The 60,948-nt window shown below is 39.7% G+C and overlaps 2 protein-coding genes and 2 long non-coding RNA genes across 10 annotated transcripts in view; 2 read left to right on the forward strand and 2 right to left on the reverse strand.

Annotated features, from left to right (window-relative positions):
- CDC42EP3 (CDC42 effector protein 3) overlaps positions 1-9,986 on the forward strand; it is a 26,700-nt gene extending 16,714 nt beyond the window's left edge. The window contains exons 2-3 of one of the 2 annotated variants that reach the window (XM_084512698.1): positions 7,852-8,011; positions 8,145-9,986. In XM_084512698.1, coding sequence (XP_084368824.1) covers positions 8,159-8,920 — 762 coding nt within the window. In that variant the 5' untranslated portion in view covers positions 7,852-8,011; positions 8,145-8,158 and the 3' untranslated portion in view covers positions 8,921-9,986. Of the gene's footprint in view, positions 1-7,851 lie in introns of both variants that reach the window. The other variant, XM_084512697.1, reaches the window with a different exon arrangement.
- A 2,134-nt stretch (positions 9,987-12,120) lies between these two features.
- LOC311433511 lies at positions 12,121-28,759 on the reverse strand. Its single transcript, XR_014690800.1, has 3 exons — positions 28,606-28,759; positions 18,655-18,743; positions 12,121-12,836 (listed from the first exon to the last, which is right to left on the reverse strand). It is a non-coding gene; the product is annotated as an uncharacterized lncRNA (long non-coding RNA).
- On the forward strand, positions 21,370-60,544 carry LOC311433508 (uncharacterized protein). Of its 5 annotated transcripts, XM_084512699.1 has the most exons (6): positions 21,525-21,641; positions 22,902-23,014; positions 43,674-43,775; positions 48,523-48,614; positions 50,151-50,225; positions 52,179-52,297. In XM_084512699.1, the coding sequence occupies exons 1-4, from the start codon at positions 21,557-21,559 to the stop codon at positions 48,532-48,534; spliced, it is 312 nt and encodes a 103-aa protein (XP_084368825.1). In that variant the 5' UTR covers positions 21,525-21,556; the 3' UTR covers positions 48,535-48,614; positions 50,151-50,225; positions 52,179-52,297. The 5 variants fall into 5 exon arrangements, 1 of the variants encoding a protein (XP_084368825.1); XR_014690791.1 differs by lacking the exons at positions 48,523-48,614; positions 50,151-50,225; positions 52,179-52,297 and adding an exon at positions 59,445-60,540 and having other exon boundaries at positions 21,375-21,795; XR_014690790.1 differs by lacking the exons at positions 43,674-43,775; positions 48,523-48,614; positions 50,151-50,225; positions 52,179-52,297 and adding an exon at positions 24,730-25,624 and having other exon boundaries at positions 21,370-21,795.
- LOC311433512 lies at positions 39,347-44,333 on the reverse strand. 2 transcript variants are annotated; one of them, XR_014690801.1, is made up of 2 exons: positions 43,513-44,333; positions 39,347-39,594 (listed from the first exon to the last, which is right to left on the reverse strand). It is a non-coding gene; the product is annotated as an uncharacterized lncRNA (long non-coding RNA). The 2 variants fall into 2 exon arrangements; XR_014690802.1 differs by having other exon boundaries at positions 43,496-44,329.
- Positions 60,545-60,948: the final 404 nt, after the last annotated feature.

Consider the following 60,948-nt stretch of genomic DNA (forward strand, 5'->3'; position numbering starts at 1 on the left):
TTTTTGCTTTTTTTATCTGTGTTTTTTGTTTGTTTGTTTGTTTATCCCATTTCACCATGGGGTTTTGTAGTTCTCAGTGAACTGACGGACAAGTTTTTAAGCTGCTTCATCTTGTGGTGTATGAGTTGGTCATTCCCAGCTGTTTGCTCATCAAGTGTGCTGGCTTTGTAGGATGAAATGTGCTTCAGTGCGCAATCTGGCTGATTTAGCACAACCTCACCTTCACAGGCTGTGCGAGTTAAGGTGCTAGGCTTTGTACTGATGCATACCTGTGTCTAGATCTGCGTGGTCTTGCACATGCCCAGTTTTTGAAATCTAATGATGAAATCAAACTGTATGGTATTAAATCCGTGTATATGATTGTACCAGCCAGCAAAGCTAAGGAGACAATAAAGAGAGACCTGCTTCAGTCCGTGGAGCTGAACAACAGAATACAGTGAGCTCATTAAACACCTGTCTCTGGTGAAGAAAACACAAAAGGCTTTTATTGTTCTCAAAAAGATGCAAATGTCTCCAAGTTAAAAGAAGGCTGTGGCTAAAGCTTGTTGGAAGGTAAAAAACAATTGCTTAGCAAAAAAGAATTGGTATTATTTAAAACATTCAAATGAGTGGTCAAAAGCACAACTGCAAAAACAGACTGTATAAGGTATTCGATTTCATGTTGCCTCAGCCAAATTTTTAGAACATTACTCCTCTGTAGTGTCAACAAAACACACATTAAACACATTGAGAATCTCAGAGTAAATGTCAGAAGGACATTGGCATCAAAGAGGAATATATTTCTATTGAAATTATGCAAAGATCTTTTTATACAGCACTGGGCTTTATAGTGTTTCCATGAGCAGCCTGCAAATAAGCATAAAATTGGTGTGGTACAAATTTGCAGGTGATGGAGGGGGAGGAAGTATAGTGATGAGCAAGATGCTTGAGCACACTCAAATAAAATGTTTTCTCTTTCTGAAGCATGGCCTTGCATTTTATCTTAAAGCACATAAATCCAGCTTATTTGCTGGAGAACAATAGCTCGGAAAGTCATAGGGTTTTTTTCTAAAGCGTAGAGCCATACTGGAAAAATCATGTAATATGAGTATTGCCATTGGCTGTGCTGTAGAATTTGTTGATTAGATGAGTATATGCATAACAAATTTCTAGTTCTGCTAATACAGATTATTCTGCTTGGAGAACTGGTTTTTGTTATACTAACATGAGCTCTTAAAGGGTTGGTGATAAAACGCTACATCAAACAGCCTGTAAATATAGAAAAAACTATTCTAAAGATGGTGAGGATAAAAGCAGAAATACGATCTTGTTTATAAACAAGGAGCAATGATGGGAAGGAAGAAGTGATTTTTATCTTAGTGTATGCTGTTAGGGAGAACGATATCAGAATGTTGTCACTAATTCTGATCTGATCTGAAAAGGATGTTGGAAGATTGGAGAGGGTTCAAAGGAGAGTGAGTGCAATACTTCAAGGCTTAAAATTACTCCCCCACCATCACCACATGAGGAATTCCCCCTGCTCACTTCGATCAAAAAAACCTACTGAGAAATGACTTGGTTAATATTCAAGTACCTTAACAGGGATGAAGGTTTCTGGTTGATAAAGGGCCTTTGTGATCTCAGACTGATACATAACAAAATAGTAACTGGGGCCAGTTGCTTAAATTAGAGAACAGCCCCAAACTAGGTGACTTCAGCAGCCCCTTCTAGCTGTGCTGGTACAGCTGTTTGTTTTCACACTTCATTGTACCCTTCAGTTATTTCAAGGCAGGTTGGCTTTGTTTATTTCTTTTTCTTACAAGATGAAATAAAAACTCTTAAACATGAAATACCTCACCCATTTTGATATTATGGTTTAAAGTTGAAGGTGCCTCCTGCTTAATATGATTTACTCTGGCTTGATCCATTTGAAAGGATATTATGCGGGGAATAGTTGCAAGATTTGAGGCAGTCAACAACTGAAAATATTGAGTTCTTTTCATTCATAAAGATGGGCAGTGGGGGGGCGACACTGGAGAAAAGGAAGATACCTGGAGGAAAAGACATAGTATTCAGCCTGCCCCATCAGTGTTTACATTACATGACAATCCCTACCTCTTCAGGTGGGCTGCTCATTGCGAGTGTGTTATTTATTCTTACATGGGGAGAAGTGTTTATAGAAAGGGAGATGAAAATGTGTACTCCTGTGAGTTTCTTCCCTTTGAAAGGGGAAGTGAGAGGGAACCTATGGCTGATAATAAATTCCTCTGCTTTTTTAATATTTATTTTTATAGCTGAAGTTTTCCAAGGCTTCCTTGTCATTCATTAGTAGATGTGTATAATGGAACATACTCCTATTTCCTCACCCACCCCGCCCTCTTCACTTACCCCTGAGGAGACATTTGTTTCAAAAATTCAAACTACTTCAAGTAGTAGTAATTTGGATTATTGAACCACTACTAACCTGCCAAGATGTACCAGGTGGAACTCTAGGACTATCTTTGACTATCTTCCATCTCTGTTGCAACACTGTGTTTTCATGAATGATTTGAATATGTGCTTATTATATCTGTAGGTGATGCTAAACCCACATGCTGAAGAGGCCAAGATTAAAATTCAAAATGATCCTGATGGTTTAAAGTGTTTGCAATTAATAAAATGCAGCGCAGTGAGTGTGAAGGCTGTGCTGCAGTGGCAGTAGTCATGAACGAGATGTAGAATAACTGGCTAGGCAACAGCTCTTCACTAAAGGAGCTAGGTCTTTAGTGGACCACAAACTAAACATAAGCCACCAGCGTTGTGATGCTGAAAGAAAAACGCAGCCACTCTGTTAAGAGAGAACTTGAAATTGCAGCTTGAATATTGCGTCTACTTTTGGGCACATTGAAAGTGCTGCCCTTCCAAGGAAAGAAGAGCATTAAAAGGAGGTTGAGGGAAAGCTATCCTAGCTGCAGAAAACATGACCTGTGTTGGAAGACTGAAATATTTGTGGTGTTTAGCCTGTAGAAAACAAGGCTGAAGGAGTTGCAGGACATAAAAGAATGAACTGTATTTAGGGCACAAATTAGAGCAGGGAAGACTGGAGGTGCATTTTCCCCTGAGGACTTGCCTGTGTAGAGTAAATTAATGTGGGCAGTCTGCACTTGTAGGGATTTTTAAGGGATGGTGGACAAACATCTTCCGGGAGTAGCAGAAGGGCATCTTGGCCTTTGCAGGAGGATGGAGAAATGAATGAAGTGCACGGGGGGTCCCCTCTTGACCTGTGTGTCTGCAGGTCTGGGCAGAACTGCTGTTGTCCTTTTCCCTTCAGTTTCTAAAAAGTGGATGTGCAGATGAGATAAAATAGGTTAGATTTGATCTGGGAAACTAGGATGAGTACAGTTTGAGAAGATTAGTTGTACTGAAGGGTGATTAGCCTCATTGTTTTTATAGAGTAATTAAATCTGTAGCTTTAATCAGAAAGGTGCAAATTCTTTGAAGGAGGGAGAAACAAAGGGGTGATGACTTTTAATCCAATCAGGGAGGATGGCTATAATACAGATGAATTCAAAGGCTGGGCCTCTAATAAACAAGGTAGACTTGGATGAACAATCTGTAGGGGAAGTGTTACCACCACCTGATTTGGTTAAAGCCACTCAGAAAGTGGTGGCTGTAGAAGCAGACGGACTCCTGGCCTCACCTGGAGAGGCTGCCAGTTGGCACAGGCGCCCGAGTCTGTAGGAACGTGAGAGGTAAGGTTCTCCTGCGCACCATCTGTTGCTTTTCTTGTATCTGAAGGCTTAGTTATACTGGGAGTTGGTTTCACTCACATTCGGGAATTGCGACTGCATGAATTCAAGCCTCTGTTTAAAAAAAATGTGGTTTGCACTGATGTCATTTCAGGAGTATTGGAAGTATCAGCATTGCCAGGAGGTTCTCAACAGTTTGTGCTGGTGATGGCTACTGATAGCTAAAATCCAAAATGAACCCCTAAAGCCTAATTGGCTTATGCTTGCAGATACTGTGTTGGGTAGAAAAGTTTCACCAGTTTATTGCATAGTGTCTCTCTCTTTTGCTGTGTTACCGTCTTCTTATTTGGATATGTAAATAATAAACAGATCGCCTTTTCTCATGGTGACTTGCTCTGCAAGATAATTTGCCGTTTTTGTATGATATGCTGGAGATGGGTTCCTGTAAAGTTTAAATGTTTTTAACCAGTGATGCATAAGGCAGAATACTTGCAAGGGATTGTCCTGTAGAAAGCCTGTAGTCTTCCAAGAGCACACGCTTGCTTCTTGTCCTGCTCTGTGGAAACAGGATTTTTTTTTATCATTTCTTTGCCTGGGACACTGCTTAAGGATCTTGGGATTTGTGCACAAAGAAAATTTTGTACCTCGACCTTTATTTATCTCTGGCTTTGTAAGCTTAGCTGTTGAGATACTTGCAGATAGTCTGTGGAATAAACTGAGGCATCCATTGAAAACTTCGAGCTGTGTGGAAGGTGATGATTGCAGAGTGGACGGAAGGTTCATGACGCAGACTGAGAAGTGCCCCTGAAAACATCAGCCTTTGTTACCAAGCAAAACACTTACATGAGAGTGTGAAGTGACAGGAATGAAGAAGAGCGTGAGCTGCAGCCAGACTAAAACTAATTTTCACTGGGCTGGAGTTGCTGTCTTAGCTCATCTCAGATCTTGTTTTCTTCCCTAAACTGGAAGAAAAATCCTCTCACATTATTCTCGTAAGTGAAGGTCTTCCACTGCAGGCTGTCAGTCAGGGACTGTAGCTTTTTGGTTATTCATCTGTTTTTCTGGTAACTTCTTATTCAGCTTTTAAGTTTGGCTAAGCAGTCTCTTAGTTTCTGAAATTAATTTAGTCAAAAACAGGCTCTTCTAAAACAGCTAGATCAGAAGAAGGTGCAACTTTACCGTGTAGCCTGGTATCAGGATTGGAGCATGTTCTGGCCCTTCTCCAAACCGGCGTGTACAGGTGATTTCATTAACCCTTGTTGAATGCAGGGAGTGTGTGAGGTTCTTGTGAAAATTTGTGGACTGATTTTCTTTTTTTAATTTTTCAGGAGTTGGGTTGGAAGCTTGGTCTCTTTAAGCCTTTCTTCGTTTGCCAAAGTCTAATTTTAAACTTCTTTTTTTAACCAAAGACGACTTTTTTTTTTTTTTTTTAAACACATGTTAAATACTGATATAGGTTCTTCTTTATTTAACTATAAAGGAGATATGAGTGACAGCAGTATTTTAAGATGAATGTTTCCAGATTGATGATGTATTTCAGCTGTTCAGAGGCTTAAAATCTGTACTGCTTTGGGCAGTAGCTGACTAAGAGGATAGGTATGCAGAAAGGAAGTGCAGTTGCTCTGAAGCCTACGTTATGCTGTATGGTGAAGGACCCTCTGTTGGGAAGGGAGCCCTAACCTTGTATTTACCAATTGTAATCTTGGGTTTTTCAGTAGGGTGGCTAGTGAAATTTGCAGCAAGGGTAGCCTTTGCTTTTAGCAGACCAAATGATGCTTGCAGTAAGCACAAGATTTTGAATGTTCTCCTCTTCATATGCAAAACCTTTTTGGCACTGTCCAAATGGATGGCAAGGCCTTCACAAGTGCAGGGGCTGCAGTATTGGAGGGGGGATTATAATTCCTGGCACAGGAGTCTCTTGCAGCATCCTCTGAAGCAGTGTGGTTTTACACTGCCCCTTACTGGGACTCTCTCATAGTGCAAGAACTAAAAGCTACTGGATGCCCAAGAGTTTGCTCTATTTCAGGGGTTTGGGTTGTGTTTTTTTTTGTTGTTGTTTTGGGGTTCTGTTGCATTTTTTCCCCAAGGTATGAGTTACATGTAGTACATGTAGTACTCTCCTGTGTATCAAGATGCATTATTTATAATAGTTGTTTTACAGTTCATTTTAATTTTTCTTGATGTTTCATTGTGTTCTTAGGGTTTGTTTGAAAACTTGCGGAGTTTGGTGATAATGGCCTTTGATACAGATCCAAACTGGTGGAAGCTTTGAATGGCCTAGGAATTGGTCTTTCATTTTTGAACTAGGGACCATTAGGCTTGATTTTCAACCACAGGAGCACTGGGTTCCACGTATTAAAACCACATTCCACAGATTAAAAAAATAATAATCTGAAAGAATGGGGGATTAGGACTAGAGGCAATTCTCTGTTATTCCTGGAGAGTGAGAGAGAGCTGAGTTCTCTGGCTAAGCATAAAGCAACCTCACCATTCAGCTTTGTTTGCCAAGAATAAAATTGTTGAGTTGAGGATGTGTGCCACAAGCAGAGATCTTCATTTTGGTATTGTAAGATACAAAAGGGAGTTAAGTCAATGAACTTTTGATACGTAATGGGAATCTCCTAGCATTCTGTAGATCCTGATGAGTTACCAGTTTGCTGTGTAGAAATGCAAGCAACTGTAGTTTCAAAATTGAGCTTAAAAGTATGGACTGTCTTCTTAATTTATAGAACATTGAGCTTATTTTGTGTGACAGCTATAGCTGTTGTACTTTTGTGGGGAGTGATTTTGAGCAATATCTGAAGTACAGTGGGTATCTTGTGGGAATCAAAAACCAAAATGCTAACCTGGCTAGATTCCCAGCGCCCCTTGTGACACACAGTTAAGCACCCCACTGAAGAAACTAATTATTCAGGTTAAAGGATTTGTGAAAATGCTTAAATACTTCTTGGCAATCTGGCTGTATAGGCAGTACAAAGCTTTAAAACTGATGGTTCTTGCTGAGCTTAATTTGATCAAGGAATATCTCTACAGGGGCATGCATAAAAGGAAGCCAAAGTACAGACAGCTTTCCTTGGTGTATTGCACACAGCATTTTTCTGTGCAAAAACTGCCAGCTGAGTTACAGAAGGAGCATGGAAGAGGACAGTGTGAGGCATTTGGGACTGAATATTCTGGTGTGAATAATTCAGGAATGACCTGTGATGCTCTGCTCCATGGATTGAGTAGGGGAAGTTACAAAGTTGGCCAGGATAAAAATGCTTTTATTCTGAGATTGCTCAGGAAACAGGAACTGGTACATTAAGAATGAAACACATCAGTAAGGCATTAATAGAGAGTATTTTTCCATAACTTGTTGACTCACTAGCCTGTTAGCCTTCGTGGGCTGGTTATCTAAATTTTCAGAGACCACATTCAACAAGGAAGCCTTAGTTTTAAAATGTTTCATTTGGGTGCACAGAGCAGCTCCAAGTCACCACGGCCTCACGGCTAACACAGTTCATGAGCTCCTAATTGCTATGAAGAATCCCTGTAGTTCAAACACTGTAGTCACAAGAACTAGTCTCTTCTAAAACACCTACATTTGGATATTTCTAAGTAGAGACCTGGCCCAATACTTTCTTCAGATGCCTAAAATTGTCCTTTTTAGTGGGCACATTGATCAGAAAAGTTATTTTTGACAGCGTGTTCCAGCACTAAATGAGGATACATGAAGTTCTCAAATCCAAGGTGGTCTCCTTCATTTCAAAAAAGGTTGCCTGAATGATTTAGTCTTCCTGGGTCTACCAAAATCTTAATGTTGTTGAACGGTATAGTTTTATTTCTGCATATGCTCTTGAAGAAAAACATTCAGATTGCCAGAATAAGGAGAAAGATTCAGATGGTGATGTTTATCACATGAACTGTGCTCAGCAACCATGTCTAAGAAACTCTGACTTCAAAACAAGCTATGAAGTCAGAGAAAGGTTAGCTAGCCTTTGTTAATCTAAGCCCTTTTATCCTGCTTAATGAAGGGAAGCAACATCATAAAGCTAATCTGCAGGCTGGAACTGTCAGTACCATTACTAATTTTATTATTTTTTTGTAAAAAACAGGGCTGAATGAACCATAAAAAAATAATAACCTGATTTTGTATCCCATGCAGGTTTTCTGAAGTTCTGGAAGTAGCAGGACATTTGGTTGCTAGCTGACCTGGAATTTATGCTCCACCTTGGAAAGATCTGCAGTGGGAGCCATTCACCTTCACATACCCTGTAGTTTTCTGCCTCAGAAGAAAAGGAGTTGACGTGCAAGAGTGGTACAAGGTGACAATGTAACATAGGTGACGCTGAAGGTCTCCTGAGAAGAACTGACCTTGTAAGAGGCTTCTTCTTCATCTTCCTCTCCCTCTGCCTCTTTTTTTTTTTCTTTTTTTTTTTTTGATAACTCCCCCTTTAGTATCTACAAGCAAGATGCCAGCCAAGACACCCATCTACTTGAAAGCCGCTAACAACAAGAAAGGGAAGAAATTCAAACTAAGGGATATCTTGTCTCCAGATATGATCAGCCCGCCACTTGGAGATTTTCGTCACACCATACACATTGGAAAAGAGGGACAACATGATGTTTTTGGAGACATCTCCTTTTTGCAGGGCAACTATGAGCTATTGCCTGGAAATGAAGGAGAAACCAGAGTTAGCCAATCTGATGGCCACAGTGAATTCTTAAGGGCAAACAGCACTTCTGAATCCATGTTTACAGAAACTCCATCACCAGTGCTCAAAAATGCTATTTCCCTGCCTGCCATCGGGGGTTCTCAAGCTCTGACGTTGCCCTTACTGTCCCCAGTGACATTTAATTCAAAACAAGAATCCATCAAGTCATCAAGAAATCCTAGGCTTAGCTGTGAGCCAGTAATTGAAGAAAAGTTGCAGGAGAAAAGTAAACAGATGGAGGATGGAGAATCGTACAAAGATGACTTATGGGAGCAAAATGGTTCTTCATCACATTTTTCTAATGGTAGAGACAGTCATTCATCCAGCTTTTCTGAACGATGCACTGATTGGCAAACAGTTGATTTATTTGATGACAGTCAACTTTCGTGTGAACTAACCAAGACAAAGTCAGAAGAATCCCTTTCAGATCTTGCAGGCTCTCTTCTCTCCTTACAACTTGACTTGGGACCTTCACTTTTGGATGAGGTCCTCAACGTAATGGACAAGAATAAATCTTAGAGCTGGTACTCCTTACTTTCTTGTAAGCGATTCAGTTAAACAAAACCACCACCAACAAAAAAACACCATTCAAGAGTAGAGACACTTAAAAATCAGCTGTATTTGCAGTTGTTTGACGGGTTTTCTAAAAATATTCATAAAGTACTATTTTTTTACCTATTGTTTTTCATGATTTTTATTACACTAAATTCTCCTATCAGGAAGGTAAATTTTAATAACAATCTTCAGCAAACATAAAATGTTTTTAAGTACCAGTATAATGATCAGAAACTTCAGAAACAGAGTTTGAGGATGATACTGATTGTGACATTTGGTTAGTTCACTTCTACAGGCTTCTGAATACATGAGACTCTGTCAGTGTCAGAGAGGAGATGGGTATTATTCACTCTTACAAACTATTACAACAGCACGTTACATGTAGGCCTCTTTCTAGAACTTTGTGTGGGGTCTTGATTGTTGTTATTTTTTTTCTCCCTAGTTCCATTTCTGTTATACCTTCACAGTGACTATTTCTGCAGCCTTATACTACCGCTCTATATTCAGATGTGAACAATTTGAAGGCTTTTTTTCAGCTTGAACACCTGGTCCAGAGTCATGGCTGTTTTAAATGAGTATGCACAAATTTACACAAGTTGAGGCTTTGGGCCTGATATTGTATATGAAATGATATGTTGTAAACAGGTGACACATGCAAGATATTATGGTTAAATTATTTTAAAAGTTAAAATATATTTTTTGCGTGTATCTTGGCTTTTTACTGCAGAGCCTACACATACAGTATCTCATCAAAATAGTTGCTTGACATTATTGGTGCTCTTCTGAAAATTGCATATTTGTGTGTTTGAAAAGAAATATGTATTGATATTCCTTGCTTTTTTTCTTCATTTATTGCCACACATGCTTAAACTTGCAACCGATTATTTTAACTCTTCAAGAAGGCACTGGTTATTCACAACGCTTGTGATGTGTGCTGCAACAGCCGCTGTTTTGGGAAATGTGGATCCTTTAATACAGTACATGGATTGCATAGATATCTTGTGCAATACAATAAAAAAAATGAAATCGCTATGGCTTTGTGATTCAGTACATAGCCTCACCAAAACACAAAGTTTTGTTTTCTGCTGTAACAAACAGACTGCAGTAGAGTTGCAAAAATATGGCATCAAGGGGCAGATCAGATTGAAATACTATCCCAATTAATTTGACGTCTGCAATCCAGTATGCTTCCTGGGGTTATAAGGGCAAACTCGGTGCAGGTAGGACCTTCTGGGATATAGGTTGATTTTTTTTGTTAAATAACAGGAAAGCAAAGAGCAATACTTGGGTATCACTTTGGCACAGTGAAGTTAATGGCATGGTTCCCGCAGCTTTCAGTGAAGCCTTTAGGTAAAAATCCTGATGCAGTTTGTGAACCCGTCCTGGGTCAATAACCACATGGCATCTCTATCATCTGATCAGAGCACATAAGTCATGGAGGATTTAGTATGTATTATCTTCATCATCAAAATTTCTAGGGAGTCAAAGGTCAACTAATTCCGGTACTTCCATGTGTTTTAGGAATAATTTTGCCCATGACAGTAACTATTCCTGCTTCTGCTCAAGCAGTTGTATTAGTGTGTATTGATGAGACATCTGCCTCCCATGTTACACATATACATGAGGAACTGTGATGTACAATGCCTAAAAGCTGTGCTTATTTTTAAGATAATTTTTAATTTTTGACATCATATTCTGTGTATAAGCCTGCATTAATTTTTGAGTGCATTCATGGTACAGGAAAGGTGCTTCTGTGACTATAGTGGGTTTTGTATTTTAGAAAGGAGGCTCAAGGATCTGCTCGGCCACTTGTTTCTAATAGGATCTGGGGTTTAGGACCTAATGAGAATTTAGGCCAAAACTTTCATTGGAATAAACCTGTCAGTCATTAGCATAGGGGAAATTTGGGTAATAGGTAATTTACAAATAGGTAATTAGGCATTTTCTATGTAGACTAGCTTCAGTATCATGAACAGAACAAAGTAGTTGTTGAATTAAGATCAGTATCTTGCAGGACTCCTCCAAGTATTTCCAGGAAAGCAGAAACAGATTCTTACAGCTGCTATTGCAGTTGTGTTATTTTTGCTTTGTCTTTTTTCACATGTGATTTCCTGGTTCCTGAAAAATGACTCGATATTTCAGGTGTTTTCAGTTTCTATCACCCTTTCTATGTAATTGCTCTTCTAAATTTGTAAATCCTTAGCTCTTACTATGACGGTGGGTGGTCTGAGTTAAATGATTATCACTCCAGGCAGAAAGAACCACTGTGGTGTGGAGGAGCCTTTGCTCGAGTAAGAGCAGGAATTTCACACTGGCAACGTCAACTTCATCTTTCTTAAAGCATTTTTGTCACTGCCTTCAGAAGCTGAATCCCTGATTTTTTTGCATCTGATCAGTCTTCCACATAAAGCTTGAGGAGAGACAGTGTCAAAATGTGCCCACCTTCTGTCTTGACATGGTCTTCTGTAAAACAGTGCTCTGTGTAATCTGATCCAGCATCTCCCTTGTTACAATACAGGTTGCCAGATGCCAGATCAAAGCCTTGGATTTCTGGTGTGTGAGAAGTTCTGCCTTCCTGAAGCCTTGATACAATTATACGTGGAAAGCTGACTATCCAAGGCAGCATTACTCTGGTTTCCTTAAAACTGAGATACTGCTGCAAATTGGCCTTGGAACAAGGGACTGGCAGGAGTTGCCTTGGATAGCACATCAATTCTTTGTGACCACTACCCTAAAAAATCCAGTGAAGTCCTAAAGATGTAATCTAAATGTGCCCAAGGAAGAAAGCAAGCCACCCAGATATGCTTGGTTCCTGCAGCAGTGTTAGCTGAGTTCCACATTTGTGCAATCCTACAAACTGGGCTATGCACCATGCCATACACAGACATACCAGCAAGTCCAATATCGTCTACATCAACCTCCCATGTCACAGTTCCGCTGCCAACCTAACTGGGGTGATCAGTATTGTGCTGAGAATGTCATGTAACAAGTCAAATGCTGAGCCCACATTGATCCCTTTTTCTTTTCTTTCCTTTTTTTTTTTTTTTTTCCCTAATGAGAACCAAATCCAAAGCTTTAGAGGAAACTGAAAAGCAAAATAAACCTCCAACCCAAATCAGAAATCAAAGGATGGAAAACAGCCTGATGAGGGTGCCAGAAAACTCAAGACAGGGGTTTGATGCAGTCTAAGCAGTGTTTTTTTTGTTGTTTTTTTTTTCAAAGTCCATTGTATAGGTAAAAGAAACTAATGACTTCCACAGCAACCTTACTTTCTTCCCCACATTGACAAGCTCTACATTAGGAAAATTTGCCAGTCATTGGCATTTGCTTGCATTCATGCTCCTCAAACTTACACACACAGAAGGTCCCCACTTTGCTTCACCTGTTTCCCCATAGCACTACAAAGTGTATATGCAACAGAGCCATCTGGATTTGCTGGGAAAGGGGTATAAATAACTGCACAATATGTGAACACGACAGAAAAGGGGAGAAAACATAAAGAAAAGTCTCAAGAGTGACAAACAATACATCGTTTAAGAATCCCTTCCTTCCTTCCTAGGCCTTTTTCCTTTTTGCATTTCTTGGTGTTAACAAGGAAGCTAGCTATCAGGGGTAGGGCTGAAAGGACGTTCTCTAATTTGTGCAGGAAATTCTCAACAAGAATAGTTTGAGGCCAAGTTTCAGGAAAACGCAGGAGGACTTAACTCCTAGAAGGCGTATTAGCTCAACATTTTTTCATTCCTGCTCGAATCAGTGAGAGAAGGGAAGCTTCAGATGGCCGCCTCTGCGAGAATGTCAGTCGTGACCAGAATCGGCAGCAGCTGTTTGATGTGACACATAAATAACCCAGATGCAAGCCTAGCAGGAAAGCTGTTGGACCCTGCAAAATGGGGCCAAATAAAGTTCAGATGATGCAAGGGGAAGCGAAGATACACACTAGACTTTATTCTAAGAAAAGAAATTAACAGTTGTTATAGGCGATTTAATTAAATTAGCAGCGACCTAATTCTGTTCTGCTGGCATTCATTGGCTTTTCCTAGGAGCACAAAGTACAGCTGTTTCCTACAAATGCTTTCATTTGGTGTGTTTTGAAGGGGGTTCCTGAGTCCCAATGTAGGGCTGGATCCATCTCTAACTGCTTCTCTCTACTTAGCATTTTACAAGTGCTAGGAAATCAACAAAGCACCTCATACATTGTTTACTTTTTAATATTGTTATCTATTATGTTCTCTATAATGATTATAAAAGGGCTGATTTTCTCCTGGTATAAATTAGCATCATTCAAAGTCATGAATTCAGATTTCCACCAGAGAGAAATAAATTTCCCAGAATATTTACGCGAAACAATATTCTTTTTCACAATAATACTGCAGTATGACCCTACACATCCTTCAGGCCATTTCTTTTCATCATTGTCTAAGACCATTCTTTTTTAGCTTGTGCACAATGAAATTAGTACTTCAGCTTCGTGGATGGGCAACATTTAGCCTGTGCTATGTTTTCTTTTTTTCTTAAGAAATTTATATATTGAGGAACCTTTCTTCTAGGAGAACGTCCTGTCAGGGTGCCACAGGAGCTGTGACAGAGGTGGAGACTGGAGCTCCACCTCTCCATGGAGCTCCAGCGTCGCTGGGGCAGGGACTGAAGGTGCTGGGCTGAGCTGGAAGGGGGCCCCCAAACCCATGGACAGGGCTGGGGGCCCCCACGTGAAGTCCCGCATGAATCAGAGCATGCTGAGCTGAGCTTGGAGGGCTCTCGGGCATCACGGGACACTGAGAAGATCCAAGGGACACTGAGAAGATCCAAGGCACATTGATCTCAAAAAGGAGGGAAGACTGAGCCTAGGCAGGTGATGAGAAGTAAGGTGCAACTCACTCAGCAGCCTCTGCAACTGCTTCCTGCCCACTTCTACAGTTCACTCTCTGTACATGCCTTCAGTACCCTCAGATACTTCCAGAAAACTCAATGAGTAAAAACATACTATTTCTTGCATTGTTTTTTTTTTCCTTTACATTTTTTTTTCATTCTTCAGACAAGCATTGTTTCCATTTCTGTGGAAATAAGGGGCTGAGTTGCTAGGGCAGAAGACAACCTTAGGCAAGCAATGAAAAGCAGTCAAGAGAGGCAGACAACATTTTTTTTTGTTTCCCTTCAAAACAATAATATATGTCAGCCTAGTAAACAGTGGCCAGGAATATTGCAAAATACTCTACCTGAATTTTATATATATAGGATGAGCTTTATGTTACTCATTAGCTGCCTACACATGTGGTGAATACCTAAAATTTGCACCAAGAATAATATACAAGAAACCCATGCTAACTTGTATATGTTTAGGCAACTGGAAGGAAAAAACACAAGTTAACTGAAAATGTTTACTCCCAGCTCTTTAGGCACATGTCTAGTGGCAATATCAGACTCCAAAGATAGAAATTTATATGCTTGGAGTCCCAAACAGCTATCATTGCCATCTATTTTACAGTGCTATAGCTGGTGTTTGTTTTCTAATATTTATTTATATGAAACAGAATTCCAGCCATTACATTCTGTTTCTGAATGACACTGTAGGATGTCAGCTGTGTCTCCCAGGGCTTCCACCTATTCCTTTTTGGCAAAGCAGTCTGCTACAGGAACATCTGGATAGAAAAATTTCTGAGGACAGATTTTCTTTCTCCACCTTAATTTGTAGCGAACCATATCTGGTGGGTTGGAAAAACTGTGCGAATGGACTTACTCATGATATTTCTATTTCCTCTCCTGGCAGATAACTTGCACATATCATCCATTCATGGTTTACATATTTATATTTAATCATCAAGCATTTTCTAAATTCAGAGGAGCTTCACGTCACTTGTTGTTTTATCCAAACTCTTGCTCGCACTAGAAAAATGCAGAGGGATACAGCAACTTAATAAGCTGACTGTAAATGGTGACCTTCTACATCCACATGATTGGAACAGCTTTCACTGTGTTTGGCTCGTTTGGCTCGTGAAATGAGTTTTGAATGTAAGCCACAATTATGTTAAACAGGATTCTATAGCGAGCCCTAACTCCTTGTGATAGCATTGGGGAAATCCTAACTGCACTGAGGACGTGCACGCTGAGGAATGCCACTTCTCCTACTGGAAGCGACGCGCTTTCCAACACTGATAGCCACGTTTGCACTGGTGCAGTGAAGAGAGTCCAGGGCAGACAAACAACCTAATAAGAAGGAAAAAAACAGCAAGGGAAAGGTTCCTTTTTGACTACAGCACTAACGTGAACTTCTAGGCTCTCTTGGCTCCAGCACAGACTTCAGCTGTGGGCCTGAACTTTGGCAAATCATTTAATCTCTCCATAGTGCTGAGTCTTCCATCTCTAGAATAAGATAGGTAACATGGTACTTCTACCAACTTTTTTCTGTTCTGTCTGCTCAGATAAAAAAAAAAAATAAAAAAAATAGGCAAATTGTTCTGAGGACAGTGCTTAGCCTACAAGGCATGAGGTGGTTTATCTAAGTACTGTTATATGGAACTAAGAATGCTTTATACTATAGACAGCATGGTATTGTAAATATGTATGCTCAATAAATTTTATAATTTTTTAGTGATAGATGCCTCAAAATCACATTTGCTTTAAATGCCCATATAAAAGCCCATGTAAAAAAAATGCTCCTTAATAGCATTTGAAGAAAAAAATCTAGGCTTTTCTCTCAGCTTGAAATATGATCAGTCATAAGGCAATATGATTACATGACTTGGAAAAGAGGGCAAGTGATGACTTCAGGAAATCTAGTATTCAGGGATTGTCAGCAAGGCTTCTAATTTATTTGTTTCCTTATTATTATCTTTTCGGAACTGTGCTGGGGAGCAAGGAGTGTCTTTTCCCATGCCTGCAAAGCACTTAGTACAATCTGGCTGTCACCACAGTCCAAGAAATAGTGTAACACATGGCCAGCAGCAGAGGTTCACTGTGCCATGACATGTCAGCAGAGAGGTCAAATCTGTGCAGATCCAGTTAAGTGTGAACAGGTGTGACCAGACCACCATGAAACACCTACCTGGTTAAGTCCTAAATATAGCAGGAGACACTCAACCCCAGAGATATTTGTAACCTTAAACCACCCTGTAGCCACAGAGTATCTGACATTATTCCCTAGAGCAAGCAAGCAAGAGAAAGAGACATCTTTCTTTAATCTTTGCCACATCATGAAAAATATTTTATGCTGTCAATATTGCGGATTGCTCCCTGATGTGTCAGCAATCAAAGGATGTTTTCCTTCCCTACTGCTATTGAATTAAAGGAGGAAAACTATACGTAGTCTGCATAGGGGGTAGCATTCTTTTACCAGATCACTTTATCAGAGTGGAGGAGTCATAGCAAGTGCACTTGCACTTTGCACCTCACGTGACAAGTAATGGCTGAAGCCCAGCGTGTGGCTGTGCCTCAGTCTGCAGGATTACCAAGTGCTGCTGCTTGCTAAGTCTCCATGTCTTCGTACTGAGACCCCCGTAGGCTTTTCCACTTACCTCAGCAATTCATTCATTCAGACCATGTTGGCACTGGGCTTATGGAGGCGCACACTGAGGCTAAGCTCCTTCAGTGGAATAACACGAAGATGTAGCTAGAGCATGCCTACCTTGTATCATACACTCACAGAGCCACCTAGGTTGGAATCGACCTCCCAGATCATCACGTCCAACCATGAGCCAGACCTACTGAGTCTCATCACCAAACCACGTCCCTTAGTGCCACGTTTACACATCTCTTAAATACCTCTGGGGGCACAGGGACTCCACCACTTGCCTGGGCAGCCCATTCCCAAAATTTGTCCACCCTCCCCATGAAGAAACTCTTTCTGGTATCCAATCTAAACCTTCCCTGGCACAACTCAAGGCCTTATGTTCAGTTCCTTCTCCTGAAAACTGAACATAAGAATGGAAAATGGATGTGTGCTGGACCACACACCTTGCAAGTTGTCACTCGAATGAGTGTTTCCACTGTGCCTTTCTTTCTGTGCATCATACAACATGACAGGAAGCAAAATATAAATTACACGCTTTTGCATCTGTAGTTCTCCTCCTGCAGTTATGAAAACTGAATTTGGATTTAAAAACCACTCTCTCCACTGTTAACTTGGATTTCCAAGGTGCAATCTGAAAGCTTCCTTACTACATCAAATCATAACTGTTTAGCCCTCGGCATGCTAGAAGATGCATCATGGCTAGAAGATGCAGGGGGTAAATCTGAGAAAAGAACATAAATTAGTGGCTGACCCACTGGGTAACGCATCTTTTTCTGATATAGGATAAAACTCAATCTATAACTTTATGGGAATAGTAAGACATAAGTATGCACAATCATAGAAATAAAGCAGAACTGTAATGCATCATTGTTTCTAAGAACTTCTATGTCTTTGGGACAAAGGGGAAATCCTGTTTTGTGGATTCCCTCAGATCTTAGCCTCAGAAGGCTCCTTTCCTGATACAGGCTTTTTTGCATTTGATGCATACAGGCATACTACACAAGGGTCTTTCTCTGCTCCCTAGCTGCTTATTTTCACCACGTTTGTGGCAAACAAACTTGTGTTTGCGGCAAAAAGCCAAACTAATAGTGTACTATGTTGTATTCCACACTGTAGTCTATGAAGTCAGGTAAAGTGGAAATTGATGCTGAACTCAATGTTGTGTTTTGAGATCCAGATATGTGGTAAGTTCAAATAAGTTTAAACACTATGCAGTCCAATTTTGGACTGTTTGTTCATTATTTCTTAACACATCTTTTAATCTTCTGTGGACGATTCTATCTCTTCCTTTTTAGGAAATGTCTAAAAGATAGCATTTCAACTATCTCATAAAAACTTGATCATTGTCAGGCAGAGATATGCACAATTGTACTTGTGCATGGCAATTTTTTGGGTTCTGTAAACTGTTTCCTTTTAGGGGAGAATCTATTGATGAGAAACTTCCATTAGTATTCATTCAAGGGAGGCAGATATATACTATTGATTGCATTCTATACCTGCTTGTTCATATACATTGTATTTCCTACCAACAGTAATTTATATTAAAATAATTACCTAATACATGCCAGCTTTTCAGATCAACCAGATCTTTTCATTTGTGTATGCAAAAAGTCTGCACAGGATGGAGTCAGAATAGGAAGGACATGAATTAATCTGAAATATTGAACTCTAACATTTTCTTTTAAAAACTCATGGAATATTCCATCCAGACACATTTCTTGATTCAGTCTGCCTTTCTTTTGTACTTATTTTCCTGCCCAGTTAAAGTGGTTTTCTAGTTATGAATGTGCATATGATGTAAGAGACTTCAAAAATATTAAAAGGTTTTTTTTGCAGTTAGTCAGAAAACTGTGTCATGGGGAAATCTGCTTAGATACTCTATTTGAATAAACCAAGTGTTCATCACTCCAACTGCAAAAGAATACCTTAAGAAAAAAAAAAAAAGACAGTTTTGTGGGTTTCCTTCTTTCCACAATGTAAGATGTTGCTTTAAATAGGATTTCATGTACGTTCGTTACTCAGTAATGTCTGGGCTAGATAAAGAAGAAAAGAAACAAAGGGATCTCAAATCCAACCATAAAGCTGTAACCATTTACATGGTACTGTCCAAATCCCTAACATACAATTATTCTTGATAAATTTAGGATTTCTTTACTATAAAGTTGCTTAACAAACTAAAAGCTGTAGATCTGACCTGAGGATAAGTGAAGTCCATCATATTCCATGAAGTTTTCTTGTTGAATATTCTTCGAATCATTTTTATAGTGAAGCAGGGTTTAGTTCCTGTGAAATAAAGGAAGAATTTTCACTTTAAAATTGCCTCATAGGTCTGAGTGCTTGTCAGAAAATAAACAGAAAATAGAGCTCTCTGCAGGAAGCTATATGAGTTCATAACACTCCAGTGGTTCTGGGTTTGGCCCCTTCCTCCTCCTCCCAGTCCCAGGCAACAAGGCCACAACAAAGTATTCAGAGACCTTCTTCTGGCCATCAACCCTTGACCACCGTAGAGACTAACAGATGTATGCAGAAATTAATACTGAGTTGGAAAATCCTCCACAGAATCACCAATTACATTTCCAGTAATACAAAGGTGGCCTTGGAAGCTTCCCAATCAGCCCAGTTTAGACCATGGATCTGAAAAATAACCATTACAGAATCCTACTCTGGAATAATATAATTCAATATTCCTCAGAAACAAGCAGGTATCTCTTGAAATTGTGGATAGTCACCACTTGTTTTCTGTGGTAACTTATTCCTGATGTTTATCTTGGGGGAATTTCAAGATGATCTCATAAATCTTTTCGATCTCATCCATTTATAGGATTGTTTTCCCTTTCTCTTATTTGCAGTGCTAGATCCAACTGGCCCAAATCCTCCTTACAGTAACTGCTTTACACCAGAGATCATTTTTTTATTGCGTTTTATAAATAAATAGTTCAGATCTTTGGGTAAGATTACCCACTAGCTGAATATGCTGAAAGAGAGACTAACTGATACTTTTATAGGCTGCCTGCAAGCACTTACTGTACTAGATGAACAGTTTCTTCTCATCAGACAAAATGCAGTGAGGAATTTTAAAAAAGCAAATCTAAACCTGATTGTAAAGAGACTTGGCTCGAATGCTTTCCTTCTAACTCTCTGGTTAAGAGTTGTGAAGAGGAGTCAGTCCTTTTAAGACAGACCAAGGCCATCCAAGGAAGGCCTCTCTGCTGCACATGGAAATGCTGCAGCCCCATGGGGAACTCGGAGTCTCCCTTCAGCAATAGGGCAGAAAAAAAGCAGACTTTATTTAGACACTTTTTTTGACCTATTCTGAATAGATTTTTAGAAGAAATGTCATCAATAGCATGAGAACTCAAGGCCATGAAGAGAGTCTGGGCTGTTATGTACAGTCTCTGGATGTTGTACAACACTAAATTCTAGGAACAGTCATAAGCTCGCTCATATGTAAAGGCAAAGCCTCTTTTTACCAAGTTATTTATTAATAGATCACAGCAAAACTCAAATAGCTCTGAAAGTATTTTTCTAAGTTCCTAAGATGTCTAGGAGCATATATCCTAGAAGAAGCTGCTCTAATGAAATGGTGAAGAATCCTTCATTAAAGCTAAGACACCTGCCTACGCTTCTCAAAAATAGTTTAAAACAATCATTTTATAGCAGTAATGACAATCATGACCACACCTTCTCCCCACTCACTCTCTTTCCCCATTATATATACAATTATATATATATTGTATATATCCGTAGCAATAAGTAAAAAGCCATTGAAGTCTGAATGTGACTATGTGCCTATAAAGCTTACTGTAGGCAATCAAGCAAATTATTTTTACATTTAGTCACGAATGCAGTGAGTTCTGAAGATTATCCCTAGTTCTACAAGGGAGACTTTCCAACTGCAGTAAAGCCAAGTCCCTGTCTCTCGTGCTCGTGAGGGAGCCTGGACTCGTTTCATTGTTCTCGTGGAATGCAGCTGCTGTGTGAAGGTCCTGCTGGCAGCTGGAGAGGCAATGGATGGAGTTATTTCAGTACACGTTTGGAGACTAGGTCTTAAAAAGATAAAACTGCATTAAAGTATCACAGTTATCAAGCCCCATCTCCCACATCACAGCTAGTCACGTTATATAGTCCCTTTTATAGATATGTCAAGCTCCATCTTAAGCTCTTTGTTTCCACTGCTGCTGTCATAACTCCAGCATTTCACTCTTAGAGCAATCTCTCCCTTGCTTTTCCAGACAAAAATCATTACAGGTCAGTTTGTACCCTCGTGCCAGTGCTGTCTTTCACCCTAAATAGCTTTTCCTCCTAGTGTTTACCCCTCTTCAGCAGTGTATTTGTCGACAGCATTCATTTTCTCCCTCGATCTTCATTTTGCTAGACTAAACAAGCTGCTCTACTTAAATCTCTTAAAAGGCCTTTCATTCCCTAATGACCCTCCCAGCTCCTTTCTGCAAACATTCCAGTTTCAGTTCATCCTTCCCGTACGTGGATGCTCACGCAGTTTCCGAAAAGTGATTCCACCAGAACCTGGACTTTCCAGTCTGTACTGGAAGGCTCTGCTAGAGTCTGGGGAGTGGATCAGCAGTACCAATTCCCTGCATCCTGCACAGGCTGGGAAGCTGCTACGGACAGCAAAGCAGTGAAGCAAGATGCTAGGGCTGACTTTTGGTCCTAAGCAGAAAGCCTGCAAGGCAGTGAACCTGTTAGGGGCTACATCACCCTACCTGTTCTTATTCCTAGCTAAATATTACAGTAACACAGTACTGAACTCCTGAACTTCCAGGTCACTGTGGTCAGGCCTGCTTCTGATGGGGAAATTCAATCTTAGGCATAAGCAGACATTATCTGGATACCTAATAGCACTGAAAATCTTAAAAGAATGTAAGAGTTATTATGAAGCACTTGTGTGAATTAGATGTTTTTTTCCACAATACCTTCCTCTTGCTACAAGGTCATCTTTGTGCCCCCATCACTTCCAGCTGGCTGTTCTCAACCCAGCAGCTGATTTGGCTTTGGTAGAAAGCTGGAGGGTCGTGCTGCATGCATTTGAAAGGAAAACCCCACAGACCTAGATCCTACCCACCCACTATTAGCACTGCATGCTGCCTACCCTCCTGCAGCCACAGCTGATTCTCTGCTGGTCTGTTACGGAGCACAAAGCTGCTGCCACCAGGAAAACCTCAGGTAAAAAGATGGAACTGAACTACAGCATGAATGCTGGCATGAAATCTCCAAGGTTTTTCTCGCATCTCACCCTTTATTAATAAGATGCTGCAGTAATGGCAAAACCCTTGTTGGCTTTCCTGGGGCCCAGATAGCGTGGATGTTAAACCATAAGGTATAGTATCACTGCTTCTATTTGTTTTTCTTTTTGGCAAAGCCAAAAAATCTGCACAAGGTTTATTTTCTAACAGATTTTAATAGTTGTAGTGCAAATATTATTGCAGAGAATGTGAATTATAGCAATATGTGACAACTGAGTAAGAGGTCCTCAGCTGCTGAAAATTGTCACAGCTTAGCTGAAATTACATTATGTTAGCATAGAAAGCTCCCCACACATTTAAAACACAGGAATAGCTAAGGTGTTAGGAACTTTAATCGTGTGGGAAACAACTTAATGACTCAATTTGATTTAGTGGTGGGAAGCCCCTAGCTTCATGTATTGCAGAAGTTCTCCAGACTACACTAAACTGAGTAACATACCCAGAATGTAAAACATATCAACTCTGAAAGAAATGAAGCCATTGTTATGTATTACTGGCTGCAAGCACAGACCCACAAGTGCAGAAATAATGTGGAAAAATTACTGGAAATTCTTATTTAAAATATTTTACCTTCCAAAATAATTTCTACAAGTTGTAAGAACTAATGCATCGTGAACAAAACAGTGCTTTCACTATAAACCTTTAAAAAGGAAAAAGCTTCAGCACAGAAAGCCTGCAGTTAAATCTCTGATGATTTAGGCTTTTTCCTTTGCTAAGTGTTCATAATTTATCAGAAAACTCAAGGGTTTTCAGAAGAATAACTTCATGTTCAGTCATTTTGAAGCAACTTTGGGTTTTTCCTTTTGTTTTCAATTTGTTATAGTTGCATTCCTTCTGAGTGTGAAAAATAAAGCAAGTATTTCTAAGATATAAATAGTTTAGGATGAGATGAGTAATTAACTGAGAAGAAACCAGAGTTGATTGGTGATAGATCTAAGTGACATGACAATAAAATTTCATTCTTTCCTCCTAGCTTAGCACTGAGGAGGTGATGATTTTATGAAACAATGCTCCATAAAAATACAATGTATTGCAGAACATGATTATACCTCCCAAAAAATATAAAGTAACAACAGAAAATAAAGAGGAAAATTACCTCTTACTTTACAAGAGACAAAAGACATGCAAATGTTGTTACATTAGGTCATTTGAAGAGTTTTTCCTGGTTTTCTTGCTACAGTTTTGGAGCTTGGGAAACTAGACACCCCCGCAGTGAAAATGCCTTACATTTTCTCCAGCTGTCACCAGCTCTCTCACTCACCTGCCAGCTCTGGAACCTGCTCCTTCTCAGAGGTAGGAATAGTAGCTGGTAAGGAGGTGGCACATTTTTCAAAGTTTGACACCCTTCTTATTACACCTCCAATATTTTGGTTTTCTTCTCTCAAAGTAAAGGAGTGCAAAGCAAAATACCATAAGGGACTCAAGGTATAAAATAGTTTACGCCTCCTTTTTAGACCAAGATTAATAATGCCTACATTGCACTAATAGAACTAGTAAAGAGATGTAACTTCATGTAAAATGTAAATATAAATAAAACAAATACATGTATTTTTTTTTAATGAAAATGGTTATTTAGAGAAGTTACTTTCATCTCTCTTCAAAGAATTATAAATAGATGGTTGAAACAAAGCACGTCGGTTCTACATTATCTTGCCATATTCCATTCTTACATTTACTTCTCTGTAGATCGAGTGTTAAAGAATATTTGAGTATCAATGTCCCAATTGTACCGAAATAAAAGCTTAAATTAATTGAAAAGAAATAAGACTTCCTGGATCCTCTCTTACCATTCATCCAATTAAAAAGCTTAAACTTCCCTTAAATGTCAAAGATCTGTGACATTCAAATACCTATTGCAAGCCACTTTATATCTTTGATTTAAAGCAGCAGCTGCCAAGTGAAAAATATAACTTTGACTTCACCTTGTAAGACAATGAAGATCATTGATGAAAATTGCATGCCTACCCTCTGTATTATACAACAGTTTTATAAAGTCAGGTTCAGGGAGAAGGGAAAGGGAATCACTGTTATTACTAGATAAGCCACAAGTCACTAGAAGGGTCTACCCACATTAGTTTTACTGCCATGAAGTTTTACAGAAGTTCCTTACTGCAGATGAACATGTTTATCCAAAAGCAGCTTGTTCTAGAAGCTGCAGTAGCTATTTCAGTGTAACACATTTACATATGGGTATCCACCCAACAGCCTTTCCTGTATACAACTATTTTGGTAAAACAGTACACTAATCAAAACAGTTATAATAGTAAACCTGTTTAAAGTATAGATATCAGATTTGAATGACCTTTTAATTCTTCATAATCCAGTGGAAACTTCTTTTTCTTCCATTTTAGGAAATGTCCTTCAAGATTAATTTATCTGGCAGAAAGATCGTCGCAGGGAAACAATAGATGGGACAATTGAGGTCTTCTGACCTCAGTTTTCCTGCTGATGTTGCGCAACTGATGTGAATGTCAAATTTGTTGGTACAAAAGTCAATGTGAAGGAACCCAAAATTATCAAAGCTGGGAATGCTGGAAGGTTAAATGTAAAAATAGTCATTTTAAGCTCTTAAGTGAGCCAATTATTTGTGTTACTTAGAATCACCACTGAAACTATTTAGTAATGCAGTAGCACTATCTGGGGTAAAGCAAGCTCAGGTTCATCTGTACTACCTACTGCTGTTATTGCTAGAGAATACTGTTAGAGAATATACAGCTGGTGTCAATTTTAGAATGATTATCAGCTGAAATAGCAATGGTAGGGTTATGCCTGCCTGGAGAGCCATTCTGATGAAAAGCTTGTGCTTGGATTTCTGCTGCTAGGATCCATCTCCTTTGCCATTTTCCTTCTCATCTTCAGTGAAGATGACTGTGAAGGAAAGGGAAAAAATGGTAAGGTTGCTGACTCTTTTTAATAGCAAGTATAGTTGTTGAAAAGGACATTGCAAATGGAGTTCTGTGCTCTGTCCTGACAAAGACTCCACAGCTTGTTCTTCTCTTTCGCCTTAGGAGCAGAAGTGTTGCATATATGTCAACTGGACCATCCCACAGGCTTCCTGAGGCAAAAGTGGTCTCCTTAGCAACAGCCTTTGAAAGACAAGGAGGAAATTCCCCAGTCTCTTCAACCTGGAGCCCTCCCTCTGGGGACCAGCTGCTGTCTTTTGTCTCTAGCTTCATTTTTAAAACATTTTAGCTTTGATCTGTGTTTATATTGACAAAAAGAATCTGTATAAAATAAAAGAGGAAAGATCAGCTGTATAAACCTGCAGGCTGCCTCAGCAAGAGCTGGAAGCAACAACACTGAAGATAGAGATCTTCAGTATATTCCATTAACGTACAGAGGCAAGTAACCTGGCATTATTGATGTCTTCAGTAGTTCTTGCAAACAAAGTGAAGTAGGTTTTTCCACATGGATAGATAGCAGAGGCTGCTTACATTCCCTCTTTGCTGCAGACCACATAGCTTTATGGGACCTGGCTTCAACAACAGTCCTGAAAATGTTGTGTTTCATTTCAACCATGTGAGAACTCTATTGATGCTAGGTAAAAATAAACACATTCATAAAACATTGTAAGCCCAGGTTATCTGAGATCTGTCTGTTACATCCATGTCAGCCTACTGCAATACGAGGAACTACTCTAACACTAACATGTTGCTGGCTTTTTATGTGGAAAATGTTAGTAGGTCATTGAATTACAGCTTTTGTGCAGCTGCAGTGCACAAACAGCTTGAGAAAGCAAGTATAAATCAAAAAATTCATGCTGTCATGCTCTAGGAAAACCTTTTAAGGAACAGGGCTGAATCCCACCTGTATCTATTCAGTAACTTACTAGCTGCTTAAAAAAAAAAAAAAAAAAAAAAAAAAAAAAAAAAAAAAAAAAAAAAAAAAAAAAAAAACACAAAAGCTCCACTCGAAGCAGCATTAAGAGCTGGTGATGCCACTACTCATGGAACAGCTCCAGTCTGAGGAGTATGGATAAGGTTAGAGTCCTGGCCAGGTCAACAAACTGGCTTCGGGTATCTCCTAACGAAGCAGTGGTAGAGGTTGAGACATGGGGTCCTAGCTGTTGCCTTGAGCTACTACTTCCCCCAATGTGGTACTTCAGAAATGTACTTCAGAAAAGGAATGATATGCTATCTCTAGACAGAGTGTTGAAGATGCATGGTACTGGCTGGCTTACATAGCAGTGAGTAAGCCTGGTCCAATGCCAGGCTTAATGCAAAACTCTTCTGCATATACATGTTTATACTCTGGCTCCCTTTCTGCCCCAACAAGTGACTGAGTGAGCCAATGCCTAAGATTGAGTTTGTTTCACTTGGTGGAAGCACAGCAGTAACACTCAGTGTGCTTCTCTGCCTGGGAAGACTACAGAACATGCAAGCTTTGTGGACACGATTTTACCTCCACTTCTTCCTACACCATTATTCATGAGGTGGGAACACAAGGTGGCTTATGCAAATATGCCACTGTGTAAATCAGTCACGCCCTAAAACTGAACACTTCAATGTAACTTGTAAGCAAGCCCATCTAAAACTGATATTGAAGTGAAGTTTCTGCTTTGCTATGAAATCGTTTTGTTAAGAATACAAACAGTGTTAGCTTGAGACATTTTCTTCCGTGATTTCATTTGTAAGAAAAAGAAAACAAGCTAGTAGTGCTAGCAAACATCAGAGCTAAGAAATTTCATAGGGTGGTTATATGGTAGAGTTCTGGAAAACTTCTGTCTACTGCAACTCGTAGATATTAACACAAGCAGCAGACTAAACATTTGTACCCTGTTTGTACTGCCAGCTGACAAATGAAGGTAATTAATGAGCAGCTATAAGGTGGAAGAGTCTGGAAAATAGCAAAGCTTGTCATCTCAAAATGCATAGCACTGATGCCATAGTATTGATTTAACTGCATTACTGTTGCTAAGCAATCTTACATAGTTTCATATTATGTATTGGCATTTGTAGCTAATTATTTTTTCCTATTTCTTTAGGATCAAATTATCCTCCTCAATATTTATTGTTAGCTGGACATTAAACAAAAGAAATATCCCATACCAATGTAACTATTAGAGTCAAGTGTTAATAGGATTAGACAGTTGTCAGGTTATTTTGAAGTTACATTTCTTTTTTTTTTTTTTTTTCCAATATAGACTCTGCTAGTGGATAATTATAGCGAACTTGCTTAGTGAAATTAAAATCAATGACATCTGTTTCATTGTACATTGGGGAAATTGCCAATATTGACAAAAAATAGATTTTCCAAACGCCTTTTATAAGTGACCGATTCTAAATAAAACAGGAAAGCAAAGATGCACGACTGTACATCACTTGTCTTACCCTGTTTCTCTATTTTTCCCTGTTTTCTCTATCTGTTTACTGATTTCTCTAAAATCAGTAGTCATGTAAGGTGAGTTAGCTGTATTTGCCATTAAGTAAATTGTAGAGTAACCTCCAAACTCGCAGCCCTCTGCAGGCTCTTGGGGCATCTGATCCTCAGTGTAATGAGGGAAGGCATACTCTGGACTCAGCTTTCAAGTCAGCTTTGTTAGAAAATGTACTCCTTGTCTGGAAGGCTATCAGCCTAAGGCCTGATACAATCTGAGGATGATAATCGTGCTTTGTAATAAAATGGGAACAATCACAATGGCCTGGCCAGACCTGACCTACTGCCTACGCTATGCAGAAATTTCCATGGTTACCCCCAAAAACTTCATTAGAAAGCATCTTTTTATAAAGACAGCTAATTCAAATTTAAGGAGTGCAAAATATGCTGAGTTTTCCATACCTGTGGTAAACTGCTCCTGTAGTTATTTCTATCAGTGTTTAAAGTGTTTTATTTTTCCTATTTAAAATTTGCTGACTTAAACTTCAACCACTGCATTTTGTTATGCCTGTGTCTTCATAGTAGAAACTGTTCAATCTACCTTCAGCATTGACAAAAAATATTCTCTCTAGGGGATGAGAAGGGGGATAGAATTCAGGCCAGAAAGCAATAGATCGGCTCTCTGGTTTTCCAAGAGAAGAATAAAAAGGTATGTTTCATTACTTTCTGAATTTTAATCACACCCAAGAGCACTTGCCAAGATTACGCCAATAGGAACATGTTATCAGATCAATCCATACGCAAATTATAATGCTTTCTTTTGCACAGCCTTTTACTCACGTGTGATTTTTTGGAAAAATATTCACATTCCACTTCAGGAAAGCCGCAGGCATTTGTACAAGCACATTAGCCTGCATAGAGGAATATTATTTTCTTAGAGGAATATTATTATTTATTTTTTTTGTCATAGAAAGAAGGAAACTCATTGCTGATAGCCCACACGAGCAGGGAGGGTCACAGTGCTGGCTGCTTGAGCAGGCCCCAAAATGGCGGCAGCACTTCACTGGTAGCTACCAGTAACTGAGGGGAAAGAGCTAACAATGTCAGAGAGCTTCTGCCTTTCTCATACGCTTGAGTTTGAGTTTAAAATAAAACAAAGACTGAAATTCAATAAACAGATCAAACATGGACAAAAAAAGGCTCCATCTCCCCTCCTTCCTCAAACCATCCCTCCTGCTCTCAGCTGCTGACCTCCTTTCTCGCACCAGCTCTGGCACACTTTGGAGCCTTTTGTGATCTAATTTCACTCATTAATACGACAAGGAGATATTCAAATTTTTCATTGCAGGTTTGGGGTTTTTTGTTATGTTTTTCTGGTTGTTGCTAATAGAATTGGCACAAAGGAAGGGCTCTGGCAGGGCCAACACCATCCTGAGGGTAAGGAGAGAAGCTGAGGCAGGTGGATGCACACACTCCATTTGGCAGCAAGAAGCTTTAGATCAGCATGCCGAACATTTTGAAACCATACACTTAAGTTCTAACCAGAGTGTCATAAATATTTGCGATACCTTTAGACAAAGGGACAAAAGTCTGTCAGGGATCCAGGAGGCAGCATGGTGGCAGGAGCTCAGGCTGCTGGAGACCTGCCTGCAGCTAAGAGATATTGAGAGCAGAAGGCTTCCTCTCAGACCTCCTGCTTTCATGGTTGTGTTTTATTGAGGGCCTGTATTTATCACTTGCCTCACCCTAAATACTGAGGCCAAGTAGGGACAGCTGTGAAGCAGCCTGGCTAAGAGAGGTAGCTGAGGCTCTGGGAGCTTTGGGCTGGGCCTGCCCAGATCTAGGGGTTGCCTACAGCAAGCCATGGCTGAGGGAGAAGAATGAAACTGAAGTCCTAGCAACCTCTGGAGGAGAAGCAGGAGCCCACACAGGGATATACTTTTGGTGAGAGCTCTTTTAAATACACACTATGTTCCCCTTTCCTTCACCTGCTTTTAAACGCAGTGACTATTCACCAGCTATGGAGGCAGTGAAAGGTAGTCACAGAAGGTTGTCATCTAGGTTGGAAGAGACCTCCAACATCACGGAGTCCAACCTCTGACATTAACAAGTCCTCCACTAAACCATGTCACTAAGCTTTAGTGGCTGGGTGGCCTGCGTGGCCCTGCACAGCACAGACACCTCTTGGGCATAATAACTGTCTGTAATAGCTGTGTATATGCTGAACCATCAAATTAGATTGAGAAAAACAGAAATAATTTACACGAATTTTAGTGTGCTTTGTCAGCGTGTCTATTGATTTTGTGCTGCTGCTGTGTGTTTAATTGAAGATCTGCATTCTCAGGCATTTTTACTTTCTCCACGCTGTATTTGGTGCTGTTACTTACTCTGTATCAGTCTGTTGCTACCATTCACTTAATGTTTTTGAGGTAAAAAAATAAATAAAAAATCAGAGTTACTTGATATATATATGTAATTCTGTCATTAGGCATATTGAGATTGAGTAATCACATTTAAAAGTGTCCATAACCACGATTTTGCTGTAGCAGAGGAAAAATCCTAATTATAATATATTTCGTAAATAGTTCGATATAGTACAGTAGCTCTAAGTCACTTGTAAAATGGCTGCTACTCTGTTGTGAGTGTCTGGTGGTGAAATAAAACATGAAAATAATGTTGACTAAAACCAGAAAAGAGAGAAAATGGTATTCTTATGCCAATTCAGATAAGGTTGACAAAAAGATATGCTTTTGCTTGTAAAATTCAGTCTTTACCCTTCCTTATTTCCTGATGTACTTAGTGGCCTTTTCACCAGACTGCTGCTGCTCTCACAGTGCGTGTTGCAGTAGTATTTGCAAACCAGCTCTATATGGTTTCCAACAATTTTTAAAAATAGAAATACTGGAGCATGTTGCTTTAAATCCAAATTTATCTCTATTGAATAAAAAATGAGCATTATAAACCCAAGAGCTACTGGTGAGCAGTCGGAGACTTACTAACATTTATTTTAAATGTCATTTTCAAAGTATTGGCTTTTTTTTTTTTTTCTTTTTTAACTGAATTGAAGAGTAAGTGATATCTCACATAATAACTTAAGGATGTTTTCTATTGTATAAGTAATGACAGCATCCTTGGCTGGACAGATACAGAAAAGAAAGAAAAGGTTAATGCCGAGCGGGGGCTGTTGCAGCAAACAACCTTAGTAGATGTTGTCAAGTGCCCCTGACCAAGAATCACGTCAACTAGAATTGACATGGGAGTTAAAAATTGGTGGTTCTTTTTATTTGTTCAGTTATGTTCTTAACCTTCAGAGTATATGTTTCCAAAGTTTTCTGTGTAATCCTGGGGATATAAATATAAGGGAAAGGGAAGTAAAAGTGATATTATGATATATCAAATGACTCCAGGACTTAAGGGGCTTAAAGCACTCCTTGTATACAGAAGGGCTTACAGGTAAAATTATGAGAGTTGGCAGTGCTGGTGAACAGTCTGTTAATTAAAAATGTGCTGCAATGACAGGAAAGTCTGCCCAGTTAACACTTCTTACCTATCTGTTGGTCATAGCTATGGTTGCTGTCACCATGTGGGTGATGTAGTATAGAAAAGAATTCTAAATAATTTCTGCTTGTAAATAGCTGCTGCTTCTACAAATACTGCTATAGGAACAATACACATGCATGAAGTCCTGGACATATTTCAGTTTCCAGGCTGGGGCACAAATCCTTGGTGTTTATTCTTAACAAGGTTTTTTAGCCTTTTCCATGTGCTGAGTGTGTTTCTAGTATATTCGTCTTTCACAACCTGAGTCTTAATTTACTATTCACTTGCTCTTTTAATTCTTTTGAAACAAAATGTGGTCTTTGGGGTAGATATTTTAAAGCTATATACTTTTATACTGACTTTGTGTTTTTAAAAAGTTCAGTAAATTATTTGGACCTTTCAAGTAGTGTCTGATTCCCACCTCTGATTTGTGCCCTTTTGTTCACAGATGTCCCTTGAGTGCAGTGTGCAACTAGAGAGACTATGATTTATTTCTAGCTGTTAGTGAAGGGAATAAAGGATCGAACTCTTTGCAGTCTAACCACTTCATAAACATCTGCTTTTTAAAAAACAAAAAACAAAAAGGCATAGGCACCTCCTTAAGTCAAGGAAGTTCCTCAGCTGCAGCTTGAAGGAACTGAGGGAGGGCAGAAAGACTATAGCAGAGGATTCCTCATGTCACTCCTGTCCTCCTTTTGTGGTCTTCTGTAGGAATCCACTACCCAGTCCTGGCAGAGACAGCTTTCTGTGCTAAGGGGACAGTGGATCTGGCCCAATATGGCCATTCTTGTGCTTCAAGACGGAGGGCATTCTGGCCTCAGCAAGACATTTCACAGTACCATAATAAATACTGACTGCACAGTTAAAGAGTTAAGTTTAATTTATCTTCTTTCACAAACTGCTTCTTAAAGGCTTTTCTGTTTGCTCATCTCCACTGGATCTTAAACAGAGACATTGTGTTGCTATGGAAAGCGGTGAGCAAGCAATAACAAATGCTTCCACAGAAAGAAGCAAAGCACCCTGTTAACCATCAGCCATGCAGATATGACTGGGAGTGGAAAAGGAAATATGGGAGAAAATACAAAACCATTTCCAGCTTTCATTCTCTCTTTATGTGAAATACGACCTGATTTTCTTCTTTCAGCACTGTATGGTGACATTCATGTGATCCTGGAGAAGAGGGTCATTTGCTGATAGCAATTTCATTATTATATACCTGCCACAGTCACAAATAGCAGTTTGAAACAAGAGATGTTGAAAAGCCTTGCCTGAGTTACACTTCACATATGTGTATCTTACACTAAGCCAGAAAGAATAAGGGATTTTTCCTTCTATGATTTTCTTGGTCCCAAGAAATTTCTTCACGAGACATATGTGGGAATATAATACCCACAATCCAGTCAGACTTTGTCTTGCCTCCAGACTCTGAAAGCATTGGAGAAATGTAAATTAGAAAAATTTGACATTGGCCTTGATCTTTGCTTTGCCACCTAGGATGCTTTCCAGGGTCAGCCTTGAAATTCAACACAACACCATTCTGTTGGACGAAAGCAAAAGTTGCACAGTAGAGCTATTTTATTTTTAAAAATATGACTGTAAGAGCTTTTTTTTTTTTTTTAAATGGTCACATAGGACCCAAGTCATTTTAAACAACTGAGCCTTTTCATTCTGAAGTCTCTGCATTTTTTTTTTCCAGTTTTGTTTTTATAATGTTCTTGACTAAGCAAAGTTAAAGTCAATACTCATGCAGGGTACAGCAGTTGACATTGTAGGTCTTTGTTTGTAGAGGTGGGTTGTGTTGTGACAGGCTAGGACCAGACCGTGGTTACGTTGTTCTTACTGAAGACAGACATTACTAGGCCAAATTCTGTAGGATTTGCACAAAACTGTGAAAGAAACTTTCCCAAAATACATGTAAGAACAGTCAGAAATGGAGTTTAGCAGCTCTGTGTTTTTCACACCGTAACTTTAAATCCCAGATCATCCTTTTTTTGCAACTGCTGCTCATGCATGGCTCAAAAATGTCTCATTAAAATGTAATGCAAATGTAAAAACTCAGCTAAAAATAGACATCAGAATTTCCTTCCATACAAAGTTCTAATTAGATGTGAGGTGAAGCCTCGTAAACAGCAAATTCCTGATTAGCTGAAATCAAGCTAATTTCTGTCAACAAGGAATGGTGGGAAAGTCTGAGAAATGCTCGCTGCCTTTGAACTTAATCTGCAGCAGCAGTTGCACCCTGTTAGTCTCCCTGAATCAGCAACACATCTATTTGTCAGAAGAATTAAATCATGACTTGGTTTTTATGATTTGTCCATCTGTTCCAGGCTATAAAATGCAGAGTCCTTTGTTACATCTTTTTCAGTAGTCTTTTTGCAGTTGTCGATGCTCATGTAAATGAGGGGCTGCCTTTCTTCTCTCAGGAGACAGCTTTGCTTTGTAAGGAGTGCAGTAATCCACCCGTGCACATCAACTTTTTTTTTTTAGTTACACATCCTCATTTTATCTGCGTTTTTGAAGAATTTTGAAGTTGTTCAAAGAACACTCAGGCTGGATGTGGTATGTAGCACTCCACAATGCTTCATTTCTTAACCTCATTTCTAGCCGGATTGCCTGAAGCAGATGAGGGCTTGGGATATGCCCATGATTACATTTTGAGTCAGTGTATGAAACGGGATTAATGAAAGACTTTTTTACTAAGCTTTAGTCACCGCTCTGTCTGAAAAGAGAAATGTTTTCCAGTGAGTGATTTCGGCTGAGTCCAAGTTTGTAAATTCGACTCTTTTAATTACGTTTCCCGCACCAGAAAATGCATTAATCTGCGTTACTTGTCAGGAAGGTAATATACCTGCAACATAACAAGACGATCCTGCAGAGAAAGTAACGTAGACGTCTCTGGACATCAAAAACATGCAATAGTGTTTCGCTTCTCCCTTGGTAGGAAATCAAAGAAGTCTTGGGTGCTCCAGTTCAAACCACATCACAGCTGAAGCGTCCAAAGAGAATCTAACGTTTCAGATAGAGCCACTGCTATGGAAAACAATGCCACAAGAACATTCCCATGTCAAAACCACAATTTTTATAGCCAGCTGAATAGCTCTTTCAAGCAATAAGCAATCAGTTCATACATAAACCTTCTTCCAACTAAAACAGAGATCCGCTGTGTATCTGTTCAAGGAGAGTGCTTAGCCTAGACTCTAATCTCCAGAAATTGGCATAATTTGAAGGCACTCGAGAGAACAAACACTCAAATTACACACTGTTAAAATAGGAAATGTGCTAGAGTTCTTCTACTGACATGCTTTGTTGGACATTTCTCCAGTTGTGCTGCTGTCCAAATATAACTGCTTTGTGTATTAGCTTGAAAGGCATTATGAGGGTCATGTTTTCTATACTGGACCGAGATGAAGGCTGCAGATCTAACTTAGAAAAATTAAAAAAGATGGCAGAGTCTGGCCCCCAGTATGGAAAGCTCTTCTATGGTTATGCCATGATGGCTATGGGGGGAGAGCTGGCTTCACCTGGAAGAGGGGTAGAGATCAGGTCTGTCTTCTGCTGGTGTCTCCAGCTGCTTCCTGCTTTTCCTCTGTTTATAGCCCAGTGCCCCAGGGCATTGTCCTAGTTATACCCCCCAAGAAACACAGTTCAGCCTCATATGGCAACAGAGCAGGCCGGAATAATGGTGCTGTTTCCTCCAGTCCCTGGAGAAGCTGGGTGCATGCGAAGACAGCTCATACAAGCTTGCTCCCTTTTTCTCTCTTCCCCTATTGCAAGAAGAAAGTTCTCCAGACTGCAAAGCAGGATAAATATCAAAGCATCCTGTGACTGATGGCTCTCTCCTCCAGTTACCTGAGCTCTGGTCGCAGATGAATTAAGAAAACGTTTGTTCTCAGGGTTGTTGCTCTGCAAGGAACTGGAGCTTCTCATGCCAACACTGTTCTGAATCAGTAGAGCAAGTTTCTGTGGAGCTGAGAGTATCAAGGTGAGGAGAAAAAAAATAAGTTGACCTTTGAAGTTTTGTTTTCCTCAAGATAAGTAAGAAGGGAAAGGCCCCATTTCTCACATTCTTCAGTACTACTTTGTGTTTTAAAAGATTATTTCTAGCTCTCTCAAACAAAAGTGTCCCTGGCCTCTGGGTACCAGGGAAGAAATTATGGATTTACTTTCCTTCATATAAAGCTGCACTCTCTCCAAAACATCTACTGCTAGAAAAAAGCTATTTCAATGCTGTTTCAGTAATTTTGAATAATTCAGTCCCTGTACCTGGGCTCCAGCATATTTTGAAGGGACATTGCAGTTAGAAAAACATAAATGAAATGGTACACGTGACCTTTCAGGATCTGGAAGCCTGCTGCCCTCCCGGTTCCTTGCTTATTCAGGAAATAATCTTTTTTATAACGTTGACGTTCACATACACGAATGGAAATCTGTTCTGTTTCCTGGCCCTGGCACTAAAACCCCCACAAAAGGGAGCATCAGACTCAGAATGAAGTGAAGTGCTAAAGGAAATAAGAATAATAATCTTGAATTTCATTTATTGGTCTTTTTTAAATCTTCGCTTGGCAAGGTTTCTATGAAAGGACTGAAGTTTAGTGTTTCACATATATTTAACACCTGGTTAAACACCATGTGAGTCCATAGCAGTGGCCAAGTACACCTCATTAAGGAAAACTTGTGACTACTGTCCTAATTAAGTCCCAGACATTTCTATGTACTATCGTGAATTAATTCTCTAAAAGCTTTTTCAGTAAAGCTTCTGTCCCAGCTGTGTGTCCAAATTAAGTGAAATACATTTTATTGAAATAACCACCTCCAGCTGTGCTTCTTTATATCGCTTGGAAATGGGTTTTTAAGAATGCTGTTTGCAGTACAGCAAAGATACAGATGTTTTTACAAAGCAAAACAAAACTATTGACACTGTAAAAGAGAATTCCTCTTGACACCTGCCAGTGTCTGGTCCTGTGGCTGACATGTCCCTTACTTTTTTGACTTGTTTACGTACCAACTAACTAGCATCTTGGCGACTTTCTGGCTTCCGATCTTCTGCTGAGTGCTACAGGCCAGGTACCTTTTACTCCCTTCTTTCACCTTCCTCTTTCACCCCCAGAGACCAGAAGTTCATTTTACATCTCTTTGGAGCAGCCAGCTTCACCAACAATACATGGAACAAGATTATGTTAAAGAAAGCACTGTTGATTACATTAAAAACTAGAGAGAAGAATTAGATGAAACAGAAGTTGAACAGAACAAACTGCCCTGGATCTGGCAGCTACCCAAAGTCTGGCTCACCAGTTCACGATCTCATAGTTATTAGTGATACATTCAAGCACACTAGGAAAATGTATCAGTGCTTATCTGACCTTTCTTCTCATAATATGCTCCACAGATCTGTTAGAAGGAGAACTTCAGCCAGGAAGCAGCTGCAGGGAAGAACAGTTCTGGCAGTCCTGTACAGCAGGGAAGTGCTTCACTTTTGAAGGTCCCTTCAGCTGAGAAAAGTCTCCCTTGCTAGGACAACTGGAATGCCCTTTTAAATTTGGCAGGTGATGTTAAATGTATTTTGAGGACACAAAAAAAACAAGCAACAGTTTCACCTACTGCAGAACATGACCACTTCTACCCACTAATATCAGTGTTTCCAAGCCACTGTGTGGCAATTCCAGCTTTCTGCTAGACGTGTCTAAGATGGGCAGAATATGTTGTCCTCATTAACTGATAAAAGGAAATCTTTAGCTGTGACTATGCACACTTCGGCATTTCTCTTTATAGAGAGCTCACAGACCTGTCACCAGGGAAATACTTTGTTTCTCAAAGAAGAGAAACAGAATTATTATTTAAAGATGGTAATTCAAAATTAGGTAATTTGTATTTAAGTAAGTCTTCTGCAAGCAAAAGCTCCTGCCAAAAGACAGGAAACTGCACAGGCTAAGCCTGGCTTGCCAATGTGCAGAATCTGATGTGTGAGTTGGTACAACATAGTCCTTAAAACAAAAGGCAATGATACCCTGCCTTCAGATTGTCTTTGTTTTCAAGGATGTACCTTAGATGCTTTGCCAAGAGGTCGATATTTCTTGAATCGCTTGAGTTAAGGACTGCCAGAAGGTTTGAAAAAAATTGCTTGTCAGAACAATGACTGTAATAGTTGGTCTCACTAGAGAAATCTGTCAACTTAAGGTTCAGAAACCTGTAGCCCTATAGAAACAAGCAGTCATTCAGAAGCATAATTCATGGATAGGAAGCATGAGGACACCTACTGCAGTGTTTCAGTGTGCACCTGGCTTAGATTCTGTTCTGAAATTTTGCAGGATTGGAGTAAGGATGGTGGCTTAGGAAATTCTTTAATGCCGATGCATTGACAAAACCGTTCAGAACAGGGAAATAAAGCACTAACATACCAGTGCGTTCATGGGATGTGTTCCTGTGCTTCTCAGTTATTAAATCAAGCTGTCACGTCCAGCCCAGGTCTCTTATCCACTGGAGGAGCTGTGCTCTCTTTCCAATCCCTGTTCTCTGCATCATGTTGCGGCAGTCTCTACAGAACGTCTCAGTTTCCACATGTGCCAGTTGTGAGAGCACACAATATGTAACCAGAACTGACAGGAGATGACAGCCACGCAGAGAGAGTGTAAGATACAGAGCTTTTTGAAAGGATGGAAGGGAGGACCAGAAGTGAGAGCAAGGAAGAGCAGGGCAGAACAGACATGACAGCCTAAAGACAGCTTAAAAGAAAGGAGAACCATGGAAACAATGTCGGATAAGGAAAAGGAAACTGAAAACAAGAAACAGAAACTATTCACTATTTCAGAGGAGGAAGGGGGATTTCAAAGACAGTAGAACCAGGACAAAAAGGGAAAGGGGGAGGGCTATTAAAGTGAGGTTAGAACTGGTATAATAGAAAACAGGAGAAAGTAGGGACAGGTATGGGAGGTTAGAAATTGAGCAAATGTCCATAAATATGAGGAATGGGGAAGGAAGGGAGAGTTGACTTGAGATTTGAATTAACTGTTGATGAAAGCAATAAGAGATAGGAACAGAGAATGAAGAAAACATTTTGGGAATGCTAAGAAAAAGGAGGCATGTGAAGACACTGGGACAAAGGGGAGAAGAATAGACAAGTGTCATCTATGCAGAAGAGAAATGTAGATTAAAAAAAAAAAAAAAAAAAAACACAAAATAAAACAAAAAATGAAATCCTATCTTGTCTTAAGCTGTCAAGCTAGGAGAAAGTGATGAGGTGATCCATATCCTATTACAGTTGTATGGGACTGTAGACTCTTTGCATATTATAGAAGTAGCAAAGCAACTTGCATACTACAGAAATAGCAACTTGCATATTATAGAAATAGCAAAAGCAACTTTTTTTTTCTCTTTTTAACCTGCTGCAAAGATACTCCTCTTCTAGATGCCCATGTTAGTTCCTCCAGAGATGACTTTGTTGTGCACAAATACACTGAAGTGTCAATATAAATGCATCCAAATGTATTAGAAGTTTTCCATTTATCCTCCTAATCTAGTTAGGTTATACCTTGAGTTGCAGTGACTGACACTTATGTTCTGTGTGAACCTATTCACACTGAACCACTCCTTCAGGAAAGCACTCACCAAATGCATGTGAGCACGCACCAGTATTAAGTGGCACAGTTACAGGAAGAGAGACACAAGGCACAATATAATCCTTGCTTTGTAAAGCAATCCTCAGTGTTAGAGATGAACAAACTGACTTAGAAGGGCATTTGGGGACAAAAGAGTTTTATTATAGCCTTGAGATTTAGGCGGATGTCTGTACTGCTTCTGATTATGATTTTGCTCTCAATTGGATTCATTGCCCCAGGAAAATTACTTTGCATTTGAGTTTAGTGGATATTTTTTAATTTCTTTATATTTCTTAAGGATGTTGCAAATCTTTCTTAACTAGTGGCTTTACCCCACAACACGCTAATAAACTGCAATGCTTAAATGAAATAAGAGGACGATTAAATTGAGTGGTGCTGTAAAGAACTTTCTAGGGTTTCTGTATATTCATTGCCTATTCAGGTCCCTCAAGCTCTCTCCTTTGAAAACAGGCGATGAATGAAACTCTAAGTGTAAAACTAGACTGAAGCATTAATGCAGAAAAATTGTAACATTGCAATAAGGCCAAAAAAAGGTAACTTGCAACAGGTATCAGATGTTTTTGGAGACAACTGTGGTGATTTCAGACCAGTTTAATGGAGCAGCCGTTTCATGAAGTGGTTAACCAGCCACCATGCATGCCTACTGCACTCATCTTACAAAATTGTTCAAATATTCATTGAGTTCTCTGCTACCTATGCACAGGAGCACACTTTCAAATGGTGATGCCTTGTCTGTATTTAATTCACTCTTTCCTCTAATGTGCAGACACATGGTGCGTACTGCAGGATGCTACAATGTAGGAGGCCACAGAATGTGCAGTGAAACAGCCTGAAACCCAATCTGTGCAAACGCGGTAATATTATCTATAAAAAAGTAAACTGTGAAATGACAAGTGAAAGAGAATGACTGTAGGCTGTGTGAGTATATAAACTGTAGATCAGGACTGAGGGAAAACAGGCTCAAATCCCCCCTTTCCTTTCCTCTCCTCTCCTCACTAAGCTCTGCTGAGCACAGCGAAGTAACTCAGCAAGGTAAATTTAAATAATTCAGTTCCTAGCTGAAGAGCCATCTCCTATTGTTATTCATTCGATCTTGGTATGAAGCCCATTTATTTTTTCCCCACTGGACCATTTAGGAAACCACAAAGTTATCGAGTTAGTGATCAAGACTTAATGAGATTATTTACATGCAAAAATACCCCAGTCACTGGTTTGAACCACATGAACTTCACATAATTCACGGGGAAATCAGAGGCACTGAAACCAGCTCCCCCTCTCATGGCCGGGAGAGCAGCTGCCTGGAGGATCGCGGTCGTGCCAAGGATACTTTACGCTCTGCAGATGGTTCCCTTCCCTCTCGAGTCTGAAGATAGAGATGTGCTGAGCAAGGCCTTTGTAACATTCCTGTTGAAAAGATAATAGCCAGAAATCAAGTCTGAGCAAAAAAGGATAGCGGAATAGTTCCCCTAAATACAAAAACCTATCGATGGCCTTTTAGCAACAGCAACTAATTTGGTATTTCCTAAGCAGGGACTTGATTGATGATAGTTGGAAGGGATAATGTTTTTAAATGTTAGAACTGGAATGAAATTATATCATTGTTGATTGTAGTGCATGCCTGCTCACACCAGTTATCATCCTCTGCCTGTCTGAAGATTAATACTCTGTATATATACTAGGAGGGGAGAAAGTGGGAGCAAATTCCTTTCCAGCATTTTTTTAGTTCAGACAGACTTTTTCCCCTGGTCAGAAAATCTTATTCCCAGCATTTTATACACAGCAACTGCAGGAAAATGCATTGAAAAGCCTTGGTCCAGAAAGAGTCACACCGTTACTGACGGAGCTGTGAGCGGTGACAGCCTGGTTGTTCTACTGCCAGATCAATACCATTTTCTGTAAGGTTAGTGCCTAGGGCTGCACTCGCATGTGGAGGTTTCTGATGGACACCTCCCAAAGGTATCTGTCGCTGCAGACAGCCTGGTGTGTGCCTTATGCAACCGAAACCTTCCAGGAATGGGGTGTAAGTGCCCTAAGAAGGCATGCCAACAGGATGACCTGTCCCTAAGGAACTGAGAATTATCGTGCCCTGAAGCGAGAAGGGGAATTTTACAGCTGTCGGTGCAGCTTAACTTTTGTCTGCTTCTCGCATGGCTATTTACAAGCAAGTGTCATCATGTACCACCAGTACTATATATGGCTTCAAAATAAAGCAAATTTTCCTTTACCGATGAGAAACACGCCAAAACCACAAAATGCCACTGCAGGTCTTGCCAGCAGAAACAGAGAAATGTTCCTTCTGCGTCAACAAGAACTGGCTCTGTGAAGTAATTTGTGCTTTGTTTAACATCAGCATCGTAGCTGGCTTTAAATTGCTAACAGGAATGAAAGACACCGAGGAGTTGGTAAGAGAGGGACAGAAGGAATGGAGTCTGAGGAGGTTTCGTGTTATTAGAAGTTGCTCCACACCACAGTCATTTGTCAACCCACAAAGAAATTAATGGAGCCCATAAACCACAGGACTCCCAACCATAAAGGCCTGCAGTTTGTACCTTATTTTGTGCACGTTGAAGTGGTATCCTGATGTGTGTTCTTAGTAAATTAAAACAGGATTTTACGGATAACATGCAAATACAGCGGTCGCTGCTCCTCTGCAACTTGGAGGCCCAACTACTTTGGTGTTAAATGGATTCAATCCGTATAAAAGCAAGTGATAGAGTGATGGCAGGATTTCAACTTTTTTGCTTTGGTGGTCTTTTCCAGTGTTTTTTGGATAACCACTTATCAATTATCCCTCCAGTATTATTGCTGAGGGCACTGTCTCTGACAGATCTGCCTGTACTGCAAGCTTTCATGGAATTGCCAAAATCACTTCATTCACCATTTGAGCTTTCCTTCACTCAATTTAGGAAAGATAAAGGCATCTGTGTTCTCGTCTGCATATATACATACAGAATTTTTTTCATTATTTCTAACAAGGAATCCTGTTTTTTTGGACTAGTTTTTAAAAAGTCTTCTTTCAGACCTTAAGGCAACTGAAAATGTAGATATAAACTGACAGACACCGACATGTTTTTTCCAAATTAAGGCATAACAAAATGCTATTTTTTGTTTTACATTAGCTTCTTAACCTTTATATATCTCATAATTTCACTAAGCCTAAAAGGCTTAGCACCTACTAAGGCTTCTGTCAGCGATTTCGACTCCTTACGCTCCGTGTATAGTTGCAACAATTGTTACGTGCATTCCTGTCAGATATCATGTACCTTGTCTCACATAAGAAACAGGCTCCGTTTTTAAAATATAATAATATGCAAAGCAATGTCTTGTCATAGTATTTGAATACAGGTATGTAAACTGCTCCCTTTCTCTCTGCTGTAACACAGAACCTCTCCTAATTGCTTTAAAAGTCCTAAGAGGGACTTCTGCTAATAGCTCCCTGAAACAAAAGGGATAGGAGGAGCATGACCCCAAATCCACGAATAAAGAGCTAACATATTTTGTATCTATTCTACAGAGTAGACCTCTAAGGTTAACATAAATTTTAATTACTGTTTTTTGTGACCTAAGACTGTTGATATTACTACCAGTCAAGCTCTTAGTATCTGAGTGTAAAGTAACACTTTTTTCTTTAACAGTACTGATTTTTTAAGCCAAACAGAAACTTTGGTTCTGCTTCTTTTAAAAACCAATTTAGCTCCATACCTATGGATGGCTTTCTGAAGTGACTGCCTTGTGAGAAGTGGCCAGAGTATCAGTGCAGTAATGAGTTGTGTGCCTCAGGCTTTGCAGGCAGTTGTTCAACTATGTAAGTCTCTCAGTTTTCCATTTCCAAAATGATAAAGAAAGAAGAGAAGGCAACAATGGTTGTTGCTCCAAATTTACACCGTTTAGACAAGATAAGACAGCTTCTCGTTTTATTTCAGGCTGTTTACCTGTGTTTAGGATGGCACATGGTGGTGGGGGAAAAGGTTCGTAATAAGTTACATTCTTAACAGAACAAGGCAAAAACATCGTTTTCTTATTTGCAATTTGTGCTCATGTCTTATTGGCAAAAGCCCATCTCTGTGATGTTATGCAACTACATATTTCTAGTGCTTACACTGCTGAATGCTGGATAGAGCACTCACCAAATCAGTCATCTATAAAGATACTTGGCAATCACTAAAAATCAGAATAGAACCCCCAGAGGGTGAACATGCTCCAATTTAGATTAATATTTCATATTAAGAAACACATTCCTGCTCTGTTTTGGTTTTCAAGATGCCAAAGAACATGTTCTGGGCATGATTTGTACTGAAACCCCCCCAAAATCCATTTTTTTCGTATCCCATAAACCTGCTAATCATTTATAGATAAGATCAGTACAGTAAGCTCAAATTAGAGTGGAGGATCTAAATCTTTGTATCGTTAGTCAATCATTTCTGAAAATATTTTTTAAAGATCTGTCATAAATACCATCAGTTCTACCAATGTGTCCTTGTTTTCTTTATTTTTTCTTTAAAAAAAAAAATCCAATGAAAAGGAAGGTTAAATAAAATCCAATTATTTATGGACATAAAACTACTTTCTAAACAACGCTTATCGCACAAGAAATATTCCAGAAGACTGATTTGTGATAATTATGTAAAAGTCAGCTTGCACAGAGCTCCCTGCAAATATCTCCCCCAGTCTGCAGAACAACAGAAATGATTAAGTAGCTAAAGAGACTTTGCTATGAAAAACTCAGTAACTTTTGTCTGTACAATATATATACGTATGCACACACATCCACAAATGCAAGCACAAGGAAAAGGATGTCCAGCATTTGTGGTTTTATCCTGTGTTTGAGATACAAATCTCTGATTTAATTTATTGGGAGTACTGGCCTAAATTTTTGAAAGAGGCTGATTAGCCAAATTCAAGGCACTTAAGAAGATTTTTAGAGGGAAGTTCATTTTGAAAATTAAGCTCTTTTTTCGTTACAGGCACCTTTTCAAAGTGCAAACACCTAAAATCCATCTGCATCAGGTATTAAAAATAGGATCAGTAACTGAAATCTCTGGAATTTTAGCATAACATAGGAGACAAATAACGCACTGTAGGTACTTTGACGCCACAGAGAATTAGCAAAATACCATTAAAATGTTACGAATACAAAAATAATTTCTCATCTGAAATCCAGCTAAAATGAAAATGTAGCTGTAAAAAGTGCTAAAGTAATCCTTTGCCTCATTTTAAAGCGGTTCTTAATAATAATTAAGGTTCTCTGAAAGATCTTTAAATTAAAAAAATAAATAAAAAATAAAAGAGGAGATAGTGGTTTTACCCAGTCAGTACCCATACAATTATTTTTTCCATTGCCTCCTCTTGATTCATGCACTTGCTGTCCATTAAACAGAACTTCTTCCCGTCTTCTTATTTCTTTTCAGCAGCTGAAACCAAAACAAAATCAGAGCATACAACCCGAGTAATATATAGTGAGTTTCCATTCTTCTGTTCTCCAGGCTACGGCGTTCCTGACAGCACGGTCTGGCCCTACCAGCTGCTGCAAACTAACAGCTCAGACATCGCTGAGGAATACTGGCTGTTTCCATACCTCTGCACAGGTATTTTTGGGGAAAAGGGGCTTACACATGTCTCCTGCATCTTTGTTCTTAACTAGCTTGCTGCCTGCCTGGTCTGGCGATTCTGTGCCTGTTGCGGGCTCTCAGTGCCACGAGCGCTGCCTTCATCCCAAGGCTGCTTTTCCCTTCTTCTGTACCAATGGACAAAAAGCTTTTCACATGAAGATAGCTGATCAAGGATTCTTTTAAGAGAACTTTTGAATAAAGAGTGATATTCTGTGCCTTTCTCCAAATACCACAGAATTAGTGCAGCACTGAAGGTTAATTTTCATATAGGTCCTGTGTAAAAATTGTGCGCTGTTTGGAGGATAAAAGCCAAAGTCTGATCTCACTGATGTCAGATGAGATACCCCAGTGATGAATGTGGTTCTTGGCTTCCCAGGCAGCCGTCAATGTGTTTCTAATAAGATGGAGACTCAGAAGGGGCCAGGTGCTATATTAGTTTAAATTGTTAGGGTGGCAGGAATTGTGTAGGTTAGTAGATGGAAAACGCTTGCTGCCTTCCCTAAATTTGTGATCCTGGTCCAGTTTGGACTGGCTGAGGCTCTGACTGAGGCTTCCTTTATAAGTCCTTTATGTAATAGTAATAAAGCAAATACTTGATGCTGTATGCTTGTGAGAGACCTTAGTTTCAACACTTCAATTTCTTGGTTAGTTTGTTTTTGAGCAGAATTCTACGTGTCTCCCTCTAGGTAATTATTTTCTTTGTATTTTCAAAGCAGCTCTTATGCCTGCTATTTACATAAATCTTCAGTTCAAAGGTAGCTGATGTTCATTAAGTGTACTGCTGTACAAAATTCTTCATGCAAGCTAAACACAAAACCTGTGGCTCGATAATAATGCTGTAATGGAACAAAATGTTATATTGCAAAATGACGGTTACGCAAAGCTTCACCTAGACCAGAGTAATTTCAGACCACAGAGTTGTAAAGAGGCTGGCAAGGAGTGGAGTGAATGCTCCTGTTGGAGAGAGCCCCATCACAGCTTGCAGTCACTCCAGGAGAACTTCTGGCAGCACCTCGAGGAGCACTTCTGGGGTGTCCACAGCATCACCTTCCTGGCTCTGGGCTCTTTTTCCAGAACAAGGGAGCTGCTCACCAGTAGCTGCAGTGCATCAGGATACCCCGTGTACCTGCAGCTTGGCACAGCCGTGTGTATTTTTCTGTTCTAACAGCACCTGCAGCAGCGTTCAGCGCCTCCACCCCCTCACCTGCCCTCCTGAGAAGCAAGGCTATGCTTGTTAGCAGTGCTATGGCCCCAAGCTCCTCCTGCCTTCATAAATCCTGCATGTTTTCAGGGACCCAGGACAGAGATGTTGAGGAGAAAGTTGCAAGCACACCCACAGATAACAGAGCTTGAAAGAATTCCGTGTACCAGTAATGTCTTCTTTTTTTTTTCTTTGAGTGCTTATCTGGGCACGTGTTTACAAAGTATGTGACTGCACACAGTACCTCCAACATACCACGGCACAACTGGAGAAGTGCCCTGCTGTCCCTTAAATCCTTCAAAACAGAAGGACTCTTTTTCTCAGGACAGAGCAGTCTCATGCCTGAAAATATCCGTATTTGTGTAGTGCAATTAAAAAGGGTGAATGAAGTCCAGATGGCAGCTCTGCAATTGCAGAGATGAAAACCTCCTACAGGGGAGGTCACTAGTACCATCTGAGCTGTGAGGGAGGCTCAGATCATACTGTCCTGCCCTGCCTTACAGGGGCTTAACAGGTTATAACATCATCTGTGACCACTAAGACCATCTGTGTGGAGGTGACTGACCCTTTATGAGCTACAAATTTCAAAAAACAGGAGAAAAACCCTGTGTATTTCATCCTGTCAAGATTTTTTAAAAACACGCAAGAATAGTTTAGGCAGAAAAAAATCATAGATTATTTTTTCAGCTAGGACCTCCTCTCAGAGAGATGCCCAGGAGGACTCCTAAGTATGCCTTAGTCAGAAAAAAAAGACCATTTTCACTGCGATGAAGGAGGGAGCTCAGTGCTGACCTATTGGGGAGTTAGGAACAGGTTCAGTTCCTTGAAGGACTAGGACTGATATCTGGTAGAGAACCTCACTAACACATAAGTGAATTCGTTGGTAGCAGAGCAAGAAAGGTCAGTACAGCCTCTTGCTCTGAGAGCCTCAAATTAGCAGCATCCACCACACTAACAGATACAGTGCTTTTCTTTTGTAGGTTACTCCAAGTCTACTTGAAATGTTGTTCCTCTTAATTAGTTCTACGTCATGAAAGAGAAATTAGCTGCCTTCCAAAACAGTCAGTTTTGATGCCAAAAAAAAAAAAAAAAAAGGCAAAAGCAGGAGCAATACATATATTTTTCTTGGGGCAGCATAGTAACATTTTCCAGTCCACAAGTGTTAAGAGTGAAAGCAAGCAGGTATTTATTTTGCACACACTATATTGAATTCACCCCTTGCAGAAGTGGGAGCACTGGCTGGGGCAGACAAGTTGCTGTGTCTGCCAGCTGTGTGTGCCAGCTGGTACAAAAGGAGAGACCAAGGGGAATTGTCCGGTAAATAAAAACCTCCATTCAGGGGCTGCATGGCTGTAAATGTAACCAGCAGCCTCCACTTTGTGGGAGCAGCCCAGCAGAGCAGGCTGCTTGAGAAGTTTTCATCTTTTTCTTAGCACAACATGCAATCAGTTATCAGTGATGTCAACCCAGTCGTAGCACCTTGGCTTGTTATAACAGTGTAGCAATACTGAAAAAAGCTCAATAAGAGAAAAACAAGGTTGAAATATTTTATTACATTCATAGAGCTAAGAAAATGAAAATGGAAATGGTTTGTTTTACCTCTGCTGCTTAATACTGAGGTAAAGTCAGACAACATACCAGTATGCAGACATTCAGCATTGGATGTACAAGTGTTAGAGTCAGCACGGAAGAAACTGCCTGCAAAGACTGTGCTCAACATATTACAGTCGATGCAGGCTTGTATTTATTTATTTTCCTGATCTATGTATATTTTATATTTAGAAAAAAGAACTGAGATACTTGAGTGAAATCAGTCAGTGTCAGAAAAGAGTCTTCCAGTCCCAAAACTTGGAACTGAAAATAGATATTCCTAATTCCAAGTTAGTATACAAAGCATAAGGCTGTTTTCCTCTCTTTGCTTCTGAACAGAAGGAAAGTAGGAAATAATTTCAGTTTTTCATGTGACGTTCAGCTTGATAAATCCTAGGAACAGAGAACCCATATATTGAACAAACTTCAAACCCCATCTTACTGAAAAATCCAACAGTAATTTCCTGCTCGTGATAACCAATTTTCTGAAGGAACTAATTTTTAGATATGGCTCACAGAGGACATGCACGAAATTAATAAAAGAAATTAAAATTACTTTATTTGTGTATCTCAAGTGGCTACTTATGGGCATGGAGAACACAAGAATAAGAATAAGAGAGCATTAATTAGTTTTACTCCATAAAATACTGTTTGCTTTGGCAAGAGAATTTCTATTCTTTTAATATCTTAGAATCATTTCTCTTTAGCTGTATTTCTATTACGTCTGTACATGAACATTACTACACACTGCTGTACACTTTGCAGCTCTTCTAATTTCATACTTGCATATAAATTCTAATGTCTTTTCTTGATTTGAAAATGTGTTACAGTATTAATATTCCATGGTTACGTACAACTGTGGGCTTTGGCAGGTGGTTTTTTTTTTCACCAGTACAATTTGATTCTCTGTAAATGGAAGTGGAAATTGTTCAGTCTATTGAAGCCAAGAAGCTGAAAATCACAAAAATAAAAGGGCCAAGCCTTGTGAACAACACTGTTATTAACTTCAGTTGAAAGACTTTATATAGAATGGTATATTTTCCCTGTGGAAAAGGGCAATATGATTAAAATTTGGGAGGAACCAAGGCCTAAATCAGAAGAAAAATATCTACCCTGATACATCTTCTTACCCAGTATGTTTTTATCTATCACACTACCAACACATTATAAAATGGGACAAATTCACTTGCACTTCCTGATGGACCTGGTATGAAGTAAGGAAAGCCTGTCCAATATAAATTCCAGGAAAGAACTTAGAGAAAGCAACATCTCTGTGCTGAATGGCGTTACAGGGGTTAGGGTGCCAAAGATTTCAGAAGTAGCTGAGGCTGAAAAACAAGTGCATCTGGAGATGTTTAAGGGAGAGGTCAGCTATAGGTTTCCAGATGGCTGAAAAAAAAAGAGCTGCAGTAGAGAGCACAAGAGCTAGCAAGAGGCATCGTCTAAATTAATCACAACCCTGTTAAAGTTCAAGTTTAAGTTGGAGAAGGTGTTCAGTTCAGGGCTGGTTCCCACTTCATTGAAATGCCTCTCAAACTTTAAGCTGCAAACAACAGATATTGCTCTTAGGCTTTCTTAAAATCACAGACATGACTGTATGTCAAGATCACACAAGCACTTTCTGTTGAGGAAAAACAATTGTCCATTTGTCCAGCTCATGCAGATAGGGTCAGGGTTGTTCAGCACCTGCTTTAGAAAAACACGCTCAACAGTTACCACATTTTGCTGCAACAGGTGCTGAACACATCTAACCTTGGGCATGCTAGAAGGGCAGCTGTTTTCAACGCTATCTGATGGGATGAGGAAGCTCTGGCATGTTTATTAGCAATAGTTGTACCTTCTTCTGGTTGTGAGTAGATGACAGCTATAGTTCACAATTGCAGTCTCTTCAGAGGAACTTCCTTCAGCCTAAAATCTTTTTGTTCCTTCAAGATGGGTGAATGAAGCTGGTATTTGTCACTACTTGTGGAAAACAATTCCTGAAACTATCTGAGAAAATGGTCCTTCATATGAAACAGCAAAAGGTAAATCTTGTTTTGTAGCATGGCACTCTAACCTGTAGTGGCACAGCACTGTAAATTGCTTAGTCCCATAAGAAACAAGTCATAAAAAAAAAAAAAAAAAAAAAAAAGGGTTGTGAATAAGATCACTGAATTACAATTAAATGCTGTTACAACCGAATAGCTCATGTACAACTTCATAAACACTTCAGCTGGTGCTCTTAAATTTCCAGATATATTTACTTTACTCCTTTAAGGCACATTAAAGGAAAAGTGTTCTTTGTTGTCTGGGAATATTTAGAATCTTTAGCAGTTCACTTAACACATCATAGTGGCTGTTGTAGGTTTTCCTAAAACACCAGAGAAAAAATGCATACCTCAGGAGAGGAATAAATCTCTTATAAGGTATTAGTGTAATTAAGTAGGTCACCCTACAAAGATGAAGTCCCTGTTAGTATCACTGGATTTCAGTCCTGATTCAGCAAAGTTCTAAAGCAAGTTCCACCAAAATCTGTATGCATATACAGATGCCAATTATTTTCTGAGTCATATTCTTTAATAGTTCTGGTTCAGGTGGATTTTGCCTTTCACTTCCTGATGGAGAGTCAGCCCTACAGCACGTGACAGAGCCAGATGTCCAAACATAAATTATAATCGTGTCTTTCAAGTTTATTACTCTTCTTCTCCTGACTTGTCTCTGTGTAAACCCATCCTATCCCAAACATGCCCGCTCGAGAGTTGCATTCAAACCCTTGTGTCCTGTGGCAAATCTGCAAGAAAGCAGAACGGTGAGGTTAGCATTTTCAAACCTGCGGATGTTCACAGAAAAGCACACAGAAGGGCTGAGATTGGAAGGAACTGATTGTCTAGTCCAGCCCTACCTGCTCAGAGCTGAAGCAGGTTGCTCAGGCTCAAGTCCAGCTGGGTTTTGAATTAACTCTAAGGGCAGAGACTCCACAGCCCGCATCAGCAACTTGTTCCTGTGTTTCGCACTTAAAATTAAATATATATATATATTTTTTTTTCTTATGTTTAAATGGAATTTCCTGTATTTCAACATGTGCCCATTGTGTTTTGTCCTTCCACTGGGCACTACTGAGAAGTCTGGCTCTGTTTTATTTCCTCCCCACCATCACAGGGTTACGCACACTGAGAAGACCCCCTCTGAGCCTCTCCTTTTCCAGGCTGAAGAGCCCAACCACCAGCCTCTCCCTGTTTGTTGCTGCAGGAATTGCGATTAGGTCCCTGCTGTCCTCTAAGAGGACAAATGTTTGCCTGAGGGGCCTGCCCTGGAAGCAGGTGGCAGTCCTGCTGAGAAAAGTTTCAGTGAAAGCTCCCGGCATGTGGAGGCAGGCTCTCGAGGGAAGCAGCCCCTTTTTTCCAAGGAAAGCTCATTTAGGATATGGACTACGTCATCCTGCAAGAGGAATTCAAGGAGTGGCCACCTGAGGCAGAACATATGATCTGTCTTTTATGCTGTATTCTTCTAGGGGTTTTTGTCTGTGTGTTTCGGTCATGGTGGTGGTGATGGTGGTGGTTTTCTTTTTTTTTTAATTAAAGGCAAACACCAAGAAGATGATGAGCCAATAATTTTCACATTGTAGGAGAACACAAGAAGATTGAATTGTCTTTCAGGTACAGAACTGAATACTGAAAGATTGTTTGCAAAGTATGTCTGTCTGAAGCATTATTCTGAAGCGTTTCATTTCAGTAAAAGCTTTGGAAACAAAGCACTGATAAATGGAAGCAAGTTTTGTGCAGCACATAAAGCACAACCCATCAAAAGAACTGGATTGTATATTGCAGTTTTAGCTCCTAGATTTGAGGTTGTTCACTTCTCTGACTCATGACAGCCCTTCGATGGAGGCTTACAGACAGCACACATCTGTCTCTGACATTCCCTCTACGTTCAGTCTTTAGGTCCTCCCTGGCCCATGGCAGATCTTTATTTGCTACTTGTCATTGCTTAATCTGTCTTATATTGGGGAAATTTTGAAAACAAGGAGGCATCTGGCTTTGTCATTAGGCATTAAGTTAATTTGCCTGCCTGGTACTACACTACAAAAACCACGATGCTTCCTTTAGCTTTCTGTGTTCTCACTCCTCTTGGACATAGCCGAGGGATTGATTGGTGTTTCTGATGCCCCTGAGGTAGGAATAGCCTGACATGAACGATGGATCCCAAAGGACTGAATAAACAAACCAGATGGTCAAAGGAGCTGACAGACCAGCTGTCAATGCATAGAAGCCAGTGAAGGAGAAGGGATGTGAACTCCTCACTAGGCTGCAGAGTTCTCATAGCTGTTCAGACAAGCAAACTCTTTCCTTTTCTGATCCTAAAGATGAATTCATAACTACTTAGATGCAAATGCAAGCATTTTATGTTTTAGTTGTTCCAGAAGTGGCTGAAGACCAGCTTTGCCATCATACAAATAAGCGATCCCTACCAGGCATGCAGTTTTCAACTTCCTGCTCTCCCAGCTCCTCAGAGCCACTGTTCAGGTAGCAGCGATGGTCCTGTGTGCTGAGTCACATCTTCGCAGGGTGTTTGCAAAGCGCTTCATGGGCTGGAAGTGGCCCAGTGACAAGAGGGATCTCATGCAGTTGCAGTTGCATGTTGCAGTTGAGGAATGTGCCTTTTGGTGGGCCTGTTTCTAAAAAGACTTCACAAAGCTGAGTGGACAAAAAAAATGTCTAATTAGCTTTGGCATTAAAAAAAATAATAATAAAAAAGTGAAGTAATTCACCTTAGAAAAATAGTCTGAAGTGTGCTTGTAGGATGCTGAGCTTGAAATTGGCAGGTACAGCTCAGGGAAGAGACCTTGCAGCCATCACTCACAATACTCTGAAATCATCACCTTAAGATACAGTATCAGCCCCAGAGTGTGCACACACACACACACACGAACAAGTCAAGTATCATCAGAAAGGGCATTGAGAACATAACAGAAAGCATCATTTTGCTGCAGTACAAAATCTTGTACTCACATCTTGGGTACTGTGTGCAGTTTGATCTCACATTGCAAAAGGCACAGTAATGTTTGAAAAGGTGCAGAAAAAGATGAGAAATTATTAAGATTCTCAAGCAGCTGCATTGCAAGGAAAGACTTAAAGGTCTAAGTCTTTGATTTTGAGTGGGGATTGGTCGGTTAGAAATGTGAAGGCATTCAATTAGGTGGATGTGGAGCTGTTAACTCAACAAACCCCTCAGTATAAAACCAGGTGTCACCCCTTAAAACTAGTAGAAAACGGCTTTAAAACAGGTGGAGGTTTATATTTTTTCAGGCAGCAGGCAGTCAAGTTCTGACTTCTGTTGCCACAAATTTTGGAGGCTGATAGCAGATGCTAAAAGGAATTGGAAGTGCCTGGAAAACCAGGCATGAATTGCTTAACCGGTGACTATGGACACAGGAGCAGTAGTAGGGGGATCGTGGCCAACAGTGCAAGCTCTTCCAGTTATCATTTCCTGCAGCCACTGGTGGGGGCAGAATACTGGTCCAGCACAGTAGGGTAGATCTTACATTCTTATTTTCAATACTGAGCTCTGCTGAGATGTAATTCGCATTTGCTTCCCTGCATCGTGTACAGGAGCCAGCTGGTCTGCAGATTACAGATCAGTAGATCAGATCCTAATACTTCTGGCGTGCGGAGTCACAGAGTGGCAGAAAGACTGCAACAGCATGGAGTAAGTCCATGAGAATCCCAGGCAACATCTGGAGAGCGTGACACGTGGTCGAATGATTAAGTCATCTGGTCCACAGCACTCCTGGCTGTTTAAGGACTTCTGTCAGAGGAAAGCATTGAGAACATCAGGATGATAGACAGTAATAATGAAAAGTATAAATTATTCCTTCTGATTCCTTCTGTTCCTCTTCTGGCTCCTACTACAGGACTTGCTGAGAGTAGGATTATGGGAGGCCATGAACAAGCTTAAAATCTGTGCACTACTTAACCACCTCCTATTTTGTATGTGGGAAGGAAGTGGCCTAAATCTGACCCATCTAATATATATAATATATTCCACAGCATGTAATGTTTTGACAGCTTAAGTAGATATACGAGCGCTGAATTGGTAACTCGTTCAAATCAAAATTGGTATGCCTCCTATCTCAGTATTGCAAGTTCTGGTTTTATTCAGATAATTGTGTTTATTTTTTCTTTTCCAACAAGATAATTGTGCGTATTACTTCAGCCTCTGGTATTTGTTAATCTTGTCCAGGTTTTTTCTAATGCACTTCCATGAAATTTTAGATACAGATATCATCTGTGTTGGAAATGGGGAATGTAGGCACTTGACAGGAGTAGAGGGCTGAGAATCTGTTTTGCTGGCCTCACAGAGATGTTGGTTAGGGTCAGAATTTTCCCCCCAAAGTACAACACTATGTGGACTGTGTGAGTACATCACAAATGGGCTGATCTTTTCAATGTGCCTGTTCAGAACATTCCTTTTCTACAAATGAGGGGTTAAGGCACTGAGAAATTTGTGTTTTGTGAGAAGTCAGTGACAGAGATAAGCTGGAGTGCCTTAACCACAAAGCTGCTGGAGGCCAGTTGAAATGACGGGCCGTGGGGCGAGTCTTTTGTGAGTCTGACATGATCACAGGGCACTTCCAGGGACACTGTCTAACAGAGAAGGATGAGTTTCCTCTGCGACATTTAGTCTCCTCTAATAATGATAATATTTGGCACACATCAGATACTTTCCTTGCAACTGTTTAAAGCCCTTCAGAGTGCCTGTTATACAGGTAAGTGGTATAATGGGAGTTAAAGCACTGAGAATCTGCACAGATACAAGGGGGGAGAGGCTGGGTTGGTCATCAGGAAAGCTTTCAATAGATCCCGTAAATGTGAACCACCAGGCATTTGCTTTAGTCACATGAAGATTCATGACTTGCTTTTCCTTCAGTGCTCCTCTCCCCTCACCTTCTTCTCTTTTTGTGTTTCTTTCCTCAGCATCGTTTTTCCTTTGTCCAGCTTGGCTGGTTGTTCTTGATGGCTCAGTCTCTAAGTCTTAAATCATTCTACACCCCCAATAATGTCTCTTCTGGCTCTTGAGCCCCTGCTTGTGCACTGACTCTCTGGAAAAACTGTATTAGCACTCAAGAACAGGGCTCTCATACTTACACAGAGAAAGAAATGAGAGAATTGGGAGTGTCTCCTGATCATGCTTTATTCACAAGGAAGTCTCACAGGCACATAGTTGTTGGCATTGCTCACAGACAATAAATTAACAGCTTGGAAAGCTTGGAGCTTCCCTCATCCCCTCACCTTGTCCTTGAACCTGAGATCAGCAAGAATCATGAACAAATGTGCTTCCAAGTAGTCTATTCTTGTATCAATTCATGTTCTGCAGTAGTGCTGTGGTCTCTAATTATTTTTTATTTTTTTTTTGGGGGGGGGGTAGGGGGTGGGTAGGGGAGAATTACTGTAAGTATGTTGCGTATACCTCTCTGTAAATTACACCTTACCTTTTTTAAAGACCATTAGAAAGACAGGTCAACAATTACAAAAAAGGTACAAAAGGCTGGGGAAGTGGACTTTTAGCTCTTCCACTTGCTATCTTGATGGATTAATGAGAAGATAAAAGATATGAACATGCTTTTGCAGGACTTCATCCCAAAACATGAGTTCAGTTGCTTAAAGGAATCTCTGTCTAGATATAGTCATTGCCTTCCCTGTCTCTCCTGGATCTCATTCATTGCCCTTTTTCTCCTGCCTCTCATGTTTATTCCCTCCTTTGCCATTGGTATTACCTCTCTTCCCAGAATTTGGTAGATGCTCCCAAGGAGGTCTTCCAAGAAGCCTGGCAAGGAAGGCAAGGTTCAAGAGCCATTCTGCAACATACTTAAAACAGATTTCAACAAGCCACTGAAGGATCCTTTCACTCATTTATTTTAACTTTGGAAGCTCAATCAGCTAGTTGTTTGGGTTGCTAGTACTCACAGTAGCAATGAAAGTGATTAAAATAATAAAAAAAAAAATTGTATAAAGCAGATGTTGTTATAGATTTGTGGAAACAAACAATCCTGCAGTTTCCCAAACCCATGAGAAGAGGAATGGCTGAAGGAACCTTTCTCATTCACAGTCTCTACTTGTGCATGCAATTTTCTACTGATGTGAATGACAGAGATAGGGTTATGTATGTCTGTCCTTCCTATTTGATGGCTTGTGTTAGATAGGTCTATAAAACAGCTTCCAATCAGTTCTAATTTTTTTTTAACCATTCTAAAGATTTCCTAATGCAGCTTATGGTAAGGCGGGATGAGTTATTTTGTCAACAGGCTAAGTCAGGTACACAATAATTCTGGTCATGCAGCCCTAATGCAGGTGAGTATATTTTCTAATCTGCAGCACTGGGCACTGGAAAAGGTTGCCTTGCCTTTGCAAGCAATCCATCAAATCCTTATCTGCATTTTTAGACACTCAGTGTCAATACAGACATAAAGCTGAGCAGTTTAATGATTGCAAATGAAAAGGTGGATTTTCTCAATTTCTTTTTTCTGTCAACACAAAAATGACAGAACAAGGCCAATGGGAACACATTGCACATGCACATAGCTGTAGCAAAGAACTTAGCACGCTAATTAATATATTTCTCATACATTTGAAATTTTATACCGCTTACTAGATAATTCAGTAGTCTTTGATTAGGAAAGCCTGGAACCAAACCCCCCCAAAAAAAAAAAAAAAAAAAAAAAAAAAAAAACACAAGAAGAATTGGGAAATCACCTATGACATGATGCAAAACTGAAGAGGAGAAATTATAACTTAAGACAGAAAACATTCTGCTCCCTCTGAGGATTTCTGAAGAAGGGCAAATGAATAAATCATAGAATCAACCACAGGATCAATCATAGAATGGCCTGGGTTGAAAAGGACCTTAAAGATCATCTAGCTTCAACCCCCCTGCTCTGGGCAGGGTTGCCAACCTCTAGAGCAGGCTGCCCAGAGCTGCATCCAGCCTGGCCTTGAAATGTGAAGGGGTAAATAAATGCCTTAGTCTGCTCTGCTATTGGGGTTATCCTTAAAATAAGATGGGCTACTCTGTAGCCTCAAAACCACAGTAGAAGATGTATTCTGACATGCTGGGGAGTTAGAAAACTTGGTAAGACAAGAGACATTAAGCATCTGTGCAGGGACAAATGACTTGCACTTGGATATTGTCTTGGTACACGGTATTTTACACCATGATATGTTGGTTTGTTAGGATCCCCTTAGGAAAGGCAATCAGACACTATAAATTATTGCTTAAAATGCCACTTATTGAAGCTAAGCTATAAAAAGGAGGGTAGTGTAGGTAATATTTTCTTCACATGCATGTTCCCAGCATGTGAAGTGAGACTCTGCAGGGTATTAAGTGAATACCAGAACAAACTTAGACTGAACATCCCTGTAGGTATTGAAGAGACACATGGCCGTAGCACTAAGAGACATCATTTGATAATGGGACTCAGTAGGTCAGGTGGATGGTTGGACTTGATCCTGAAGATCTGTTCCAACCTAGATGATTCAGTGATTCTAGAAAGAGTTACATCACGCTAATCTAATTTCCTTCTATAAATCGGCTATTGGCCTTGTGAATACCAGAGAAAGAGTAAATGGTCTATCTTAATTTGGTCTTAGATGATATAAGCCACCTGGGGATGTATGGTAAAGCAAATCTAATACATGGTGAATGGAAAACTGGTCAGAAAATTGTACTCAAAAGATAGTTATTAATGTCTGTCTCCCAAAATACATGATTGTAACAAATACATCTTTAGAAACAACTTTTCTTGAATCAGTATTTATGTGGTTTTTATTAGTGCTGTGGATGACTAAAAAATTTTTAATAATAAAATACTAAATAAATAACTTCTGTTTCAGTAAGGACAAACACAAAGTTGTACACTTTAAAATATTTACTTGCAGGTGTGAAAGATGGAGAACAAACAGCTAGATGGCGTTTGTGAGCAAAAGGGCAAGGAGATTTAGATCATAATGAAGGATGTGTTAAAATGTGTTTAAGACATACCTTTGAAGTGTGCATCGTAATTCTCTCAGCCAGCTCTGGCAAAATTTCATCTGGAACATCATGCTTAGGTCAGGCTACCCATTTTAAGAAAGCCAAGAACCAGAGCGAAGCAGCAAAGATGATCAGAAGTCTAGAGAATTGACATCTGAGACTGAAAGGATGAGGTTTGTTTAGTCTAGGGAAAAGGAACTGAAGGTAGACACAAGAGCAGCCTTTAAATACCTACAGACTGCTGGGAAAAGGGTAGAAATTAATTGCTCTTCATGTTTATTGATGATCAAGAAAAAATATAATGTGCTTAAACTGCATCAGGGGAAATTCAGTTCAAACATGAGGAAAGACTTCCCAACTTCAAGATGATTAAGCACTGGAATAGATTGCTCATCAGATACAATAGTTTGGGGCCCTTTGATGCTCTTCCAGCCTTCTTGCATGGCACAAAGAATCCCTCCCCAGCAGTTCAGTTTAGGAAATGTTTTGTGTAAGTGGAAATGAGAAATGCTAGAAGGCAAGGTGTGGAGACAAGCTCATAATTTGGATTAGATGGAGTTGGGTCAGATGAAAAGTTAGTGCAGAAAGGGTAAGGCTGTGTGAGCTAATGGGGTCATTTAGGGGTAGAGGAGAAGAAAACAGACCTAAATGAGGTTTTGGTGGGGTGTGAGCCCCAGCATAACTTCAAGTAAGGAGTAGGTGGCCCACTTTGCTTGATAATTAAGCAACTACCAGAGAAACTCACAGAAACTGCAAATATAACTAAAAAGATAACTTGACTTTTCTAATTTTGTCGTCACCCAAACAATGCAATTTCAATGTGTCATGAGACATTTAGTAAAAGCATCTTCAAATATCCACCATTTGATCACGTGGCTGTTGATGGTGAGTTACATTGTGAATGCCAATTGCATCATGTTTCTCGAACTTGTTTGATAGAAAAGCTGCAAAAAGATTTTACCCCAAAAATGGTGTTTAAAGAACCTAGGACAGACTTTTTGAAGAAATTCTTTCCTTTTTCAGTGCTTACAATATATATGCTAGTCTACATGCTGACTGCATATGCTGGCTTGCCGTTCTGAAAGATTAATCTCCCATTATCCAGTATATTGTTGAGCCTCTGTGGGAATTACTGCTTTGTACAGTTGGCTGACAAAGCAATCTGCTCCTTCAGGATTCAGTATTTTGTGCCGCATTGTGCTAACCACAGCTGTGCAAGGCCACGTGATAAATCTGGTTAAAAATTTTACTTGACTTGCTTTAGCCGAATATTTTAGGGACATTCCTAACAGAATCTTACACTTCATAAACTTCCTGGGCAAGTTTGCTTTCTGTGTAATTATCGATATGGCACTACTACTAGCTTACTATTTCATTTATATAAGCAAACTGATAAAGGAATATTATAATAATAGATAATATTAGACATTAAAATTGTAGTGGAAAGTTACAGCTGTGGCTAAGTGGAACTCAAATGCAGGCAATCACAAAATATCCCTCTTGGATGAACATCATGATTCTCAAACTGTATTTCTGTGCCTAAAATCAAAAGACCCAAATTAAAAGGAACGGAATTTAGACCGGATTGATGATAGGTAAGTAACCTATATTGCAAATTTATATTTAAAAGTTTACATTCAAGATTTATTGATGTGTGCTAACTGTGTCTAGAATATTCCATTTAAAACTTTGTCCCTTTGTCCTTGGTTATGCATGTTTACACAGCCCGAATAAGTTTCTGTCTCAAAGGGTTTCCAAATTAAATGTATAAGAAAGAAAAGGGATGGAAGTGCACAGAGAAATGAGCATGTTCCAGATTTTATAGGCAAGAAGCTGGAAATTTTATCAGTAGTATTTCTGAGTCCCAGTCCAGTGAGTCAGTAAAGCATATCAAATAAAGAAATCTAAGTTTAACTTACAAATACTCCTTACAGGTCCAACTGTGCCTGGCTTGCTCATGATATTTGTGTTGTTGATTTCAAAAAGCTACTGATATTATTGGAATGAAGACAATTTAGCCATAGAGTTTTCTAGTCTTTCATTTTTTTTAGACTGTTGATATCCTTTCTTTATTCAGTAGACAGATGAGCAGATGTCCCCCAGAAACACATCTCATGAATGTAGTAAGCCTTCATGAGACTCTCCCCATTTCCATCTTGCTGTGTTCTCCCTTTACACTGCCTATTTTGTCTAAGTAAGCATATCAAGCCTTTGTTGACACAAAGAATGTATCTCTCCTTTATTACAGAAGTTCTTTCGGTATTGCTGTTTCCCTGCAAATAGTCCTTTTCCATTTTCATTGTGATTCATTCCCGTTGAATTCAATATGTTTCAGATTATGTTTCCCCAAATGTATTTGTTTGTAAGATATGTTTGCTTTCCAGTTGATTTCCACCCATTATTTAGTTTTGATACTAGTGATACTATCCGGTGTAGATTTGTCTACACTGTTATTTGTATCTCCTACCAAATCAAAATCATATAGTAGCTTTTCAACATAGTCTACAGTGGTAATTTTTTAATCCTTAAGCAGGAAACGTTACATGCAACGTAAAATGTGTGAATTTGAATCAAATCATTAATGCAGGCAAAGCTGATCAAAAATGACAGCTCTTAAATTGCATATCATGTCAAGAAGGTGAAATAAGTATCTTTCAGTCATTTATTAACTAGTATTTGTGAATTCAGTTATGTAGAAATTTGTATTAGATTGAAAGCATATAAATCTTACAAATTCTATTGTGGGAGTCTCAAAATTACTGGTAAATGAACATGTTTACTGAAGAAGAAACTGGGTTTAGACTTCAGTTTTATAAATCCTGGTCATGACATTATTAATTCTTCCCCAGGAAGAAAGGTCCTGAATGCAGTGTACTGATATTTGATCAAACAAGTGACGACTGGATTAGGAGTGGATTTACAAGGAAGTTTGCAGCCTTCCAGTGAAGTGGCACGGAGGACGGTAAGAGGATGTCCAGTAGATCTGTGTCAGTTCAGGGTCCAGTTCCTTTGTCTCTTAGATTTGTGGTCAAGAAATATGGCATAGGAAATTTGCTGTACAGCATCTGGCATCTTAGCAAGGAAGGTAGCTTTAAACAAGCTTCACACCTTCCAGTAACACTCCAGAGGCTGGAGGTGTTTGGTTTAATTTAGACAGCGTTGTCTGTAATTTCCTAAGCACTGCATGGGGTTTCATTGCCTTTGAACGTATTCCTTCTGACTTCAGAGTGCTTCTTGAGCTTGAAAAGGGGTCCTAGAGCGAATGTTTTATGGCCTCCTTTCTATATTGCTCAGGCAGTCCTCACTGAGACAAACTCAGAAATTTTAGTCTGTTTATACCATCTGGCACTTTTGTTTGTCCTGAACCTTCCATTAGAAAACCTTAGCTCCTAAACATAATGCTTTGACCGTATTAAAAGACCTCTAATGTTTTGACTAGATTGCTTATGCCAGCAGCCCTTATGAAGCAGCATTAGAGGATGTGATAGAGAATGATCATCTTTCTATGCAATCTGCCTAGCATTGTTTAATGAAGCCTATGGAGAAGATTTTTCGTCTTAGATTTTTATTTATTTATGTATTTATTTTCCTTCATTTCTGTAATGGTCTTTAGAAAATCCTGTCAGTTCTCTGTCTTCTTACATTTTATGGTTTTTCCACAAGTACTTCATCAAATGAGGGAAAAATAATTCCTGGGTTTCGGTTTTCAGGTTCTTTAGAACTACACAAGGATATTGCACTTGACCTCATAGAAAACTCATAAAAGTTTAAAGTTAATTGTTACCTAAAATTAGAAATCATCTTAAAAAAAAATACTAAAAGGTGACTTACTGTTAGTACAGCATCCTGTCTTCCCAAACGCTTCTACTGCCCAACAGTTCCAGTGCTTTGCTCTCCCTCTCGACTGGCCTGCAATTCTCTGTTCTATTAAAAAAAAAAAAAAAAGAAAGAAAAAAGGCTTTGCCGCCATTTTTCTGTGGTTTTTCTTTCTCAGGCACCTCCTCCAGCTTTCAGCACAGTATTGAAAGCTCCAGATCAGATCCTGCTTTCACTTATGCCACAGAGATAGGATTACGGCCTTCTCACCCTTTTCTGTTCACAACTTTGTGAGCTCTGCTTTGTTTCAGTGCAGAAACATGCTGGGTCCTATGCGCTATTACCCTGCATCACATTCAGTCATTTCTGCCTGGACAAGCAGCAGTGTGACCTGGTAGAGTTCTACAGACTGTGTATTTTCACTTAGGATCACGGTTACTAACATTGCAAAGGGCAAAAAGTAAAGATAAGTTGGGCCTATTGTACCGAGTTGTCTCACTTACATAGCATGTGATCACACCTAAATGTCAGATACAA

This window comes from Aythya ferina (genome assembly GCF_964211825.1).
Source record: "Aythya ferina genome assembly, chromosome: 3".
NCBI lineage: Eukaryota > Metazoa > Chordata > Aves > Anseriformes > Anatidae > Aythya > Aythya ferina.

What these genes read in the sequence shown, in the direction of transcription:
- LOC311433508 (XM_084512699.1), top strand. Translation starts at nt 21,557, where the DNA reads ATGCTGCCTACCCTCCTGCAGCCACAGCTGATTCTCTGCTGGTCTGTT. An exon ending in TGCCACCAGGAAAACCTCAG is followed by an intron (nt 21,642 to 22,901) that starts GTAAAAAGATGG and finishes TTCTTGCTACAG; the next exon opens with TTTTGGAGCTTGGGAAACTA. An exon ending in GAACCTGCTCCTTCTCAGAG is followed by an intron (nt 23,015 to 43,673) that starts GTAGGAATAGTA and finishes TCTGTTCTCCAG; the next exon opens with GCTACGGCGTTCCTGACAGC.